The 72,089-nt window shown below is 36.4% G+C and overlaps 3 protein-coding genes across 3 annotated transcripts; all 3 read right to left on the bottom strand.

Annotated features, from left to right (window-relative positions):
- Positions 1-41,243: 41,243 nt before the first annotated feature.
- On the bottom strand, positions 41,244-50,937 carry LOC109146662. The gene is made up of 4 exons (XM_019294315.1): positions 49,848-50,937; positions 49,257-49,659; positions 48,934-49,101; positions 41,244-41,631 (listed from the first exon to the last, which is right to left on the bottom strand). The coding sequence occupies exons 1-4, from the start codon at positions 50,935-50,937 to the stop codon at positions 41,244-41,246; spliced, it is 2,049 nt and encodes a 682-aa protein (XP_019149860.1).
- A 164-nt stretch (positions 50,938-51,101) lies between these two features.
- On the bottom strand, positions 51,102-51,836 carry LOC109146661. Its single transcript, XM_019294314.1, has one exon. The coding sequence runs from the start codon at positions 51,834-51,836 to the stop codon at positions 51,102-51,104; it is 735 nt and encodes a 244-aa protein (XP_019149859.1).
- An 87-nt stretch (positions 51,837-51,923) lies between these two features.
- Positions 51,924-55,773, bottom strand: LOC109146660 (F-box/LRR-repeat protein At3g26922-like). Its single transcript, XM_019294313.1, has 3 exons — positions 55,006-55,773; positions 54,830-54,908; positions 51,924-52,030 (listed from the first exon to the last, which is right to left on the bottom strand). The coding sequence occupies exons 1-3, from the start codon at positions 55,771-55,773 to the stop codon at positions 51,924-51,926; spliced, it is 954 nt and encodes a 317-aa protein (XP_019149858.1).
- Between the last annotated feature and the right edge of the window lie 16,316 nt (positions 55,774-72,089).

Here is a 72,089-nt window from a genome sequence, read left to right as displayed (position 1 = left end):
GAACGATTGGGACATAGGGCGCCCGTGCGGCAAAGATTAGGATCACGGGCCGAGGGGTCCTCTACCAGAGGCCCTCGCCAACACGAGAACAGACAAGCCGAGAGATCACCCACAGAGGAGGTGGGCGAGTCTCGGGAGCCGACCCCACGCCGACACGTTGATGAGTCGGCCCTATGTCGACACTTGGAGGAGCGACGCGTCGATGAGCCGGCTCTGCGTCAGCACTCGGCGGAGAAGCGACGCGCTGATGAGCGGGTCCCACACCGACACTTGGATGGACGGAACGTCGAGGAACCCGCTCCGCGTCGACACTCAGATAGACAGCACGTCGATGAACTAGCTCCACGCCGACACATGGAGGAGCGGCAGCCGGCCCCGCGTCAGCACCCTGACGAGTCGGCACTGGTCGAGAGGCTGCAGAGAAGAATCGAGGAGTTAGCAAGAAGGGTGGAGGCACGGGAGCAGTCGCCGGAACCTGAGGTACGGATGGCAGCACCATTCTCCCCTAGCATCATGGACGTACCTTTGCCGAGGGACTTTAGGTTGCCCGCCATCAAGGAGTACACGGGGGCCACTGACCCACGTGTCCACATGACGAGGTACAAGGCTGCTATGGTAATGATCGGGGCAGGGGACGCCATCATGTGCCGAGCGTTCTTGTCCACACTGGATGGAGCGGCCCAAGACTGGTTCAACACCATCCCAGATGGGTCGATCCAAAACTTTGGGGAGTTATCCAAGAGCTTCCTAACATACTTCTCCGGTAGCATACATCGCAAGAAACCCTTCTCTCACCTCTGTGTAGTGAAGCAAGATAGAGGCGAGAGCCTCAAAGACTTCCTGATCAAATGGAAAAAGGAAGTCAATAATGTCTACGACTTCGACTCCAAGGTGGCGATCCCGATATTTATCCATGCCTTAAGATCAGGGTATTTCCACAAGCAGCTGAACGCTCACCACCCCCGCTCTTACGAAGATCTGATGAGGACGGCTAGCCGCTATGCCGAAGCAGAGGACGTCGACAGGAAGAAGAAGGACGAAGAGAATGGTAGGAAAGATGGGAAGCCTGGGAAAGCTGGTCCGCCCAACTTGGCACCACTCTCGAACCACCCGACCGCAGGGAAAAGCCGAGACCACGAACGGCCTCGCCTGGTCCCCTTGCGTAATTTGACTCCTCTTACCCATCCCGTCAGTGTCATTCTAAAGCAAGCTGAGGAGATGGGAATGGTAGAATTCCCCGAGGAGTGCATGAAGGTCTCCCCAAAGGCAGACCAAACAAAGTACTGCAGGTTTCATAGGCATGCCGGACACGATACGGATGAGTGTCACGTTTTGAAGAGACAAATAGAAGACCTCATCCAGCAGGGCTACTTCCGACATTTCGTCAAGCGATCCAAGCAGCAGCAACAGCCGCAACACAATCCACCAAAAAATGTCTGGAGGAATGAGGATGGCACCGAGCCGTCCACCTCAAACACCAAAAAAAGATACCACGACCAAATATCTGAGCAGAGTGATAGCGAGAAAGAAACCGAGGTGGCGCGCAGACGACAAAAGAAGCACACCATACACTTTATCTATGGTGGACCTGCAGGGGGCGACACGCCCGCGGAAAGAAAGAAGTGGAGCCGGCGGCTATACGTGGGAGAAGTGGCGAGTCTTCCCAGAGAAAAGAAACAGAGACAGGAGGCCATCACCTTCTCTGATGATGACCTCCCAGAGGGCCCGTTACCCCATCGTGACGCCCTGGTAATTGAGATGGACGTCAATGATGTCATTATCCGCCGCATCTTAGTCGACACGGGAAGCTCAGTCAATGTGATGTATTACGATGCCTTCACCAAGTTAGGGATACTTAGGAACCAGCTCAAAGAAGTACGTACCCCACTCTCTGGATTTACGGGTGATTCAGTGGAGACGGAGGGGTCAGTGGTCTTACTAGTGGAGATAGGCACAAGCCCTAACATTCGCAAACTTGACTTGGAATTCATCGTGGTAAGACTCACTTGCGCGCACAACATCATATTGGGGAGACCGGCACTGGAGAACCTCAAGGCCATTGTGTTGGTGGAACACTTGTGTATGAAGTTCCCCACTCCGAGCGGGATAGGGGTCGTCAGAGGAGACCAGCGAGCGGCCCGCAGTTGTTACGTTAAAGCATGCAAAAAGATTGGCAGAAATGATCTATAAGTCCACACCATCTGTAAGGATGATCGATCCAGTATGGAGCTAGGAACATTTGATTAAGTATTTTCCTTAATATTCTAGTAGTCGTTTGGAACTGGTGTTTGGAAATCGCAGTCCGCCCGCTTTGCATTCTGAAATCTTTTGGAATAATATCTCGTGCTTGTGGTCCGCCCATGTTGTTTCAAAAAAAAAAAAAAAAAAAAAAATTGGCTGAGGGCGCGCCTCAGCCAAGGCCGAGGCACACGCCTCGGCCTCCTGGTCGAGGCCGCGCCTCGGCCAAGTGGTCGAGGCCGCGCCTCGGCCCAATGGCCGAGGTCACGCCTCGGCCCAATGGCCGAGGTCACGCCTCGGCCGCCTCGCCCCAGTGGCCGAGGTCACGCCTCGGCCACAGGCCGAGGTCGCGCCTCGGCCACAGGCCAAGGTCGCGCCTCGGCCACATGGCCGAGGCGCACGCCTCGGCCTCGAAAAAAAAAAAATGATCGGACGAGGCTACGCCTCGGCCGCGATCAGCCGAAGCGCACGCCTTGGCCACAGTCGGTCGAGGCCACGCCTCGGCCACGATCGGTCGAGGCGACGCCTCGGCCACGATCGGTCGAGGCGATGCCTCGGCCACGATCGGTCGAGGCGACGCATCGGCCATGGTCAGCCGAGGCACACGCCTCGGCCACGGTCGGTCGAGGCGACGCCTCGGCCACGGTCGGTCGAGGCGACGCCTCGGCCACGATCGGTCGAGGCGACGCCTCGGCCATGGTCAGCCGAGGCGCACGCCTCGGCCACGGTCGGTCGAGGCGACGCCTCGGCGACGATCGGTCGAGGCGACGCCTCGGCCATGATCGGTCGAGGCAACGCCTCGGCCACGGTCGGTCGAGGCGACGCCTCGGCCACGGTTAGCCGAGGGGTTGGCCGAGGCGGGCGCCTCGGCCAACGCCGAAGTCCGTCTCGGCAAAAAAAAAAAAAAAAAAAAAAAAAAAAAAAACACGATCGGTCGAGGCTACGCCTCGCCGCGATCAGCCGAAGCGCACGCCTCGGCCACGGTCAGCCAAGGCGCATGCCTCGGCCACGATCGGTCGAGGCAACGCCTCGGCCACGATCAGTCGAGGCGACGCCTCGGCCACGCTCGGTTGAGGCGACGCCTCGGCCGGAGGCACGCACCTCGGCCAGCCTAAGCCGCAGCCCGTCTCGGCCAGCATAAAAAAAAAAAAATTTATGTGTGATTTGGAAAACAAAATCACATACTCGGGATCAATCGGGATTCTGCACGATATCAAGCAAATTCAGCTTTACTCCCAAGTCAACTCAAACACATCCGTTGCCTCAGGAGTAGGGGGGGACTGGTGACAGGATAATAGGGCTGGCACCCGACCCGGATCACAAATGGGCATTGACTCAGCATCACATGGGAACCCAACGGGCAGAACTCCAACGGTTAGGAATTCCAACAGGTGTCACCTTTATTGCCTTTGAAGCCACCTTTGATGAGAGAGAGTTAAAGCCTCAACGCCTCATTCATGACTCTTCATATTCTTGCCGTTAGCTCAGCTCCCCAAGGATGTCTCTTCATGTTGTTACCGTTAGGACCTAGCATAAATAGAACTTCCCTCAGCTGAGCAGGGGACACACTGTACCTTCTATACTGAGACAAGAAGCAATACAACGATTGTTACAACTATCGTATTCTCTTATAGCATTGTTATATTATTATTTACCGGTAACGTTATTACCGTCAACTTTTATCAAAATGGATATAACTTATCTTAATTTTATATTATTGTTTTGGTGTGTTATTTAATTTCCTTGCCAAATGAAAAGTTGTGAATCTTACCACTACCATGAATCATTGTCAAAGACACACTAGCTAAGAACATTATGAGAGTCCTAAAAGGCTAAAAGTATATTTTTAATTAATATGGTCGCTAAACCCCCAACCATAGCTAGGCATTTAACCTAACATTAGATACTCATGAAAAAGCACGAAATTAAACAAATCAAAATTCTCTGATGATACACAACAATAATTAGAGACAACTTAGTTCAAGCTTAAAAATAATAAGGATGAAGAAACTTAATTGCTAGGAGGAAATTTGAACATAGCAGCAGCAAACCACCACGCCATAGCAGTGATGAACTACAGCAACTTGCATATTTTCTCCAGAAATCTCCTCCAAGCGCAGCAGTAGCAGTGAGTACACTATGGTGTTAAGTGTTCTGCAAGGGCTAGGGTAGAAGATTTTGGTGTAAATGGCGGAAGGAAGGGAAAAATAATTAGTGGGGCATGAAATTCATAAAGAGCCCTTGCTTTAAACGGTTTTAAAAGGAAATTTTTACGGAAGGATTAAATTGGCTACAATTGAAATAATTGAGGATGAATCTCTTCAAATTGAAAACCAGGAACTACATTACGAATCTGTGTTTAAAAATAGAGTTCGCTTCGGTTTCAATTTTGGTTTGAAAAGTTCGTTTTAGTTTTGGTTCGGTATTCAGTTAGGTTTTGGTGGAAGTGCACTATTTGAACGTTTCCTTTTTTTTTTTTTTTTTTCCTGACCGATTGTTCAGTTGACTCACTTGAAGTGTCACTTGAAGTGTTTTGTTGAATTGTTGATGACAAGATGAATAATCATCCATCTATAGTTAATATTTGAAAAATAAGAATTATTGAAACACCAAATGTTGGGACTTATGACTTAGAGTTGAGATTTGAGGACTTGAGGAGTTGAAATTATTAATTATTATAATATTTATATTTAATACTAACATTTTGTACGCGTGATGCGCGAAAATTAATGCCCAATATTAAAAAATTGATAAATGCAAATAATTACAAATTATAGTTCAAATTATATTTCGCAATTCCTTAAAGTAATAAATTTTAATCATCGTATTTGAAAACTATAGGGATGAACAAAATTTATATTTTGTTTATTAATAATGTAAACAATTTTGATATAATTCATACTTTGTTTTTACAATAAATAAATAAAATATCTATAATACTAATCTAGTACCTGGTCACATATATTGGTGCATGTGTGTGCCTATATATATACACACACATATATGATTTACTATTCATAGAAATTTAATTAAAATATAATCAACCATTAAAGTAATTATATAATGATTTTAATAAAATGATAATTAAAGAATAGGAAAAAGATATCATAGATAATTAGATATAGGTGTATGATAATAATGATAGAATTATGAAAGTTTTAGAATTAAATCGTAACGGTGTTATAACGGTATAAGAGTATTTTAGTCTAACAAGAATGTAGTAGGGACAATTTTGTCCATTACAATTAGAGTGTATAACATTTAATAAAAAATGTATGCCTTTATTAATATACAAATGTAAGCATTGACACAAATGTGTCTATGGCTTAATGGGTAAAGCTCTTGATTTAAACAAAAAAAAACAAAAAAAAAAACAAAAAAAAAAAACAAAAAACAAAAAAACCGACCAGTTCTTCGGTTCGGCGGAATACCAATCGGTACTTTGGTTTAGGACTGAACCGAGGTGCCCACAATCAACATAACATATATGATTAGGTGGTGAAAACAAAAAAGAAGAGTAATGATATATTTTGGAAAGTGCCATTAAAAAAAAAAAAAAAAAAAAAAAAAAAAAAAAAAAAGACATCTTTAAAATCTCAAAGAAATCCAAAAATACTTCTTAGACCTTCGTAGCCGCCATGTCTGCCTCTGATTTTAGTGTGTGTGTGTATATATAATACAAATTTAAGAGCAAACAAATGATAAACATATTCCAAAACAAGGTGAACTTAAAAGTATATTGTGTAATGCTCTTTCAACTTTTCTACACATTTCCAAAATTTGCTACATCAATCTAGAGTTTTTTTGGACTTTTACATAGCTTCACATAGTTTGTAGAAGTTTCTAAAAGGTATGTATATAACACTAGTAGTATAGGGATGGCAATGTGCCCCGTCCCCGTCTGGGATCCTCGCCCCCGTAGGGGATGGGGACGGGGACGGGGAAAAATTTAGGGGATCGGGGATGGAGACGGGGAATTTTTAAAATTCCCCGGCGGGGATGGGGATACCCCTCCCCTCCCCGCCCCGCCCCGTCCCGTCCCCGAATAATTATTATAATTAAAATAAATAAATAAATAAGTTTATATATATATATATATATATATATATATACAAGTAATATAAGTAATACAGTAGTAATATATATATACAGTAGTAATTACAAGTGGTTACGGTTGCGGAAAGCGGAGAAAGTCGGGAACGGTAAGTTTTTAGTTTTTAAAATTATCACTAATTTAAGACTTTTGACTAAAAGTTCATCGGGGATGCGGAATCCCGTCCCCGCCAAATTCCCCGCGGGGATGGGGATGGGGACTATTTTCAATTCCCCGTCAGGGATGGGGACGGGGACGGGGATGAGGTCGGGGTTTCGGGGACGGGGAGTATAGTCCCCGCCCCGTTGCCATCCCTAGTAGTAGAGATCGATAGAATATTCAAGAATCTTATAGAACCTATAGGCTATAGGGTTACTTAGAGATTTAGGGAGGGTTCTAGAGATTCTTTTTAATCGTAAGATCTAGTAGATCTTCATCTTTTCTTAAGGAGGTGGAATATGTATATAAACCCCCAAGAGGCTCATTTGTAATCATTGAAGAAGTTCAAGTAATCAAAGTTCCATATAAAGTTTTCAAATTCTTAATAAACTTTCTTGCGACCTATAGTTTGACTTAGCTATTGCAAAGGAAATAATAGACAAGGCCACATGTTGACATTGCAATTCACTATGGTGGCATACTATGGAAATCACTAAAAAAACTACACTACAAAGTAATACATACTAGCTTGTTCAATTCCTAGTTCAGGGAGAAATGGAGGGGAGAAAAACAATTTTTGCATTCTTGGAAGCACATGGAAAACAAATAAACTTCTCTGCATTTTCAATTTCCCTATGGGACTAATATTCTATTCCTAAAAGTAGTAATGACAACATTTTCTAATGCTGTGGCTAGTTGCCCCTTTGATAAAAACCAAATCATACTAACATGCTTTGAAATTCATAAGCTTCAATAATGTGTAAAGCATGTTGTGATTTTTAAAACCAACATGAAGTTCCTCAGAAAATGTTGGGAAAACTTCTTCATCGAACAGCACCACCTGAACAACAAAAAGAAACAATCAAACATTGAAAAAAAAAAAAAAAAGTCAATCATTTGAGCATTTACACGAAAATTTGTATTAAGGAAGCAGTGCAAATGTGCAATAATAAAAACTAGAATTTCACTAAATTATTCCGAGAAAATAAGATATACGTCTAAATCTATATCAAGTACACATAATTTGGGGCACATTTCAGCAAATCAATCACATCAGAACAAATTTCAAATTCAGGTATTCTACATCTAGTGTTGGTGATTTTTGTTGTGGTCCATACTGTACATTCTTCAAAAAATTCCTTAAAATCCAAATATAAATGAAGTTGATCAATTCTTAAAGAATATTTTAAATAAATAATAGTCCAGAGAAAAAAAAAATAATTTGGCTAATATGCCTAAATATTATAAGCATAAAAAACAAGAGTATGAAGAAATGTAAATCCAAGCTGGAAGAAAACGGCCGAATTGATCAGAATAACACTCTATGATTGCTAAACTACCAAGTTACCAAGTAGATTAGGAAAATCACTAGAATCAAAGCCAACACGTTCAAAACAAAGTGAAGTGACATTTGGTAAAAAGCAAGGGACATTTTTTACTTCAACAAAGGCTTAAAAAAGATGCAACATCTTCCGTGTGCGGCAAGAAAATATCCAAGTCAGCAAAATGTACTCATATTCATATGACTGAAGTCATCAAACCGATCGAGACCATATGATAGTCCACTAATTCTATTTATCCTCGCCATAATCTATAAACAGCTTGAACATATGCAAATTAAAGAAGCAATCAATTAAAACCAGAAGATAATCCTAAATTGGGTAAAAATTGCAATAGCTATTAAATATTTAAATGTGGATTAATGCACATCAACACCCTGTGGTGGGTGACATTTACGTTTATATATACGGAGTAATATATATGCTTAATCGGACCCTGATAATATGACACTCGGCTGTAGCATCAACTATTCACACCAAATTTGTAGTACATTTTGGAAGACATTGTGATAAAGGGCATTTGTTTTAGAGTTTAATACAAAATGCATACAAAAGGATTTCCAAGTCTAGTGCTTCTGGCTTACAAAATGGACAAAATATAGAGGCTTAATACTAATGAGTAACGATAGAGCAAAAGCATTAATTGGTAAAATTTGGAAATTGCAAAAAGACGCTAGAAAAATGAAAATACACCAATTGCAATACGAAATGGGGATGGGATTCTTGCAAACATACCCATTAAACAAGAATAATTTATACTTTTGCAGAGGCACGAGGAAAATGCAAAAGCTCTTGAATCATTTTATCCTCATGACATGTGAGAAATAACTTTTGATGATGACGAATGATGACAACCTTTTCAAGTGCTAAAAAATTAGCAAGTAGCCCCTTAATGAAAAGGATTTCACACCGTAACCCTCTAAATGAGTCAAGCTTCAAGGCATGAAGCATCTCATTTGTTTGATTTGCATGAAGATACGACAAGAACTCCGACAAGGTGACTTCATGTTTAGGCATCTAAAGACAAGACAAGACAAGACATAAACAACTAAAATATCAATGAATGAATAAAACAATATAATGAACAATTTATGCATGAAAATAAAGATTACCGGTAATAAATCGATATCAAGTTTGCATAACTTAGGACATTGTCGTAGCAAATGAACAAATGAGGAACTTGGGAAACACGACAGCTTAAGGTATTCCACATTTAGTTCTGGAAATTCCATCCTAGCAAATTCGTCAACAATTTTCTTGGAGATCAAATAGAAAGAAAGTCAGATTAATTCCTTAAAACAATATAATTATAAACCATTAGAAAAACAGAAAAAAAAAAAAAAGTTGGTCAAATTACCCGGAGAGGACCTTCTAAATCAAGAGTACAAATAGATCCCAAGTTCAAGTTAATGGGGAGAAACTTGTCATGCACATCAGACGAGCTAGATTTGATTGTTAAACTACACAGCTTTGGAGCAGTAATGTTAAAATGACACATGTTTCGGCAGTTGAGAAATGACAAAGTCTCAAGTAAGGGAACATTAGGAGCATAATCTTGAAGATTTGTAGGAACAAACTCAACACACTCAAAACAAAGTGAAACAACATTTGGAAATATGCAACGATTGCGAGAGAAATTGATTTCATCAACAACGACACCATAAAGATGCAATCTCTTGAGTGTTAAACAAGAGAATATGCAATTTGGCAACTTGTAACCATGTAGCAAGAAACTAATGTAGATTTCTTCAACACCTTTCTGTGTGGCTAAAAGTAACAATTGGTCAATGTCATGAGGCTGGGGCCTATTACTTACTAGGCCAAAATTATAAAGATCGAGAACAAACTTCCGAATAGATCCATTGTGTTGGTGAAGAACTTTGTTAATTACATACAAAGCCATAGATTCCCATCTAGGAGGGGGCAAATGTTTCTTATTAATATAATGACGAAAGAAGTGATAATCAAAGTTGAGTTGTGTAAGATTGCACCAAACATCTCTCCAAATAGTGGATAAAACAGCAATTTAGCAGCATCTTCAATTCGAAAGAATCCCAATATGTGGTCAAGTATATTGGCGGGAAGCCGACTAATAATATCTCCCCCTGATGCCATAATCCAATAACCTTTAACATATGCAAATTAAATAACAAATGAATCAAAAATATAAACATAATGAAAAAATGGATGAACTTGGGGATATCAATTAAATTGCAAGTGCTAAACACAGACATAGGAGTCTGCCAAGTAAGAACATGAACATCGTACCTGTAGTATGCAGAGTAAACAACGTACGATTCAAAACAAACAATCAAGTTGCCCAACCATAATTGAATTCACAAAATATATATGTTAGCCATACGAGTGTATATATATTTATACAAAAAGGAGTGCAAGGCGCATATATATAGTATATATAGTAAGTGAAAAGCGCTCATATGTGGTCATGTCATTAGGTGTGGTCGTGTGGTCGTATCTGTGTCGTTGAATCAGTTTAATCTAAAGGCTGTGGTAATTCTGAGGATTTTCGCGCGTTTTAGTAAGTGGGGGTGTTATGGTAATTACAGTGACCATTTATAGCGGGCGGGTTCCAGAATACACCAACAGTGTTGACAACATGCACCAATAGTGTAATAAAACACACCACAGTGAAACACACCAATGGTGTATTCCCGTGTTATGGTAATTACAGTGGCCATTTGTAGCCGTCGAGTTCCAGAATACACCAACAGTGTTGACAACATGCACCAATAGTGTAATAAAACACACAACAATGTGATTTTCCTTATTCCGGTGTTTTATGACAAGTTTACCCTTACAGTTCGCTGGGTAGAAGAATGTGCGCGAAAATACTGAAAAAATCTTGATTAATATGATCCATTAGATCTATCTAATCTAATGGTCTATAATTGACCATATGACCACACCTAACAACATGGCCACATGTGATCACTCCTCTATATAGTAAGTAATATGATTTAAACATTCGAATCTGATACGCTCCTAATTCTATAATAATCATAGGAATAAATTGTGTAGCATAATTATGGAAAGTCTAAAAGGAAAGAATCAATTATAGTGCATAATTAGACAACATTAATTAGTAGGAGGCAATTATGTATAATCATTACCTTGTGTAGTTATTATATTTTAGTAGGTTAATTATTATATGTAGTAATTTAGTATAAACTTGTGTTTTATCCATGTAATGCACGGAAAAAAAAAATTGTTATTATGAATCTATATCTATACTTCTATACTTATAATTAAAAACAAAAATCATATTTACTTGATTTCCTGGCCAAGCAATATAATACTAAATAGTAAAGGTAAATAAATAAAAAAAAAAAGAACGGAAATTTAAAAAAGAACAGAAATATTTCACAATAATATTCTACATCATCAAGTAAAAATGGAATGAATTAGGTTAATTGGAAATGAAATAAATATTAATAATTCGCTGAAAATTTTTAAAAAAATTCATAATTGACTAAAATAGAAAAGGAAATGTTCATATCATTGATTTTTAATTTTTCACAATAATATTATACAACAGAATAAATCAAATCACAATTATATCATAAATTTTCACAATTTTAAACAATGGAACCGAAATTAAAAATCAATACTATAATTAAAAACAAAATCATATTTACTTGATTCCCCCCCCCCCCCCGCCCCCCCCCCCCCTTCCAAAACAATAGTAAATAGTAAAGGTATATTTAAAAAGAAGCGAAAATTAAAAAAAAAAAAAAGAAACAGAAATATTTCACAATAATATTATACATCATCAAGTAAAAATGGAACGGGAATTAGGTAAATTGGAAAAAGAATTGAATATTAATAATTGACTGAAAATTAAAAATTGAAAAAAGAACGGAAATTTGGTTAACTGGAAAAGGAAATAAATATTAATAATTAGCTTCAAAAAAAAGATCCATAATTGACTAAAATGAAAAAGGAAATGGTCAGATCATTACTTTTTAATTTTTTCACAATAATATTACACAGTAGAATAAATCAAATCACAATTATATCATAAATATTTCACAATTTAAAAAATGGAACTGAAATTAAAAATAGAATGAAAATATTTCAATAATAATATTATACATCATCAAGTAAAGGTAAATTAAAAATGGAAAGAAAATATTTCAATAATAATATTCTACATCATCAATAGTAAAAGCATATTTAAAAAAATAGTAAAGGTAAATTAAAAATGGAACGTAAATATTTCAATAATAATATTCTACACCATCATCAATTAAAAATGGAATGAAAATTAGGTAAAAATATCACTGCATATAATATTCTAATTGACTAAAAATAATAAAAAAATTTAATTGGCTGAAAATGAATATGATATTACTAATTAACTGAAAATATAAAAGGATCACTAATTGACTGATACTCTACGATTATATATTTTAATTTTACCCAAGTCACTCATCCTGATGGATTGAAGATGTTAGCTTTAGACGATGAAGGACAAGATTGTGTTGCTACTACCAATGTCGTCTACAATGAGATTTCAATAATGTGTAAATAAAATCGATGATATTATGTTTTTTTTTTAAATGAAAAAATTGCTATATATTTAGACAAAAAAATATATTTTTCATACACATGAATTAGGATATCAATTCATTCCTATAACTGCGTTGCTAAAGAACGAGCACGTTTGCCTAATTTATAAAAATACTAAACGATGATAAATAAAATTTTCAAAGTTATAGCACCGCATGCGTACATCTACACATTAGCTATTAATTTGAGCAATTATTTGCTCAAATTCGAGCAAATGATAACATCAAAATATATAAACGATCCAAACCATATCTCCAATTATTGCACTATATAATATTTGATGTTCTAATTAAAATAATTATATATTGATCCAAATATTCTTAATATACTACAACAAATTCATTCCGTGCATCGCACGGGTGAAAATACTAGTTTAAATAAAAATTAGAAAAAAAAATAAAAAGATGTTAAAATGTACGATATAATAATATAGTTGGACTTTCATATATTTGGTCAAATATTTTTTTCATAGCATACAAAATTAAAATTAAAATTTTGTATGGTTAATATAACTCCAATCATGATTGTGCTTAAATGAAACTATAGTATGTATAAAAAGAAATTGAATAACATGTCTTACATATTTAGTGTATATTGTCTAATTGAACTGTAGTTATATCAAAATGATACTTTATTTGTGTTATAATGAAACTATAGTGTACATAAAATGAAGCTGAATAATAGTTTCACATATTTGAGTGTATATTGTCTAATGAAACCGTAGTTGAATTAGAATTATAATTTAGTGGTGTTGCAATAAAATTGCAGTGTGTATAAAATAAAATTCAATAATAGGTATCAATGTAATAAGACTAAGACTATTGTATGTATAATGTCAAATGAAACTTCAATTGAAACAAAATGAAATTTTAGTTGTGCTGAAATGAAAAAATACAATGTATATAAAATGGAATTGAATATGTTATAGAAATAGAATTAAGTACACAGAATGGTAGCATTCAAAAAAAAGTACACAGAATGGGCGCCATTTCTTTTTATTAAAAGAAACGACATCGTTTTGGACCATAATCCACACAGGTATGTCACCCTAGTACAATTTGCCTTGCTCTAAGGCACCCTAGTGTCACATTATATCTACCTAGCTACTTTTTTTACTCTATCGCACATTCACCCAAACTTCCAAATCTTGACCCCTTGGCATATTCTCAATAATTCATTGAGCCCTCTATCACAATGCCCCCATCAAATATGATGTGTGATATCTATTATGAATACGAGAGAAACTATTGTTGATATATATTCACAATAATGATCGTAATATAAGTCTGGTGCAAGCATATATACATAGGAGAGAAATAGTGTAAGTATATATTTCTGTTAATTAATCTTCTTTTAATTATTTCGTTTAATTAATCTTCTTTTAATTATTTAGAACAAAACTTAATATTTTTGTTATGCTTTTGCATTATTTGAATGATGCAGGTCATTATTGTATTAATATTTTGTGTATGTATTTTTATAATGATACAATTGTACATTACTTTTACTAAAAATGAAGACAATGACAATGTTACCCAAACGAGAATTAAGAAAAATTAGAAAAATTTAAACTAAAAGTAGTATTTATTTAGACTATCGCTTTTAGACTAAATATTTAGACTATAGTCCGGGGTTCCGTTAGAGATGGCACTATTGCATCCTACACTGTCTACCGCCCGAACAATACGGAGGTGTTTCCAGGTTCCCCATCACTAGCAGCTTTTGAAAACACTTTCAAGGAAGTCCCAACAAATAAATTGAGTGATCCCCCGCCCTTAGTAGTCCCCCAAGATGGTTACTATGCAGGTGGCTGATGGTCGTGCTGACCCAATTGATTATCTGGCTGATTCCAGCCCCCACCATTAGGTGTATTCGTTCCCTCTCTTCTATATTTATGATCTTTTTATCTTGGAATTGTCAGGGTGTGACCTCTTCCTCCTTTAGGCGCACTCTTAAATTTTTGATTCGGTTTCATAAACCTTCTTTGTTCCTTCTCGAGCCCAAGGTTTCGGGTGGTCATGCCGATAATATTTGCTCATCCTTAGGATTTGATGAATGGGTTAGGGTAGAATCGCTAGGTTTTTCTGGGGGCATTTGGATTTTGTGGAAGTCCTTAATCGCTAGAAATTCTGTACACTCATCCATAGTTCGTTTGTTTGCAGGTTCAAGACATCCATGCCGGTCACTGGCTGCTCTCTATGGTTTATGGCAGTCCGGTATTATCCTTGAGAAAGAAACTCTTCGCAGACCTATCGGGTTCCTTTTTTTTATCCACAAGGCCCGTGGCTAACGGTTGGTGACTTTAACTCGGTGACTTGTCGAGACGAAGTTAGCAACCCGGAGACCTTCACTTCGTCAAGAACTGCCGACTTTAATGATTGGATATTCAAGGAAGGGCTTATAGACCTAGGCTTCACGGGGCCCAAGTTCACATGGATGCGTAGATTTGAGTCAACCACTTTTAGAGGGGCCCGGTTGGATCGTGCCCTGAGTAATTTGGATTGGAGATGTCGTTTCCCAAATGCAGATGTTAAACACCTCCCGAGAGTTGGTTCTGATCACTCTCCTCTGCTAATTAACACCAACCTGTCTAGGCAAGCTAATAATTTGGCGAAGTTTAGATTCAATATGGCTTGGCCTTTGCATCCCAGCTTTCAGACTTGTGTACGAGCCACTTGGAATGAAGATCATGATTTAATGGAGAATATTTCAGTCATGGCAGAGTCACTAACCACCTGGAACAGAGAAACGTTTGACAATGTTTTTCAGTGTAAGAAGCACCTTCTAGCAAGATTACAAGGAGTCCAACGCAGCCTGTCTTTGGGAGCTAGGATAGACCTCATCAGATTAGATCGCCGGCTCCGCAAAGAACTCGAGGAAACCCTCTATCAAGAGGAACTTATTTGGTTCCAGAGATCCCGTGAAGAGTGGATTACGTCCGGTGATCGCAACACTCGCTTCTATCACACAGCTACGGCAGTCAAAACTAACCAGGCAAAGGTGAAATGTCTAAGGGATGAGGGAGGTAACTATCTCGCAGAGGATACCGCGATTAGGCATCACATAAGAGATTACTTCCAGACCTTGTTTTCTACGGACTCAACCTGCTCTGCCCATACACTAAAAAAGGGTCTCTTTCCGACAATTGGTGCTGAAGACTGGGCAGAAATCAACATTCCAGTTAGCATGGATGAAATTAAAAAAGCGTTGTTGGACATGTCACCCTGTAAAGCTCCGGGGCCGGATGGTATCACTGCTGGTTTCTATCAGAAATCTTGGGAAATTATATGTGGCAGCCTCCTAAAATTTGCTAAGGACTTCATTGAGCACGGTCGGCTATCATCCGGATGTAACGACACGCTTCTATCACTCATTCCAAAGGTCCCGGACCCGGAGAACATCAAACAGTTTCGCCCCATTGGTCTATGTAATGTCTCATATAAACTACTTACGAAGATTATAACCCTGTGTCTCAAAAACATTTCCAGGAAATTAGTAGGCTCACATCAAACGAGCTTCATCCCGGGGAGACAAATTGCTGACAATATTTTGGTTTATCAAGAAATCCTAAATTCTATGAGATCTAAGAAGGGCAAGTTAGGTTGGATGTTGCTTAAAGTTGACCTCAAGAAAGCCTACGACAGGCTATCTTGGGACTTCATTGAAGATACTCTAAAGGATATTGGATTCAACCCTAGCTGGAGAAGAAATATCCTGAGATGTGTCACTTCCTCGAGACTTGCAGTACTTTGGAACTCCTGCCAATCGGACTGGTTCTCACTAGGGAGGGGAATAAGACAAGGAGACCCCATCTCTCCCCTCTTATTTGTGCTTTGCATAGAAAGATTAAGTCATATTATTAACGATTCAATAAGCTGTGGGCGCTGGAAAGGTATTAAGATTGCTCGACATGCTCCTAACTTGTCTCACTTGTTTTTTGCAGACGACTTAGTCCTCTTTGGTGAAGCTACAGTACGACAAGCTTTGGAGATGAAGAACTGCTTGGAGCTGTTTTGTTCAAGTTCGGGACAGAAGATTAGCCTCTGCAAGTCCTCTTTATTTTTCTCTAAGAACACAGACCCAGCCACTCAACAAAGGATCGAGGAGGCAATTGGCATTCCTACAGTACAAGACTTGGGAAGATATTTGGGAGTCCCGCCAATACATGGTCGTCTCAAGAGTGATTCTTTCGGCGGTATTCTAGAAAAAATACAAGCTCGTTTGGCGGGCTGGAAAGCGAGATCTTTGTCCTTAGCTGGTCGCCATGTGTTGGCCCAATCCGTACTAAGTTCAATCCCCTATTTTACTATGCAAACTACCATGTTGCCGGATGGAGTCATTGCCTCTATTGAAAGATTGATTAGAAAATTCCTTTGGGGCAACAGTGATGGGGCTAGGAAGTGCCATCTATTAAACTGGAACATGGTTACCAATAGCAAATCCAATGGAGGATTGGGGATCTGTAGCCTCAAGCATATGAACCTAGCCTTTCTAGCCAAACTAGGATGGAGGCTACTTCAGGATAATGACAGTCTTTGGGTGAAGCTCTACAAAGCCAAGTATGGTGTGATTTCTTCGGACCTATCATCTTGGCAATTAAAATGCAACAGTTCGAATGCTTGGAGAGGAATCTTAAAGACTAAACCCATTATCCAAAATGGGACAAAGATGATTGTAAGAAATGGCCTAAATTCACTCTTTTGGCAAGACAAATGGCTAGGCGAAAAATCACTGCTGGAACTAGCCATCGACCCTGTCCCCCATCAGGATTTAAGTAGGCTGGTTGCATCCTACTGGGATAGGGAGGATGGTTGGCTTTGGGACCAGCTTAACAGCTTACTCCCTGTAGAAACCCTCAACAAGTTGGCAGCTTTCACCCTCGTCGATGAACCTGAGCTAGCAGATGTAAGGGGATGGAATGACAAGTCCAATGGGGCCTTCTCTATCAGTTCTTCCTATGGCTATGCGGTGAACTCAAGTGAATCAATAGAAGCTGCTAAATGGAACAACATTTGGAAGTTAAAACTTCCCAATCGTATTCGTACCTTTCTTTGGCTCTCAAGGCACGACAGAATTTTGACGAACCTTAACAGATTGAAACGTGGAATGACCAACTCTGCTGCCTGTTGGCTTTGTAATGGATTGATTGAAGATTCTGAACATGTGTTACGGCTCTGTCCAGCTGCTGAGGAAGTGTGGAAGCAGATCCTGCCTGATACCCATAGCAGATTGCAAGGATTAGCTTTCAAAAATTGGATCGATGAGGGAATCTCTTCGGCAGCAAAGAGCAGAAGACCATGTAGTGATAACATCACCTTTGATGTCGCTGCATGGTGTATTTGGAAATGGCGCAATGAGGCAATCTTCAACGGAACTATCAAAGCGCTCAACTCAAAAATCCTCTCTATCAGAACCCAAGTAGAGGACATTAGTAGAGCCTTCGCTAGAGCAAGGGGACCGCAATCACTTGAAAATGATATGGTCTGGAAGCAACTATGCTGGGAAAAGCCTAGGGAAGAATTCGTTAAGCTGAATGTAGATGGATTCGTGTCCTCAAGCTCTCAATCAACCGGTTGTGGTGGAGCTATTAGAGACCATAATAGGAGGTGGAAGAGAGGTTTCCTTGCATTCTTTATGACCTGTACTCCATTTGAATCAGAAGCTTGGGCAATCCTAAAAGGTATCCAACTACTAGTATCTATGAACTATACCTGCGTTATCATAGAAAGCGATTCTGCAGATGCGGTTGAGTATATTAACTCTACCAGATTACCCTCAATTGCTGGCCACAACATTCTAGAGGCCTGCAAACGAGAGGTTCGCTCGTTTGAAATCTGCCATGTCAAGTTTATTCCCCGTGAAATCAACTGCATGGCAGATAGTCTAGCTCGGTTGGCAAGATTGCAAGGCGCAAGCTTCCAGACTTTATTTGATCCTCCATCAGAAATTAGAACTCTATTGCTTTTTTGGAGACACGAGGAGAACGCAAAAGCTCCTTAATAGTATCAAACTCCTCGGCACCACTAAGATTTCTGTCTCTAAAAATGATGACCTTCTCAAGTGCGGGAAAACAATAACAATCAAGTAGCAACTTCATAAGATGCATTTCAGATGTCGATCCAGTAAACGAGCTAAGCTTCAAAGTGTGTAGCATTTTGTGCGATCGGGCCACCCTACAAAGTGCCCCATAGCATAAGGATGACAATGCTTCAGCACACTTAGAAGAGGGAGGATTAGATAAAACAAACAAAAACCCAGTTAGTAATGGAAACAACGTAAATACAATATAGTTTATTCATGAAGATGAAGATTACCTCTAAACTTATATCAAGTTTGCATAATTTTGGACATATTTTTAGCAAAGAAATGAAATCAGAAGATATAAGACAGGCTGAATATGTGCCACTTGGTTTAGTTAACTTCAGGCATTCGACGTGTAGTGCAGTTGACTCTTCTCTCATATTATAAACTTCAACAAATTCCTGCAGAAACAAATCAAAGTTAGATTAGTTCCTAAGAATTTTTGTTAAAAATAAAAATTAAATTAAAAGGTCCAGTCGATATACCTTAATTGAAGCACAATCAATATCAAGAGTACAAATAGATCTGATGTCTAAGGTATCTGGAATCTTCAATGACCCGGTATCCCCTTTTTTGTTTATTAAATTAAAAAATGTTTGAAGGTGATCATCCAAGGTTCTTGGAAGCACTATGGTGTCTGAGGTATCTGGAAGCATCGAAGACCCGGAGTCCCATCTTTTGATTGTTAAATAACGAAGTTTTGGAGCAGTAATCTTGAATTCAGAACTCGATTCACACTGGATGAATGATAAATTCTCTAGCATGGGAGCATTAGCATCATGAGGTATAAGAGCACAAAAGTTGACTCGTTCAAAACACAGTGAAGTGACATTTGGTAGTATGGAATGGGCACGTATTGGTTCAAACAAGACTCCATAGAGATACAAACTTTTGAGTGTTCGACAAGAAAATATGCAATTTGGTAGTCTATAATCATAAAATTTTGGGTAAAAACTAAGGTGGATTTCTTCAACACCCTTTCTAGTGACAAGAAGCAACCATTGTTCAAAGTCAAACGACCTTGACCTAATAGTAGTGGAACTAAAATAACCCGGCAAACAAAACACGAATTTGCGGATTGATCCATTGTTCTGCAAAAGAACTTTGTAGATTATATGGAAACTTGCCGTTGCACAATCATTGGAATATTTTTTAACCATGTAATCAAAGAAGTGACAATCAAAGTTGAGGCGTGTAAGATTGAACCAAGTATCTCTCCAAATGCGCGACAAAACAGCGGTTTTAGCTGCTTCTGCAATAGGTAAGAATCCCATAATGTTGTCGAGCACATCTACCGGAAGTTCATTGATTCTATCCTTCTCAACTTGAATAGGGTTACCCCTGTCCATCATAATTTAAATAACTTTTAGCACATGCAAATTAAAGATCAAACAACAAACTAACATATGAATTCGAAACAAACAACATTTAATTAGCATCCAAATTTTGTAAACTGATCAGATTTCTACTTACATGGTACGAGGATGTGTTCTATGCCAAAGATTATTTCGGAGAGAAGGATTCAACAGTTTATAAATTAAGTAGCAGGTTAGGGTTTGAGAGTCGGAGACGTAATCATGTAAACCATTCCGTGCGTTATGCGATAATTTAGCTAAACTGGTTACAAATTTATGAAGTTTTTATAATTTTTGAATCACTTTACTTGGGCCAAACATGCCCTTTGGACAAAAATAAAATAATACTGGTTAAATTTAATGAGTTGTGTTCATATTTATATTTATAGTAGTATTTTTTATGTGAGATGTGCAAAAATAGGTGCCCAATATTATTACTTTATATTAAAATTTTAGATTTATTTAGATTTTAGATATTTAAATTATTGTAAATAATAATAATAATAATAATAATAATAATAATAATAATAATAATAATAATAATGTAAAACATTTGAATAAATTTGATATTTATATTTTAAGAAATAACTAACATATTACTCCAATATATAATGTATATTTATTATTATTATTATTATTATTATTAAAATTAAAATAATAATAATAATAATAATTATTATTATTATTATTATTATTATTATTAGGGAAAATGTACAAATAGACCATTGAACTATTTAAGGGATATCAATTAAGTCACCGAACTCGAATAAACTCCAAATTCATCCATGAACCCGGAAAAAAAAAATCAATTAGTATTTTTAGCCGGTTAACAACATGTTTGCGCTGATTGGGATGTCCTGTGTATTTATAGTTTGTTTCTTATTATCCTACTTGGACTATATGTAAACATTTGACCCTTTGAAGTAAAAATTTAAAATCATAATTTCCTCCCTCCTCTATTTTAATTTCTTCTCCGGTTCTTCATTCGCGCCGGCAACTACGGCTTCTCTATTTTGCACTTTTCTCTCTTTCGTGGTTGTGTTTGCGGTATTCTTGAATCAAGAGAAATACTCATTTTCTACATATAGAGGAAGTTCAATCAGCAGCACAAGATGAAGCAGTAGAAGACACTCTACAACAAATTAAACTTTATATAGTTTGATGGATCATTCTCATTTTCTTTGTATAAAAAAATGTTATTTATAATATTTTTGTAAGTAATTAGGTTCGACTCATTTGTAGTCATCAGTACATATATAATAAGTATGTGAATAAAATTAAATGGCATTCTAATAACTAGTAATAAGTAATAAGGATGTCTATTTATATAATTAAGGAGAAGTTTTAATGTCAAGCAGTTTGTGCTCAGATGACACATCTATGGCTTTCCTTAAGAGAAGATTACAGGATTGAACCCTAGTAGTTGGGTATTCATGACTCTAGTTAGAAAAAATATAAAACAGATACTACCATCAAGTGGGACACTTTGGACTGGGACCATGCTGTTGTTAATGATCTTTTCATTACTCATTGCCATTTAATTAAGTAGAGACATCTTGAAACTTTGCAACATTTAATGTTTGAATGTTTGCAGGTTAAACTGGCTTGGCATGGTGTTAGTGCTCCCCATTTGGCTATGATGATTTTATGTCATTGATTGGCAGGGAGCTATGTACCATGAGCAGGTTAGTCGCATGCATGCCACCTCCTCTAATTTGTTACCTACGCTATCTGATGATATGTTTGGAGTGTTTGTGGATGCGGCGGTTTTTCACGAGACTGGAGATGCTTATTATGGAATTTTTATCACTCAATATCATGGGAATTTCATGGCTGCGAAAAATGGTCCTATCCGGTGTTTGGACAATCCACATTTAGCCGAAGCCCTTGCTATTAAGGAAGCTTTGTCCTGCGTTAAAGAGAAGGGAACGGTATTGCTAAAGTTGCAATATATTCAGACTGTCAGTGTGTTTGTAAGTCATTAAACACTATATCGGATCCCCTGATCTTTCATACGCAGGTTGTGTGATTAAAGAATGTCGTGGTCTTCAACGACACTTTGAAGTAGTGTCTTTTCAGTATGTTCCTAGATCAATGAATAAGTTCGCATATGCTTTGGCAAGGGCTGCTCGTTCTCAAACTGGTTCTGTTTGTTCGTTAGTTGTCTTTTATTCCTCCATGTGTTGGAAAAATTAGCTTAAAATGGCATATTAAGTGGCTATTTTGTGGTACAATTATCAGTGGGGTCCACTACCGATTTGGGTCGGGTCAAAGTGGATTCGGATTCTTCGTAGTAAGACGAAGAGATTGATATATTGTACGCTCAAAACGGATAATGGGTGAATGAGATATTGATTCTCAAAGTAGACCCATTTAAGTTGGGAAATGAAGGGAAAATGTAGGACTTTGTCCCACATTGGTTTGGAAACAAGATTTGCCCCCCTTATATACATGAGCTCTTTTCAAGCTTGTAGAATTGGATAGCATAGAGGCTCTCTCGCGGGGGGGAGGGGGGGGGTGGGTGCAAATCAAAATCCAACTAGAGGGCATCCAAAAGGCTTGAAATCAAGTCCGAGCTCGCGTACGCCGGCACCTGCGGGCACGAATGTCGTCCAGAAATGGGCTGGCCTTGCGGGCTAAGTTATGCCTAACTTCGGTATCATTTTCCATCTGATATAGTCACTTGGTTCGGCCAAAACCGAACCGAGAGCACCTACTCTCGTGTGTAGCACGAGAGGTTGTGGTGCACCGAGAGCACAACTCTCGTGCATCTGTGACCACAAGAGTAGTGCACTCTCGAGTTGCACCACAGTGCACACGAGAGATGTACTCTCGTGTTGCCTGGTCCGTGTGCTCTCGTGTGAACCTGCGTCCGAGCTCGCGTACGCCGGCACCTGCGGGCACGAATGTCGTCCGGAAATGGGCTGGCCTTGCGGGCTAAGTTATGCCTAACTTCGGTATCATTTTCCATCTGATATAGTCACTTGGTTCGGCCAAAACCGAACCGAGAGCACCTACTCTCGTGTGTAGCACGAGAGGTTGTGGTGCACCGAGAGCACAACTCTCGTGCATCTGTGACCACAAGAGTAGTGCACTCTCGGGTTGCACCACAGTGCACACGAGAGATGTACTCTCGTGTTGCCTGGTCCGTGTGCTCTCGTGTGAACCTGCACCCCAACGGTCTGAAACCCGAAAGTGCAGAAGATTAAACTCATCTGTTACGGAATTAATACTGCTTTAATTCCAATTTTTAAATTTTGAGTTTAATCCCACTTAGTGGTGACCGTTACAGGTGTTATACAATTGGTTTAATACCAATTAAAGGCCATGTTGAATGCTATCCCTTCCAACATCCCTATATAAAGAGAGGTAGAGCAGTAGCATTTTTACAGAGTGAGAAACAAAAGGAATTCCAGTAGCTTTTCATCTCAAAACTCTGCCTCTAGTCTCTTCTTTTAGCCAACCAGTGTTCTAAGCTTTGCTTTGTTTGCTGGGTTCCTTGTTTAGGTGCTTAAACAAGGAATCGTAGCACGTTTTATCCTGGGAAACCTAGGCTACAACGCTCCTAGCACTTGTGGGAGGTAGCAAATAAGGTTTTAAGGAAAAGAACTTTGTGTTCGAACTCGTGCTAAACCTTTACCCAAACACTCAAACTTTTCCTTCCCAATTTTCTGTTTTCCCATATAATATTAATCTTTCCGTAGGATTATTATTATTTTCGGGAATTTTCAACCATATTACCCAACACCATGTATTGAACATTTGCTCGTTATTTTTAATTAAAGTTTGGTTTTTGGTTTTCAAAAAAAAAAAAAAAAAAAAAAAAAAAAAAGTGGAAATTGAACACGTAACGGTCATAACAGTTGTAACGGATATTAGTCGACCCCGTTTCTCCAACCTCATATGCTGACCCGAACACTAACCCACTATAATATATGTATGTTTAATTTCTTATATTGGCAGGAAAATTTATCATTAATTCCAATAAAATGAGGTCGTTTTATTATGATTACTATATGGTAATTAAAGAGTATATATTATTCTTAAATAATATTTTGCTAATTATGATGTCCATGTAATCTGAATAATTATGGTAATTAAGGAGTATATATTATTCTTAATAAAATGATATGTGTATGTTTAATTTCGTTTAATTATGGATGTAATTTGTGTATGTTTAATTTCCTTTAATTATGTTTTTAATATGTGTACCATTAATTTCCTTAATTGATTAGATAAACTCTATATTACTGCAAGTATAAAAAACAGTTTAATAAAAGTATAATATGTGAATTTATTTCTTAATTACCATAATTATAAAGATTTTATTCAAAAGTAACCATTAGCATAATTTTATATGTGTAATAATCTGTGAATTCGAATAATTTGCATAATTGTATGGACGTAATAATTTGTGAATTGGAATAATTATCATAGTTTTTTAAAATGTCCATGGACGTAATATGTGTATTATCAATTTCCTTAAGCACACTTAAGTTTCAACAACTAACGCACCTTAAACACACAGCACAAAAATCACGCACCTTAAGAAGGAAAACCACTCACCTTAAATTTGACCTAGATGCAAAAAGACCAAATTGTCACCGCGTTTTTTTTTTTAATTCTTGTCAATCTTGGATGTTGATCTTGGCAATATCAATGACTCTCTTCTCACAGCACGTTCTCACTTGAGCATACCATCCGCCCCGACCAACTTCGCGTTCTACAACTGCTTATGTGGTTTATCTTTGGAATAATGTTATATCTTGGAAGTCTGCACGCGGTATCTAGGTCCTCTGCGACGGCTAAGTACCGTGCCTTGGCAAACTTCAAAGCTAAGATTATTTTTTCTCTCTCTATTTATTTCAATGGCAGACGTTTCGAGTCTCCATTGCCATTGCCGCCCACAACCCACCGCTAACGATGTTTCCTTCGTCGTCGACGAGGAGGAGCCCAACATCTACATCTTCGATTTCGCCTCCCAATCCTGCATTTTATAATCCCCCATTTGTCGATTTCAGTTTCGAGGAGGAAAACCCTCCGCCGCCGCCGGATGACGATAAAGTCAGGAACGGCGAGTAGTTCCAAGATTGATCTAAGGTAGGTGAAGAAACTGTTGGTGATAATGAACCAATAATCGATTTAATATCGTAAAATAATATTTATATATACACACACGAAGTATATAAAATATTATTCGATATATATATCCGAAATATATATATATATATATATATATATATATATATATATATATATATATATACACACCAATATATATAGATCAGACCACCATGGTTATATGCATGAATATCTACAGAAAAGATATATACATATCAACCAAAAGGAATTTATATTTCTCAGATTATAATTCCAACCAAACTAAATCAGAAAAGGAGGATTTTTGCTTAGAAGCATAATCCAAAACCGAAAGAAGGAAAGATTGCTCGTGTTTGGGTAAGGGTTTTTAGCGTGAGTCAAGAGACCACTCTTTCCTTAAAACCTTATTTGCCACCTCCCAAAAGTGCTAGGAGCGCCGTGGCCTAGGTTTCCCTGGATAAAACGCGCTACGGTTCGACGTTTGAGCACCCAAACGAACGAACCCGGCGAACTAGAGCAAAGCTATGAACACAGATTCGGCAAAGAAAGGAGTAGAAGCAGAGTTTTGAAGCTTGAAAATCAAAATTTCGTGTGTTGTGTGCTTGTTCACTCCATTGCAAAAATTCTGCTGTCCTACTCCCTTCTTATATAGGGTATGAAGGATTCAATAGCATCATTATGGCATTAAAGCTGATATTAAATCAATCTTTGTAACACCTGAAACAGCCAGCCTCATTATCATAGATTTAAATTCAGATTTAAAGTTGGAATTAATTAAAAATTAAAAAAAATTAATTAATTCCACAAGTGTTGAATTTAATCTCACACTGGACTGGTTGCAAAAGCCGAACAGCAGCACAACTCTCGTGCTAACTCCTTTCGGCCAGGGCCGAACCAAGGCTCGTGCTTCCTTTCGACCAAGGCCGAACCATAGTTCGTTTGGCGCTCTCTTTCGTGCCGGCGCACACGAGCTCGGCCTTGAATCAAGCCTCTTCGATCTCGTTTCTAGTTGGAATTTGATTTGCACCCCCCCCCCCCCCGCGCCAGAGAGCCTCTATGATATACAATTCTACAAGCTCTAAAAAAGCTCTTGTATAAAAGGGGGGTCAAATCCTCTTTCCAAACCAATGTGGGACAAAAGCTCACTTTTTCCCTTCATTTTTCCAACTCAATGGGTCTACTTTGAGAATCAATATCTCATTCACCCATTATCCATTTTGAGCGTACAATATATCAATCTCTTCGTCTTACTACGAAGAACCCGAATCCACTTTGACCCGACCCAAATCAGAAGTGGACCCCACCGATATTTGTACCACAAAATAGCCAGTTAAAATGTCATTTTAATGCTATTTTTCCAACAGAAACCGACGGAAAGGCCGGAGTGCTGTTCGAAGGTGGGAATTGGGATATATCGTGTTGGAAGCTAGGCAGCCTCCAGATCAGCGGCCCAGCCCGCTTGAGCTCCGCCACCACCAGAGTGGGTTTTCCCAGACCCGCCGGAGGGTTGGTCATTAGAGCCCAGCAGGGCTCCGCCAAGGCAAAAACCAACTGTCGTGCCCTCTTGGGTGCTGTTACCGCCGGATTGGCTTCTGCGTCCTTTGTTCAAGCTTGACAAAGCACCGTCTGTAAGCACGTCTTTGACGCAACAAATCTGGCCAAAGTGAGAATTGAATTAGATATATTGAAACTTGAAATTGATAGAGTATGGGTGGAATTTGTGGTTGGTGAAGGCAATTTGAGAGGTTTTTGGCAGCAAATCGTGAGGGAGAAGGTGTCGGCACTGTCTGTTGCAGTAGGTTTGGGCATTTGGTGGGGAGTTGTTGATCAATTGAAGAGAGGAACGAAGAGGAAGGAACCCAAGCAATGAAATGACGACTTTAACCCTGAACTTGACACCTAACTAACACTAAGATGACATAAGGACCAATATTGGAAAGATTTCAAAAGTAAGTGTCTAAATTGTCCAAATTAAAAGTTGGGGACTAATTATGAAAAATTAACATAGTCGGAGAACCATTGCTGGAATTAACTCTATATATAAACATCATAAGATTCATATCTATATATGAACTTCCGTGCTAGCTAGGGTTCGAGATCTAAATAAGTCGATCGCCGCTGTCCAGCCGTGTCTCCGCCGTAGCCAACATCGGCAAATTTGCAGCACCATCGAGGTACGTACGTACTGCATGCGGGTTTTTGTTTTTTTTTTTTTTTTTCTACAACGCAAAATTAGCATATATTTTTGATCGAATTTGCGGATAGAAGATCAACAAAATTGAAGAAGATGGACTACGCTTCAAATAAATTGAAGAAGATGGACGACGCTACTTCAAGTTCATCAACTCCAGCTACTTCCATAGCTTCTCTCCCCCAAGAGATAATTCTCAAAATTCTCACCACTCTTCCTCCCAAATCTGCGGTCTCTTTCAGGTGCACATCTAAATTCTTCCGTTCTTCAATCCCTGTTTCGGAAGTTTAATGACAAAGAGGTTTGATGGGAAGAAGAACAAACCAGTGATTTCCATTAAATCTGCAAGGAGAAGAAAAGAAACGTATATGTACAGAGAAGAAGAAAAAGAAAGAAAACGGTTTAGAACAACCTTGCGAATTACAAGAACACCCCTACTTTACTAATTCAATCAAGGGTGTTTGTGTCTTCTCCAATACCCCCCCCCCCCCCTCGTAAGCGTGGCGTATACATATCATGTGTACCAAGCTTAGCCATGAAAACTCGGAAGAGAGACGTAGACAACGGCTTTGTAAAATCGTCTACTGTCTGATTTTGTGATGAAACAGATAGAAGCTTTATGAGACCTTGACTTATCTTCTCACGAACCACATGGCAATCGATCTCTATGTGTTTTGTGCGTTCGTGGAAGACACTATTTTCAGCAATTGCCACTGCAGACCGGCTATCACAAAATAGAGTGGCTGGCTTTGTTGATGTGATTTGCAGATCACGAAGTAAGTATTCAAGCCATTGAACTTCACATACAGTGGCTGCAAGTGCCCGATACTCGGCTTCAGAGCTTGAACGAGACACCGTAGGTTGTTTCTTCGATCGCCAAGATATGAGAGATGCACCAAGAAAAATGCAATAACCAGTGATGGACTTGCGTGTTTCTGTGCATGACGCCCAGTCCGAGTCTGAGAAGCTTGAAGATGAAAATTTGTTTGTGCAGGATAGAATAATCCCTGACCTGGTGTGCCTTTGATGTACCTTAATATACGATGTGCAGCTGCTAAGTGAATGTCTGTGGGAACATCAACATACTGGCTTAGTTGTTGTACTGCAAATGTGATATCAGGCCTAGTAGCCGTAAGATACAATAATCTCCCAATTAACCTCCTGTACAAGCTGGGATCACTGATGGGATTTCCTTCATTATGAGTGAGCTTCAATCCTGCAACCATGGGTGTGCTAACTGGTTTGCTTTCAAGAAAGCCAGTCTCCTCTAAGATTTCTAGAGCATATTTACGTTGACATATTGTCAAACCTGTTTTATCCATGTGTGCTTCGATCCCTAGGAAGTAGCTTAATGTTCCCAGATCCTTGATTTTGAATGTGGAATCCAAAAATTGTTTTAGGCTTTGAATCAGTTCCAGTTTTGCACTGGTGACTAGTATGTCATCAACATACACTAAGAGAGCAATAAAACTGCCACCTTCACCTTTTGTAAACAAGGATGGATCAGCTTTGGATTGATTGAAGCCAATGTGAATGAGAGCTGCAGTAAGTTTGGCGTTCCATTAACGACTTGCTTGCTTCAAGCCATATAGAGATCTCGATAACTTGCACACTAGATTCTGCTTTTCATTCCCAAATCCTGGGGGTAAAGCCATATATACCTCCTCATTTAGATCGCCATGTAAGAATGCGTTGTTGACATCTAGTTGATGAATGCGCCATGATTTACCAATGGCTGTGCATAGAAAGGTTCTTATCGTAGTTAGCCTGGCAACCGGTGAAAATGTCTCAAGATAATCAATACCAAGTTGCTGCGTATACCCTTTAGCCACGAGCCTCGCCTTATATCTTTCGACGGTACCATCAGCTTTCAATTTCACTTTGTATACCCATTTCCAGCCTATGGGAACCTTTCCCGGTGGTAGCTCAGTGAGTTCCCATGTCTTATTCTCTTGGAGTGCAGTGATTTCTGCAAGCATGGCTTCTCTCCAGCAAGCATGTTTGACTGCTTGTGTGTATGTTTTCGGCTCATTCGTTGTAGATACTGCCATAGCAAAACTCTTATGAGAAGGCTCAAGATATTCGTAAGTTACCACCTTTGATAAATGATGTGGTGAGGTTCTATTGTGAATAATACTGTCACAATAGTAGTCTTGAAGTCTTTTTGGTGGTTGTCTCAGTCTTTCTGAATGTCGAACTTGGACAGTGTGAGTTGAATCAGAACCACCCATGTGATCTTCATTATTATCAATATGATCATTGGAGGTGTTGCTTTTAGATTCTAAGAGAGAATTCATGTTATCTTCAGTAGTATCAACATGATCATTGGATGTGTTGTTTCTAGATTCTGAGAGAGAATTCATGTTATCTTCAGTAGTATCAACATGATCATTGGAGGTATTTCCTCCAGAGGCTAAGAGAACTTCATTTTGGTCACATCTGTTGCAGGGTGACATGTCTACAGGTTCTCCATGTGATTGCTGATTCATTCGATGGCTAAGATCCACATGTTCATGCGTGGGGATGTTAGGTAAGGAGGGAACCATATTCTGTAGGCTAGTATCAGCCATGTTCTGCAAGCTAGTTTGGGAGGCAAAGGGAAACTCATTCTCGTAGAATACCACATCTCGAGAGATGAACGTGGTTCTTGCAGCTATATCATATAGTATATGACCCTTCACACCTGCAGGCACTCCAATAAACACACACTTTCTGCTTCGTGGAGCCATCTTATGTCGCGAGTTAGATAGGGTAGCAGCATAGCATAAACACCCTAGAACTCTTAAAGTGCTGAGATCAGGAGGCTTACCATATAGTTTCAGATGTGGACTCAACCAATTAAGAACAACTGATGGTAGTCTATTGATAAGATATACCACATGCATAACACACTGTCCCCAAAGCTCAAGAGGGAGGCCTGCTTGGAATCTTAAAGCACGAGCTACTGCCAATATGTGTTGATGTTTTCTCTCAACTACGGCGTTCTACTGAGGAGTATTAACACATGACCTCTGATGAATGATGCCATTTTTGTTGAAGAAATCCTTCATATCAAACTCTAGACCATTATCACTTCTCACATATTTGATGATTACCCCAAACTGAGTGTGTACCATCTTATAGAAATCTCTTACCAATTCTCGAGTTTCTGATTTATGTCTCATGAGCTTCAACCATGTATGTCTAGAATGATCATCCACGATAGTTAAGAAATATCTTTCACCTTTCATAGTTTCAACATGAAAAGGCCCCCATATGTCCATGTGGACTAAATCAAAACATGCTGTAATCTGGTATTGCTTGTGGGAAAAGGAGATCTCCTGTGCTTTGCAAGATGACATGTATTACACACCAAATTCTTTGTATTAGTAATAGATATATCAAGAAGATGCAATTTATTAATGGGAAAATGTCCCAACCGTTGATGCCACAGCTCAGCATTATTACATTGCATGAAAAAACTATCATCAACAACAGAATTGGCACTAAATTCTGGTGGTTCATTTAGCAAGTATAACCCTTTTTCCTCCTTAGCAAAAACAGTGATCCTCCCATGGTCCACTAGAAGACATTGACCACAGGCAAACAACATATGAGGGGTATTTTTCAGCAACTTATTTACAGAAATGATGTTGAACCTAAATGAAGGGATATGTAAGGCATCATTCAACCACATATTATTTTTCAACTTTATATTTCCCATGTGTTTGACAGCTACACTGTTTCCATTTGGCAGATTAACCATGGCTCCTTCCACAACACGATAATCATCGAAAAAATCAAGAGAACATATTATGTGGTCAGTGGAACCCGAATCTACAATCCACATAGATGATGTTAAAGAAACAGAATTAATCTGAAGGAGGTCAATATACTTGCCTCCATTGCTAGGATTTCTATTGTTGAACTTGGGAACCAAAGTCACGGCTGCAGTGCTAGGTTGCTGACTATGTCCCAATTGTCCTTGAAGAAGAGATATTAGGTTCTGGATTTGATTAGGAGTGAAGCCATTATCAAACTGTGCAGCTGCTGCGTTAGAAGTGTATTGTTTTCCTCCTTGTTTCAAACCGTAGATTTCATTCCGTAGAGACGATATGCGATGTGCATCTCTTTGAGAAAATCTTCTTCTCAGATACAGAGGATTGTCTATGTCCTCGCTGGTGTTCCTCTGCGGAACCTGTACTCTTTGCGCATTGGCTACTGGACATGCGCGAATGGGAGATCTGATGATCGGATGAGCTCCTTGACTGAATTCGTCGGAGTCGGAGACTGTGGCGGCGTAAGTTACTCGCCGCGGCTCTGATACCATTTCGGAAGTTTAATGACAAAGAGGTTTGATGGGAAGAGAACAAACCAGTGATTTCCATTAAATCTGCAAGGAGAAGAAAAGAAACGTATATGTACAGAGAAGAAGAAAAAGAAAGAAAACGGTTTAGAACAACCTTGCGAATTACAAGAACACCCCTACTTTACTAATTTAATCAAGGGTGTTTGTGTCTTCTCAAATACCCTGAGCCACACTTCGCGTTTACAATCCTCTTCCCGTTCCCGTTCCCATCCCAAGCCGTTCCAAAAGTACACTGTGGGCTACACTACTGATCATGAAGAGAGCCATGGAAGGCTCCAACCCAGCAGTCTCCAATGCTCATTAGATGAATATCGGCATTTTAAACGACTGGTTGGTTCAAGCTTTACATATGGCAAGCTTTGTCTGTTTAACAGAATTGTTGGAAAGACCACTATCTTGGACCTTATTACAAGACAACATATTTCTTCCCACCAAACATTTGTCGAGCCAGAGCCAGGGTGTGGGTACCGGTGGACAAAAATCTTTTCCAGTGCAGCCCTGGGTTTTGATCCGGTGTCGAAAAGGTACAAGGTTTTGAGGTCAGATATATACCGTAATTATACTCACTTCTATTCCCAGGGTATGTTGAAGGTTTTAACTCTTGGGGTGGATGAATCATGGAGGGTGGTGACTACAGGAAAATCCTTCCTCCCTGGCAATCCCATTCCTAATGTTCAAATAGATGGTATTATCTATTTGATAAATTCTAGGATAAATTGCAGCTATAGGCTACAAGAAATAGCTGTATTTGATATTGAGACCGAGAATATAATTAAAGTGATACCTTTTCCTTATATGTTCCAACCCTCAGATTTGCCCATAACGTATCATTCATTATGGGTGAAATTAAATGGTAGACTAGCTTATATTTATGTTGATGTTATTAAGGAACCAAATGTTTGTTTGTACGTTGGAGAAATCAATGGGACCGGGGTGGGTCAAACATGAGGTTCGTCTTATCGTGGAAGAGGCTAAAATCATTAGCCAAGCTAAATCCTTGAGCGTTACCGCCAATAGTATTGGAGAAATTGTGTTCTTGATTCGAGCTAGGAATATGCCTCCTTCAATTTTAATTTATGCATGTGGAACACAAGTATGGAGAAAGTTTGAGATATGTGGACTTCCTGGTTATTCACATTTTGATATTAGGATGAATGTGTGATACGCAATATTAGGATGAATGTGTGATACGCAACAAAGGAAATAAATAATTAGTGGTTTAATTAGTGGAGGATCTACAAGGAAAGAATCATATGTAATTAGAGGATAATTGACTAAATATTAGTATAAGGAAATTATGTATATTAGAATATATTATTACCTTGTATAGTTAGAATAATTGTAGTAACTTAATTATTATAGGTGTTAGTAATTTAGTATAAATAAGTCCATTGTATGTGAATACCGGGAACCACTCGGAGAGAAATATATTGTTATTCTGTTATTCCAGTCTTTTATATTGAAGAGTTCTTCATTCTCTTCCGTTGTTTTGTTTTTCTTTTGGAGTTACCGTAACTCGAATACGGATTGGAGCCAGAAGCCTGCTCGAAAGGTTTCTTCTGTTGCGTACTAAATTTCAGTGCGTAACATTGGTGCTTTCATTGAGAGGATTGTTGAGAGTATCTCCTATCCTTTTATTTTTTTGTTATTATTGTTGTTTTGTTTGTTAGTTGCATACGCATTCCTTAGAAAAAAAAAAAAAGTGAAAATTTTTGACCAAAAAAAAAAACGACAAAAAAAGGATAAAAATCAAAAAAAAAAAGGGAAAAACAATTGAAAGAAGTTACAAAAAAAAGGTTTATTATTATTATTATGGTGGAAAATATTACTCAACGATGCTTATTGGTTTCTATATATCAAGTATGTTATTCAATTGATGATTTTGCATTGTATGAGATCTTTTCTACAAAAAGACCCGTACAATATATTCATACTTTGAAGGATGAGAGTTACACCTTCCAAGCTTTGGTATGGTTTGATTCTATCTTGGATGCATTCATGGCCAAACAAGCTCTTCATGGCCAAAATATTTACGATGTGTGTTGTGTTTTAGACATTAAATATCCTGATTTAGAGTTGTTGATGACTGTGTGTGGAGAATTACATACGGACCAAGATGACACTTTGGAATGTCACATTTCAAATTATTCTAATCCAACTTTTCAAGAAGAACCAAGTAGCACAGGGTCCAAGGAATCATCAATAACTACAGTTACTCTCCCAACCGACGACAGCAACATTCTAGATTTCAACAACTTAGAGTCTATGGAGGATTATCTTGAGATAAGACTTTTGAGTACTACCTTAGACTTGGAACTCAACATTGGAGAGCAAGATATATTTTTAGATGGTGCAAGTCAAAAGGGGATGCCATTTATGTGTCACGATCAAACTCGAGAACCATTTGAATTTGTTTTGCCAACTAGCCCACATCCAAAGTTGCATGGACTGCTTCAACAAAAATGTGTACGTTTATTCTATTCCTCTCTACACCTTGAGGACAAGGTGTTTTTTAAAGGGGTGGAGAGTGATACGCAACAAAGGAAATAAATAATTGGCGGTTTAATTAGTGAAGGATCTACAAGGAATGAATCATATGTAATTAGAGGATAATTGACTAAATATTAGTATAAGGAAATTATGTATATTAGAATATATTATTACCTTGTATAGTTAGAATAATTGTAGTAACTTAATTATTATAGGTGTTAGTAATTTAGTATAAATAGGTCCATTGTATATGAATACCGGGAACCACTCAGAGAGAAATATATTGTTATTCTACTATTCTAGTCTTTTATATTGAAAAGTTCTTCATTTTCTTTCATTACATTGTTTTTCTTTTGGAGTTACCGTAACTCGAATACAAATTGGAGTTAGAAGCCTGCTCGAAAGGTTTCTTCTGTTGCGTACTAAATTTCAGTATGTAACAATGTGCATGTTATTGAAGAGAAAGTATATTTTTCTGAATGAATTAGCTAGAAGATGGATCGTCAAGGAAAGCATATTTTGGGAATGAATTAGAAGATAAACTTAAAGGTTCCGTGCGTGTATGTTAGCCAAAGCCAATGGGAAATTAAAGTAAATTATTGAGTCTGAATGATTTAGAATATTTAGTTTATTTTGATAATCGGCCCTTATATCTTGTATTACTTTTATCAAAATGGATTTAATTTATCTTAATTTTATATTATTGTTTTGTTGTGTTATTTTATTTTCTTGCCAAATGAAAAGTTGTGAATCTTACCATTACCATGAATCATTGAGCACATAATTTCTTCTTTTTTGTAAAAAAAAAAAAAATTATTTAAATTGGTCACCAAACGTAACCCGAGTGTAATTAGACCACTAAACACCCTAAATGTATGCAATATCACCTGATAACCAGTTATCATTCATATGGTACTCTAACTATTTGGGGTAGTATTTTAGTTCTCGACTTTTCATTCGACCAAAACACATACCTCTGATATGAAAGAGTAAAACAGCAAGGGACAGGAATGAATAACAGCTCTAATATGAAAGAGTAAAACAGCAAGGGACAGCTCTAATATGAAAGAGTAAAACAGCAAGAGCATGAATAAAAAAGATAAAAAAGATTGAAGATGGGTTTTGTTAAAAAAAAAAAAAAAAAGGATTGAAGAGCACACAAACAGATAGCTTCCGGATTCTCGCCCCTAACAAGGGAAAACTGTGTCTAAAACCATATCATGAGTATGGAAAGCTATGAGCAGCATCTGAGCTCAGTTCCTCATAAACAAGTTTAATGAGCAGCATCTGAGCTCAGATTCAAGGTGAAAATCGTGAGATCTGACGACTGGGAAGAGCTTAAGAAAAAGTCGAAATTGAAGGTGAAAATCACGAGATTTGACGACGGGGAAGAGCTTAAAAAAAGGTTGAAATTCAAGCTCATCCATGGCTAGAACTCCTGTCATCTCCGAGTTTCCTCCACAACTTCAACACCCAGAATTTGGAGAGAGAAAATGTCAAATGCCTCTCATTTCTCCCCAATTCTCTTTCATAGCTTCAACACCCATAATTTGGAGAGAAAAAAAAATGCCAAATACCCTTCATTCTTCCCTAATTCTCTTCCCACAACTTCAACCCCCAGAATTTGGAGATCTCCATTTGGATGAGGTTTTTGGTTCTATGTCGTAAGGCTACTACCGATCAGTCATAAGTTGTCTGAGGGTTCTGAATCAGTGCAATATAGGGTGACGATTCAAAGTAATGAGAATGCCGTTAGTTTTCATATTTGCATCTTGAATGGTTGGCGTGGTGGTTCAGACAGTAGGGACGCGGGATTAGTCTTCCCGAGGGATACCCTCGGGCAACCAAAAAAAAAATTTCAGTTTTTACGCAAAGGATTAAGGGTCGAGGAGATGCAGAAGGTAGTGTGATCACACTCTATATTATGTTGATTCTTAGACCATAGTTCTGCATTTCAACTATACATTTCATTATTTTTCTGTGAGTATCAATGAGCTGTATTAAAAGAATAATCATTGTGTCATGAGAAAATAGTACAGTTGTGTATTATTCTTTTAAGTTCACATGTTCTTCTGCAGTAGAGGTATAGAGTATTCGTTTTCAACATTTACACATTGAATAAATTTCAATTACACATTGAATAAATTTCAAGCCAATATTGAGGGAAACTCAAGAATTCACTGAAAAATTGACTTTGATATTAATTCAGGATTTCAGGCTGAAGATTCAACAAAGTGAGTTAGCTTGGATTTGATGGAACTAGCTTCAGACTTGTACTGCAAATGAACAAACAAGGTCAATTTCCCTTATAGAACTAGCTTGGATTTGATGGAACTAGCTTTTATTTCTTTGGCATATATATAAATAATTGTACTGAATTCTACTGCATCATCATATACTACTGAATTTTACTTGTCTGTGCATTTCCCTTCAATGTTTACAATGTAGTTAAAATAGTATACCATATCAACAAGTATTGAGATTTCCCTTCTATGAAAACTAAGTCAAATAACTGTAATATACTTACAATGTTGGGATTTAATGGACATTTTCTACTGTTGTGTCCTGCTTGTTTACACTCTGAGCACTGTAAAGTTACAAATTTTCTTGAAAGATGCACTCCATCTTTGGTTATCTTCTCATCAACTCCTCTCTGAGCAGTGTAAAGCAACCATTGTTCAAATTAAAGTCAAACCACCGTGACCTAACAATTATAGAATCATACCATAAACTATAATCCGGTAAACAAAAGACGAATTTGAGGATTGATCCATTGTTCTGCCGTTACGCAATCACTGGAATATTTTTTAATCATGTAATCAAAGAAGCTAAGTCACAATCAAAGTTGAGGCGTGTAAGATTGAACCAAGTATCTCTCCAAATGCAAGACAAAACAGCAGTTCTAGCAGCTTCTGCAATAGACAAGAATCTCATAATGTTGTCAAGCACATTTGCCGGAAGTTCACTGATTCTATCCTTCTCAACTTGAATAGGGTTACCCCTGTCCATCATAATTCAAATAACTTTTAACACATGCAAATTAAAGATCAAACAACAAACTAACATATGAATTCGAAACAAACAACATTTAATTAACATTCAAATTTTGTAAACTGATCAGATTGAGAGGGGATTTCTACTCACATGGTAGGAGCATGTGTTCTATGCCAGAGATTATTTCAGAGAGAAGGATTAAACAGTTTATAAATTAACTAGGTTAGGGTTTGAGGGTGGGAGACGTAATCTGTAAACCATTCCGTGCGTTATGCAATAATTTAGCTAAAAACCTAAAATTATAACAAATTTAAGAAGTTCGTAAACTTTTTGAATCTATTTACTTGGGCCAAACATGCCCTTTGGACTAAAATCTATATCTACAAATCTACAAATCTAATAAGAGCCAGTAATGTTAGGTTATTTACGGGAACTAAAAAATGTTGGTGAAGTTGGCTTTGGACGGTGATCTTCCCAATCTCGACGACGTTGAGTGTTGAAGGTGGTGGCCACGATTTCTGCCACCGCACTATGATAGTTTACAATCAGCTAATATTATTAACTAATTTACCCTTTAATAGTAATTAATACCTCTAACATATTTTCATGTTTTTCAATAAACTTTAAAATTAAAATAAATAAATAATTGTAACATATTAAATAAGAACTTGAAGTTTTTTTTTTGAATGCTACTGGCTCTGTTCATATACTTTCTCAACCTACTAAAACAAGCCTTTACTGAGGCTTGAACTCACAACCTTCCAAATAAAAGTCCAACCCAAGTACCATTAAACCACATAGCCTTGGTAAGAACTTGAAGTTTAGAAACAAAATAATTTTATAATTGAACCATTGTTTAATATAAAAATAAAATAAAATATATAATTACAAATAATTAAATATTATATATATTTTATAATAATTATAATTCAAATGGCAAAGAAGAATTTTTCATTCATAATGCAATGCCTCTTTTTCTTTCCTTATTCTCATTCTGCTTCTCTTAATTCTTTTCTTTTCCTTTCACTCAGCTCCCCATTCTCTTCTTTTTATATTAAAAGTTTTGAGATGTGGAAATTGTAGGAACTGTAAGCTTGTTCTTTATTCATAGCAAAGAGGCAGAATATATAGACTACAGAACCAGAAGAAAAATGAACTAGTTATAACAACCTATACAAAGACTAAGCAAACCAAAAGAATAGGCTAGAATAAACTGAACATAATACTAAGTCTCAATACGCCCCCGCAAGATTGGGGCACCATCAATGAGGCCAATCTGGAATCGAAACACAGTAAACAATCGACGGCCAAGCGGCTTAGTCAAAAGATCAGCAATCTGAGAAGAAGATCGAACAAGTTGCACACGTAATAAACCACAAGACACCTGCTCACGCACAAAGAAATAATCAAGCGCCAAATGCTTCATCCATGAATGAAAAACTGGGTTCCTACACACATAAGACGCACTCAAATTATCATTAACAAGCGCTGGAGAGTCACGCATCCGAACCCCAAGCTCAGTCAACAAATTCTGAATCCACATGACCTTCGCAGCAGAATTTGCCAGTGCCCTATACTCAGCTTCTGTGGAAGACCGAGACACTGAACGTTGCTTGGCAGACGTCCAAGATACAACATTAGAACCAAAGAACACAACATAAGCTGTAGTAGAGCGACCACCGTCCCGGATGCCGCCCCAGTCCGAGTCAGAGTAGGCCACGAGTGACAAAGGCTTATCCCTAGAAAAATGCAAGCCAAAATGCACCGTCCCCTTCAAATACCGTAGAACTCGCTTCACAGACTGCCAATGTAGCTCAGTAGAAGACGCTATATATTGAGTTAAACGATTGATCGCAAAAGAAATTTCTGGACGGGTAATAGCCAAATACTGCAGTCTCCCTATAGCTTGCGGATACAGTGTGGTGTCAAAGGCCGGGGAGTCATCGGAACACAAGACTGTGGTGGAACACATTGGTGTGGATACATCAACTCGTTGTTTGACCCAGAAAACCCACTTACAGCCAACAACTGAATGGGAAGCACGAGGAACTAGCTCCGACGTGGAATTTCTAACAAATGCATTAAACCCCTCCGATGTGGCAGCCTTCCACACAAGTTATTTTTCAAAGCTTGACTGACAGTGCGTGATTCAATAGAAGCAGCAATGGGATGTGCTATTGTCACATTTACAAACTTATCATTAAAGTATTTTGGATTTTGACGCCTTTGCCGCTTTGGTCTGGGCTGATTACAGGAGATGGAGAAGACACAAGGGAGGGTTGTGGAGGTTGGGTCTGTGATGATGGCAGACCAGGGTCGGATGACTGAGAGGATTGGGAAGATGCAGAGGTGGGATCTGTAGATTCTGAAGGTGGGTGGGATGACTCAGACGCAACTGGGGATTCATGCACAGGTGAAGGAATGTTATGCATTGGACTAAGTGTAGCAGTACTTGAAGTGTCTGGACGTGGCTCTACAGGAGGATTCGCAAGAGGTAGAGAGTGTGCCAAATTAGGATATGGGATTTGCATAGGAGAAACCGAGAGAGAAGTCTCCAGAGAACCTGTCTATTTTAGTGTTTAATTTGAAATGGGAAAGTATTATCAATAAACGTGACATGCAAGGAAACATAAACACGCCCAGTGGAAGGTTCTAAACACTTATATGCAGACTGACTCAAGGAGTAACCTAGAAACACACACGGTAATGATTTTGGATTTAACTTGCCTGGAAAATACGGTTTTAGCCACAGAAAACATAAACACCCAAACGGCTTAATTTTCCCATAATTAGGAAATTTATTAAACAGTTTTTGATAAGGCGAGCAATCTTGCAAAATAGGAGTGGGCATGCGATTAATTAAATAAACTGCAACCTGAAAGGAATATGACCAGTATTTAGGCGGCATAGATGCATAGTGTAATAAATCCATACCGACTTCAACAACATGCCTATGACGCCTTTCAGCAACCCCCATTATGTTCTGGAGTATGAGGTGGGGATGTAAAATGGGAAATACCCAACGCATTGAATACCGAAGTTAATTTGGTATACTCGCCACCATTATCAGGAAAAATAGAGATTATTTTGTGCCCAAAATAGTTTTCAACCATGCGTTTGAACTGATGAAAAATGACACAAACATCAGATTTGTATTTCAGATGAAAAATCCAGACATATTTTGTGTAATGATCAACAAAATTAATATAGTAACGAAACCCATCAATAGAAACAGTAGACGAACTCCATACAGCAGTATAGATGAGTTGTAAGGGACAATTACTAGACATTAAATTGAATGAGAATGGTAACTTGTGACTTTTATTAATATGACATGAAGTACACGAAAAAGAATCAAGCTTCTTTTGATTAAAGCTTATATTATTACACTTAAGAATGGAAGCTAAGATTTTATGAGAAGGATAACCAAACCGATGATGTAAGTTCGAAATGGAGACCACTGAAGTTTTATTGACATGTGGAGGACTCTGGAATGGAAGGCAATAAACATCATGCTCGATCGCCCCTCGCATGAGTTGTGTTCCCGTTAAACGATCCTTAATAAGAAAATAAGAATCAAAGAATTCCACCGAAACAAAATTAGTTTGGCAAAGCTTAGACACAGACACTAATTTTTTTATTTTTTTTTTTTTGTAATTTGGGAACACACAGGGCATTAGACAGAATAAGAAACCTATTTGTAGAAGGTAAAGGAACAGTCCCAATGTGAGATGTTTAGAGACTTACCATCTCCCAGCAAAATCTCATCAGGCCTAGAGTAGTCTGAAACATTCTGTAGAGATGAGGGTTGAGTGACAGTATATATGATGCGAAGCTCCTGAGTCCATAATCCATGATTGAGTTGGCATCGTGGTGGTAGATGTTGTGTTGAACATAGGAGATGAATGGCGGAGTCCATAATCCATGATTGAGTTGGCATCGTGGTGGTAGATGTTGTGTTGAACATAGGAGATGAATGGCCGGAGTGTTGGGGTTCAAGAACAGTAATGGAGTTTTCTTTCAGAAATTTAGCAAGTTTGCGACAGAACCGTGTTTCCTGCCCCGGGTAGTTACAATATTTGCAATAACGATTGGGACGATTGCCATTTTGCCGCCACTGATTCTGTCTACCGTTTGACATCGTCAAACCTCCTCGACCACGCTGGTTATAGCCCTGAAATGTTAGTTCAGCAACACCAGTGTTTGATGATGGTGGAGGGCCGTTAAACAGTCGTTGTGTCGCGTTGGCCGTTAGCATAACCACTTAGGTGGCAGCTTCATTGTCCTTCAGTAATCTTTCATAATCTGTAAATACATCCGGTAATTCTCCATATGAAATAACTTCAGTGCGCACGCGGAGAGCAGCTACAATGGAATTGAACTCGTCACCAAGTTGTGTGAATATGTGGTATTCTTCACTGATAGGGCTCTGGGCAAGAGCTAAATCATCAGCGATGGCTCGCATCTCTCGCATATAAGTCTTAATTGATCGGTTACCCTTTGGATATTTTGTTAGTCTGGCTTTTAGGGAGACTATGCGACAACGAGAGGATGCGGCGTAGCTGGTAGAGAGACGATTCCAAGCATCACGGGCAGATGATGCAGAGGAAATTACAGATTGCAGGGTGTCTGTCAAGCTCCCTAAAATAGCGCTAAGGATAAATGGGAGAGAATTCACTATTATCAATTTGAAGAGCATGTTGCATTGGAAATGTAACTTTTAAATGTTACATTATCTTGGTTATGTTAGAGTATCTACATCAGAGGAGAAATGGGAGAGAATTCACTATTTTTGAGGCCAAAACGCCATGGTGGCAGAGAGAAAACCAAGAGAGAGAAGGGGTGGGGAACATCTGCAAAGGTTGGGATATTACTCTGCCCAAGAAAAAGGAATTAATGATGAAAGAGAGAGAACCAATAGAGAAAAGGAATTACTTGACATGCTTATTTTTATATATATATTTTTAAAAAAAAAGCAGTTTTGATTTTTTTTCCTCCCCTCCCACATTATTCTCTTTCCTACTCACTCTTACATTCTCCTCCTAATATCCCCAACTGATAAGGATGCTCTTATATAACTTGATTCAAACACTCTTTAGATATAAAACATAATTTTTAAAATTAAAAGAGAAAATACCATTTTTAGTCCCTCGACTATAATACATATACATGTATCAATTTTAGTCCTTGACTATACTTTCAAATGAGGTGCATAACTATTCAATTTGTATCACATTAGGTCCTGCCGTTAAATTTCCCGGCTAAGTCACCGTTGACCGGCTAATTTATTTAAATTTTATTTTATAAATTATTTTAATAATTTTTAAATTTAAAAACTTAAAAATAAAAACAAAACAAAATAAAATAAAAACGACAGCCACCCCACCCTCCTCCTTCATCTCCGCCGGAAACAAAGGAGGAAGGGGGTAGCCGGCGTTCTCTTCCCCCCCCCCCCCCTTCTCCTTCATCTCAACTGGAGACTAAGAGAGGCAAAGACGAAGGAGGAAGGGGGGAAAGAGAACGGCGGCCACCCCACCGCCTTCTTCGTTCGTCTCCGGCAGAGACAAAGTAGGAAGTGGGTGGGGTTGCCGTCGTTTTTTTATTTTATTTTATTTTATTTCTTTATTTTTAATGTATTTAATTTAAAAATTATAAAATAATTTTTTAAATAAAAATTAAATAAATTAGTCGGTAACCGGTGACTTGGGCGAAAATTTAGCCGAAAAATTTAACGGCACGACTAAATATGAAACAAATTAAATAGCCATGCACCTAATTTGAAAATGTTAATAGTCAAGGACCAAATGTGATACAAATTGAATAGTCATGCACCAAATTTAAAAATTTTAATAGTCAATGACTAAAATTGATACATGTATTATAGTCGATGGACTAAAAATGATATTTTCTCAAATTAAATTTTTCCAAAGAACTCATCCAACAATATTTGTAAAACCAGATTGGACAAACTACGCATTTATTGTGAAACTAATTATATTAATCAACATTTATTTAACTTGTAGCAATTATCTTTTACTCATTTGCTTTAATTCCAAGCATTGGGCATTTGTTAATTCGCGCAATGCACGTGTTAACTAGTAAAATAATACTGGTTAAATTTAATGGGTTGTGTTTGCATTTATATTTATACTTTAAATTAATCTATGCGCAATGGCAAAAATAGGTACCCAATATTAATACTTTATATTAAATTTTTAAATTTATTTAGATATTATATATTTAAATTACTGTAAATAATAGCAATAATAATAATGTAAAACATTTTAATGATTTTGATTTTAAGAAATAACTAACCTATAACTCCAATATATAAAGTGTATATTATTACTAGTTCTTTTACGCGCTTTGCGCGAATGGCTAATGCCTAATGATTATTTTTAAATAAGTACTTCAAAGTATATTAATATAATATTATATAGGAGATGTTCATGCATAGGTAAATAAATGTTGAATTTGTTTATTTAAATAAGTAATTTAAAGTATATAAATGCAAGATAATATATGAGAGATTGATTATAAATGTCACTAAAATAAATGTTCGCAACTTTGTAATAACGCTAGTCTAAATATTTAGTCTAAAAGCGATAGTCTAAATAAATACTACTTTCGGTTTAAATTTCTCCAATTCTTCTTAATTCTCTTTTTGGTAGCATTGTCATTGTCTTCATCTTCAGTACATGTCCTTTCTTTTATTGATAGTGTGTCATATGCAAATGGGTTACTGGTGGTAGCATAGAGAGATTCATCATGCAATGAGGTTATGGTGTGGAAAGCTTTAGATTTGTCTTGCTATGTATATGATTGGAATCTTAGTTGTACTATGAACTCTTTATCTTACAAGCACATGTTGATATTTGATAGTGGTAGTTCTTTCCTTACATGTTTCATGTGTTGTGAAATGTCTGTCGTAGGTTATCATGAGAAAGTATTGAACAAAATATTAATATTTATTATATTTGTATAAAATACTTGGTAAATAAATATATATAACATATTGTATTATAACTTTGACATTTAATTACAAGATAATGTCTCTTCAAAACAAATTTTACAAGATAATAATGTAAAAATAAGACAATGAATAATGTGGTGAATATAATAAATTAATAAATTTGAAGGTAATGAATCTTTGAATTGTAGAAAATAAAGATAATATAAATAATATTACTTTTTAAATTATTTATAATGAATAATTTTTTTTTATATATAAATGCTTTATAGACATCTAATTCTAAATTAATTAAATGCATATGTATTTTTGTTTGTGTAGCTACTAATTTATTTAATTTAATAAGATTAATAAAGTGGCGTACATATGCCAAGGACCTTGTGTAATACAATGGCACCAAGTTTCTCCCACATAAGGGAGGTTGTGAGATTGAGCCTCAGTGGATGCGATATTGACTATTTGTGATTCAATAGGTTGAGAAGGTAGTTATGAACAGATACTGCATTGTAATAGCTCAGTAGTATTCAAAAAAAGTGGCATGAAAATTGCTGTCAATATAAGATTTTTTTAGAAGTTTTTATGCACTGATAAAAGTATGATATGTAAATCCGTTCAATTGGATCTAGTGGGATGTCAACATTGTCAATTATTTGGAAAATGGTCCTACTGCTTTAGAGTTTATGTATAATTGTATTTATGATCAACAACTGTGTAATTAGGTCGCGCAAGTCTGACAATGACGTAAAAAACAATTTTGTCTAATAAAAAAATAATAGTATAATATTTGTAAAGTAATGTATAATTGTACCATTATAAAAAATACATACAAAAAAAATATTAATACCATAATGACCTAATAAATCATTCAAATAATGCAAAAGCATAATTGAAATATTAAGTTTTGTTCTAAACAATCAAAAGAAGATTAATTAAACGGAAAAAAAAAAAAAAAAAACTTAACCTAATTTTTTTTAATGCAAGAAAACCAAATGATTTTCAAAGTTCATGATTTATATCTTTGATGCTCAACTTTGAATGCTATATATTTAGTCGGGCTAATTATTTTTTTAAAATATATTTTAACATATTCGTAGTATATGTTTAACAATTATGCCAACTTTAATTGGGATGAGGTTCGAACATAATACCTTTCTTATAGAAATTAATGAGTAAGTTAAGAATAACAAATAGTTAACGGAATATTTCGTTACTAAAGTTTATAGTAATGGAATTTAGAGTTATTTAAGGGAGAAAATAATATAATAGAAGGTAAATAAGAAAAATCGTTAACAAATTATAAAATCAAAATAATATGAACCAATCATTTTAAGAAACAATTACAACCAAACATTTTTTTGTTCCAGTTAAGGGCCTAACATTATTGGCTCTTATTAGATTTGTAGATTGTAGATTATTGTTATTATTATGATTATTATTATTATCATCATCATCATCATCATCATCATTATTATTATTGAAAAGGATAAGAAAATATATGGTGGATGCATGTGTATTCAAAATATTGTATAGTACAACTTTTATAGCATAATGTATAAAAAAACGTAACGAAAAAATGGACATAAATGAAGGGTATAACCTTCATTCACACTTATTATGTTTTTATATATATCTTGTATTATTATTATTACAAGCACAAGCAAATTACACGTGCGATGCACGAATAAATTTTTTTATTATATATTTAGATAATGAAATTAAAAATTTGAAATTATAAATATTTGTAATATTTGAGAGTGTGCATTTATTTGATTATAAGATTAGTACAAAAGTATCACTCGATTCATTAAATAATATAATATATCTCTCGTTTGTCTGTAATTATCTCAGAAAAATCTATATGTAATATGATTTATGAAATTATGTTATTACTAAAATAAACATGCAAAAAATGGGAAATAATTTAAAAAGGCATTAAGCTATGAAAAAATTTGGAATCAAACTCAATTTTAATATTGCTTTAAATTATCAGATTTAGAACTGTTTTGTTCCCATAACTGATTTAGGTAATTCTTTATTGTAAAATAAAAATATTTCAAAGGAAAAATTAAAAAATAGTCTAGAATTAAAAATACTTGGAATTGTTCTTCTCAAAAAAAAAAAAAAAAAATACTTGGAATCAAAACATGAGGAATTTCATTACTATTAATATGTTTTAAAGACAATTATATTAATATATGTACAATTAATTCATTAATGACCATAATAATTATTAGTGAATTTATACTCTTTTTTTTTTTTAAACCAACAGCGTTGGCATATATTAATGAATAAATGGAGAAACAGAATCAGGAGGGACAAGGTCCAAATACAACGGAGTATCCTGACTAAAAGCTACTGTAGCTAAGGTATGGGTATGTAAATTAATTGATCTAGACACATAATTTAACGAATAATGACTAAATAAAGCTAAAGACGTCCGGCCTGGTCAATGACGACTCCAACATAAGATAGAATAGTCGCTGGACTTGATCGTAAGGAACTGTGTAACTCTGAGCAATCCGTGAGGAGATCCACATCTAGTTCGTTTTGGCTTTTAAGCCATGATAAAGCCTCTATGCAAGCAAGTGCCTCCACCATAAGAGGTGAGAAACAGTTTGGAAACCTGTCGTTGGTTGCCGCCTTCAAGGTGCCATCCTGGTTCAATAGTACGACGCCGTAAGCCCGCGTCGAATTAACAACGTGGCCAAGAGCTTGGAGGAGGCGCTACTGCCATCGTCTGCAGCTGCCGGGGACTGCCGCGATGGGCGTGTGTGTATGCATGCAAGCTTGCGGCTGCCCTTCTCCAAAGGTGTTCCGGTCGTGACAAACTTCCCTTCCACACAGCTCCATTCCAGGCACTCCATAAGTGATATAGTACCGCAGCCACCGTGCAAAATTGTTCCTCTGTTAAAATAACCATTGCACCCATAAGCCATATATGAAAGGAACCAGCTACAATATTTGCAATGGGTAGCTCCGTAATGTTCCAAATTAATCTAGAATAATCACAAGAAACAAGTGAGTGCATAACATCCTCATGAACTAAACCACACATTGGGCATGTTGGTTCCACTTCCACTCTTCTTATAAGTAAATTGTTTGTGGTGGGAAGGGTATCACACAAAGCTCTCCACAAAAAAGTTTTCCACTTCGGGGGAACCCTCAATTTCCACAATGTAACCCATTTGTCAAAATCACCAGGGCTATAACTAAACTCACCCACAATCTACCTATAAGCATTTTTTACCGTATATAAACCTTTTGAATCATTAAGCCAATACCACGAGTCCTCATAATCCGGACTTTCTGGAATCATAGATATACGAGCCACATCCTCCGAGTTAAATAAATCTGCTTAAATATGGGGATCCCACGTTTTTGTGTGTTGATCAATCAGGCCTACCACCGGTGCTTCTGTAACTCCTCTGGCATAATGGTTTTTACCAAAGGACTAGGATCATCAGGCAGCCACGGGTGGCCCCAAATTAGCGTTTTAGCACCATTTCCAATCCTTCTTCTAACTCCAGCGCAGACCATATCGTGCGCAGCCATAATACTTCACCAACAATAACTTGGGCAATTTCCTATAGCTGCATCAATAAAAGAAGTTGTCGGGTAATACCGAGCCTTGTATACCCTCGCAACTAAAGAAGTTGGATTAGTAAGGAATCTCCATGCCTGTTTCCCCAGCATAGCCAAGTTGAAAGCACGTAGTTCTTTAAAACCCAAACCCCCATATCTCATAGGAGCACTAGAGCTATCAAAATGGGCTTAGCCCGCCGGGCTTTCCCGCCCTGCCCACCAAAAGGGCGGGGTGGGCTCGTGTTTTTGAAGCCTATTTTTAAAACGGGTTTTTTTGCCCGCCCTGCCTAGCCCGCAGGCTTAGCGGGGCGGGCTAGCCCGCCCCCTTTTTTTTAGTTATATATATATATATATATATATATATATATATATATATATATATATATATATATATGTATGTATGTATGTATGTATGTATGTATGTATGTATGTATGTATGTATGTATGTATGTATGTACTACATACATACATACATACATACATACATACATACATACATACATATATATATACATATATATATATATATATATATAATATGTATAATATAATAATATAAATAATAGTGTCGGTTATTCGGTGACCGCAGTTATTACATCTTCATAATCGATAAATAACCGAATAGCCGAATAATCGAATTTTTTTTGCCTTATAATCGATAACCGACCGATAATCGAAATTATCGGTCGATTCGGTTATCAGTTATTGATAATTATACTTATCCCTATTGGTGTCATTGTTGTCATGATGTGATGAACGAATTTATGTTATTTTCTTATGAATAAGTGTTTTAAGTAGATAGCAATTAAGTTATTAACATAATCACATTAGAGTTTAGATTTTAGGGACACATAAAAAAAAAAAAAAAAAAAAAAAGGCGGGCTTTGGCGGGGGCCCGCGGGCCTGGGGGGGGGGGGGGAGCGGGACGGGCAGCACCTACCTAGGCCCGTATTCTTGGCGGGCTTTAGCGGCGACTCTAAGGAGCACACAACTTATTCCAGGCATTCCAATGAATTCCTTTATCCACACCCTTTCCCCACCAATATTTATTCATTACTCTTTCAATAGATAAACAAACTATCTCAGGTAACAAAAAAACACTCATTGAAAAGGTAGGCATAGATTGAGCCACACTTTTCAAAAGCACTTCCTTACCCGCCTGAGAGAGCTGTTTTTTGTTCCAAGACCCAATCCTTTGCCTGATTTTATCTTCAACATATGAAAAAACAACTCTCTTATTTTTCCAATAAAAGATGGGAGGCCCAGGTATTTTCCAAAATTAGGAGATTGGACTACTCCCAAGCAATTCGCCACCTCATTCCTACGATCCCCGGTGGTATTCCTGCTGAAACTGATATTAGACTTATGATAGTTCACCTTTTGACAAGATAAATTCCCATACCTTATCAAACACTGTTTAATCACACTGGCTTCCTGAATATTTGCTTTGAAAAATAATAGACCGTCATCCACAAAGAACATATGCGAGATTGGGGGGCTCCCCTGGCCACTCTGCATCCATGTATCATGCATGTCATCTGAGCTCTCTGTAATAACATATACAAGCCTTCTGCACAAACAATAAATAGATAGGGGGATAAAGGGTGTCCTTTCCTGAGACCACGAGTAGGGAAGATTTGGCCACTATTCCTGCCATTTACCATAATATTATATGTCACAGTAGTTACACACAACATAATCAAATTAATCCATCTATCATCAAACCCCATTACTTCCAGCATTCTCCTCATAAAACTCCATTCCATTCTGTCATAGGCTTTCGCCATATCCAATTTAAGAGCTTCCCATCCCATTAAACCACACTGCTTTCTATTCAAATAATGCCCTATTTCCGATGCCACCAAAATATTATCCGTGATTAATCTTCCAGGAATAAAAGCACTTTGGGATTCCGAGATTAAGTCTCCCATAAGTGGCTTCATTCTGTTAGATATCATTTTAGCCATAATTCTGTATAAAACATTACTCAAAGCAATCGGTCTCTTGTCTGCTACAATCTCAGACACACTTTTTTTTGGGATAAGCACAATATTCATATCATTCAAGCCATCAGGAAGCACGTAGGAGTTAAGAGAATTAATTACAAAATCAGACACATCCGTTCCAACTACATTCCAAAAATGTTGATAGAAATTCGGATTCATACCATCCGGTCCTGGTGCCTTATCAGAAAACATAGAAAAAGTTGCTTCTTTGACCTCATCTTTATCAAAAGGTCGCAAGAGAGAAGTGTTTTGGCCGGGGTTACCCGTGAGGCGAAATTGTCAAATAAGGAATCATTGCATATAGAGTTACCAGTAGCAAAAATCCCTTTAAAATAATCCACAATAATAGAGCTCATATTCTCCCCTTCCACCCACACCCCATCATCAGTTTTCAATCTATCAATAATTTTTTTTTTCTTACGAGCAGAAGCATACATGTGATAGAACTTTGTGTTCGCATCAGCTCCATGCAGCCAGTGCTGCTTCGCTCGCTGCCTCCAGAAAATATCCTCCTGTGCCTCTAGCTGGGGCAATTGATTCTCCAAACCGTGGAATTCGGCAATTGCCTCCGGATCCCGTCTGTGTCTAATATCATCATATTTTCTCCGTAATTGCTTTATACGATCCCCAAATTTCTGGAAATACTCCCCACCCCACCGCATGAAACTGTTTCCACATTGTTGTTGACAATTCAACAACCCCTCAGCTCTCCCCTCATTCCAAGTTGTTTCAACCACATCCCTACATCCTTCATCCAGAAGCCAGGCCATCTCAAACTTAAACCCCCTCGGGCCCCTCCCACCTCGCGTGCATGGAGCATTGATACAAAGAAAGAGAGCTGAGTGGTCAGAAGTGCGAGTCCGTATATTTTCCACATCTGCATGGCCATTTACCTCTCCCCATGATGCCGTTGCTAGCACCTTATCCAGCCTCTCCTCAATCCAGTTATAAGTGCCCTTGCTCTTTTCCCAGGTAAAAGGATGACCCCTCATAGCCATTTGTACTAAACCACAACCATCCACAACCTCCCCAAAACCGCGTAGGAGACTATCCAGATGTGGATTCCTTCCCTTCTTCTCATACTGATAGAGTAAGTCATTAAAGTCCCTTATCACAACCCAAGGTAGCAAAGATCTACCACCTAGAGTCCTTAGCAGCTCCCATGATTCCCTCCCCTTTTCTCGCTGCGGGAAACCATAAAAGCACGTCATACGCCACATTTTACCACTAACACGAATCTCCACATCTATATGATTTTTGGAGAAGCTCAAAAGACTTGCGTTATTATTCTTCCTCCACAATAACGCTAAACCACCACTTAGACCTGGATTATCAACATAGAACAATCCTTCGAAACTAAGTTTGATACGGAGACGTTCAACATGCATCCGTTCAACCATAGTTTCCATTAAAAACACAAAATAAGGCTTCTTTCGGACCACCATGTCCACCACTTGTACGTGGTTTGCCCAAGCCACTACAGTTGCAACTCAAAGTACTCATGATGATGGGCGAGTCTGGGAACCAGAACCCGCCATAAACAAGTTTTTTGAACTCTCTATCATCATAACATCCTACTCACCACAACCTGATTGGGTCCCCGCCAGCTAGTATCCGAACACGCCGCAACATCGGCGGACAGAGCCCCCGGCAGTCCAGAAGCCACATTCAGCGCCTGTTGTACCGGTTTTCTGTCCTTATCCCAGAGCCACGGTGCACCTACCATTCTCGGTCCCCTCCTTTGCTCGGCTCGCATATCATCGGTATAGGGGTATTGATCGATCTTTAAAGCCGATTCCCGGGCCTTTAAACAGTACCTATACAAATGTCCCAGCATACCACAGAAAAAGCAAAAATTATGTAACCTCTCGTACCTAAAATTCACCCAGCAAGTCGTCTTGTCTCGTTTCAAAAACTTCATACGGCGCTTTAGTGGTTTCGCAACAGGAATTGAAACCCTAATGCCATAGAAAGTCTTCCATGGTGCATCAGCAAACATATCGTCAATCTTGACGAAAATCCCCAAAAAATTCCCAACTTGCTCTAAGATCACATTAGAGGTATACCCAAGGGGGAACTCGTGAACCTGCACCCACATATCGACAGTACCAAGAGGCACCGTAACAGGAATCACACCATCCCGGATCTGCCTGGAAACCAAAGTATGATTCTCAAAAGACCACGGTCCACCCTCTAAGACATGTTGTATATCTGTCTCATGATAGAAAATGAACAAGAACAAGCCTTGTTGAATCTTAGACACATGCACACCCTTTACCGATTGCCACACCGAAGCCATAACCTGACTCATAAACTCAAGCTTTATGACCTTCGTTGTCAGGAATCGACCGACTAGCATCCATGTGTCCTCCACTGCCGCAGCTTCTCAGGCGTCATCATCCCCGGCCGGCGCAAAAACCTCGCCCTCCTCCTCAAGAGCGATATCCGCCCATCGCCTTGTCAACCAGTCGATCGTACCACCTCGCGCCGGAGCTTCCATAGCCAGAGAAAAGAGAAAAACATAGCACTACACCGTAGGGATAGACCAAACAGCGACGCGATAACCTCGGCTTTCCAAGGAAGAAGTAGAGAAAAAAACCCTAGCAGAAAACTTAGGAGATATAATCCTTATGTCTTTTTTAGTGAATTATACTTATATATGTGCAATTATACAATTACACCTTAAGTTTAAAAATATATATAGAGATTATCATACAATTAAACTAATAATTACATGAAAGAATGGATGAGAATTGACAGAATAATTATCATAATAATTATTAGACAATTATATTAATATATGCATAATAAATTTCTTAATTATCATAATAATTATAGGCAATTAGACTAATAATTACACGAAAGAAGGGATGAGAATGACACAATAAGCTTAATTACCATAATAATTATTAGGCAATTATATTACTACACGTGTAATAATTAACTTAATTATCATAGTAATTATTTGAAAATTATATTGATATTTGTGCAATTAATTCCTTAATTATCATAAAAATTATTAGACAATTATACCTAATATCTGTGCAATTAAACTTTTATACCTTAAATATAATATATATATATATATATATATATATATATATATATATATATATAGAGAGAGAGAGAGAGAGAGAGATTACAGTCAATGACCTTGTAATCTAGTGACATGAAGTGACTCTATGTGTTTGAATAGGTTGAGAAAGTAGATGACAGATACTACATTGTAACAGAGTCTACTAAAAAATATATCTATAGAGATTACCATACAATTATCATAATAATTACATAATAAAATAACATAATAACACACCGAAGAATGTGAATGATTTATTTTGCATATCCAATAATATTATATCTTAAGTATATTCGTTTTACCATATCCGCCTTGATCGAATTTATAAATTTATAAAAATGTCATTTTATGTTTTTTTTACACTTATCTTCTTATTCAAGAATTAATTTTATCAAACACTTTAATTTCAATCATTTAGCTTATTAGCTTAAGTAGGGTAAGGCTTTGAGAGTATGATATGTAGTCACTTATGCCCTAAGTCGATTGTGCAAAATTTCTTTCAAAAGGTTGAACCCCAACCCTGAGGGCCCCCCACACCCCGGCCTGATCGGTGCTCACTGCGCACAAGGAGCCCCCTTCACTTTGAGAGGTTACTTCACACTGCCGCTGGTGAGACTCGATCCCTGGTCATTCTTCCAAAATTTCACCTCTATAACCAATAATAACCCTGGTTACTTAGCTTGGACATGTAAACAAGATTTGAGACTGCCTCCTTTCGATCATATTATTCATTTATAAAACTTCAATTAACTCTCGCTGTCTCGCACCCATGTAAACTTCAATTAATTAAAGGACCTTTTTAAGTCCCATAGTTACCATTATATTAAACTTAACTCCATTGAGAGAACTAACTCTTTTTGTTAGATCACAAAGTATCATGAGTAGATCCTAACTATCATATGAGAAACTCATTTAAGTCTATATCATATTCAAATTAATCATAATTCACTTCGAGTCGGGCCAATTAATGGACAAAGTGTTAATCATACTCTTAAGGGATGAAATGCACAGTCATTCACACCAGGCCAGGGTTGTAAAAATCGATCTAGGCGCCCGCCTAGGCCCCACCTAGGCGCCTCTAGACCGTGGTGATTTCCCCCCTAGGCGTCTGCCTAGCGCCTAACTAGACCGTGGTGATTTCCCCCCTAGGCGTCCGCCTAGCGCCTAACTCGACCGATTTGGCCGCCTAGCGTCTAAGTTAGTTGAGTTAACTCGTCCATTTCAGTTGAGTTAACCCATATATAATATGACATATATACACTCGTAGACTAGTTTGATACTTTGAATCTTTGGATGATTGAAGTATTTGAGTATTTCATATTTGAGTATTTTTAATTTTTAATATTGTTTTAATGTTTTTTTTTTTTGAAAACCTTTGTTTTGATGTTATGACTTATGAATTATCATTAATTCGTTTATTTGGATGTGTTATTTGATTAAATATTGAAAACGACTTCATTAAAATTGTCAAACTGCAAGTCAACCATTATTTTTTTGGCGCCGCCTAGGCGCTATCCGGGCGCCCAACTAGCACCTAGAGCTTACTGCAACCATGATTCACACCAACCAACAAGTTCTTCCATTTAGAACTAACTTAATAACATTGGAAAATATAAATGGGTGCAGCTATATACCATCTCAAGCAAATACGAAGAGAATAACAAAGGAAAGAAAGGAAACATTATTGTTCTATTCAATTCTAGCATGCCATATTCTATTTTCCTAATTATTTAATTTCCTCCATTTAATCTTTGCACAGAGCGATACCAAAAAGCTTAGGACAAAATTGCAAAATATGAGGAATAGGCTCAATTGTAAATAATTTCTGCTTTTTTAGTAACAAACTCTTCAGGCCACTAAATTCCTGTCTCTAAAAAGATGACCTTCTCAAGTGCTGGAAAACAATCAAGTAGCAAGTTGATGAGATGCATTTCGGATGTTGATCCAGTAAACGAGCTAAGCTTCAAAGTGTGTAGCATTTTGTGCGATCGGGCCACCCTATAAAGTTCCCCAAAGCATAAGGATGACAATGCTCCAGCACACTTATAAGAGGGAGGATTAGAACCCAGTTAGTTATGGAAACAACGTAACTATAATATATAGTTTATTCATGAAGATGAAGATTACCTCTAAACTTATATCAAGTTTGCATAATTTTGGACATATTTGTAGCAAATAAATGAAATCAGAAGATATATTATAGGCTGAATATATGCCACTTGATTCAGATAACTTCAGGCATTCCACTTTTAGTGCAGTTGACTCTTCTCTCATATTATAAACTTCAACAAATCCCTTGGAAATCAAACCGAAACAAATTAAAGTTAGATTAGTTCCTAAGAAATTTTTTTCTTTTAAATAAAATTTAAATTATAAAGTCCAGTCGATATACCTTAATTGAAACACAATCGATATCGAGAGTACAAATAGATCTGATGTCTAAGGTATTTGGAAGCATCAAAGACCAGGTATCCTGTCTTTTGATTGTTAAATAACGAAGTTTTGGAGCAGTAATATTGAATTCAGAAAACGATTTACATTGGATGAATGATAAATTCTCCAGCATGGGAACATTAGCAACATGAGGTATAAGATCACAAAAGTTGACTCGTTCACAACACAGTGAAGTGACATTTGGTAGTATGGAATGGGCATGTATTGGTTTAAACGAGACTCCATAGAGATACAAACTTTTGAGTGTTCGACAAGAAAATATGCAATTTGGTAGTCTAAAATCATAAAGATTTGGGTTAAACCTAAGGTGGATTTCTTCAACACCCTTTCCCATGACACGAAGCATCCACTGTTCAAAGTCAAACAACCGTGACCTAATAGTACTTGAATACCGTAAGCTATGATGAGCCGGTAAACAAACGACAAATTTGAGGATTGATCCATTGTTCTGCAAAAGAACTTTGTAGATTATATGGAAACTTGCCGTTGCACAATCATTGGAATATTTTTTAATCATGTAATCAAAGAAGTGACAATCAAAGTTGAGGCGTGTAAGATTGAACCAAGTATCTCTCCAAATGCGAGACAAAACAGCAATTCTAGCTGCTTCCGCAATAGGCAAGAATCCCATAATGTTGTCGAGCATATCTACCGGAAGTTCACTGATTCTATCCTTCTCAACTTGAATAGGGTTACCCCTGTCCATCATAATTCAAATAACTTTTAACACATGCAAATTAAAGATCAAACAACAAACTAACATATGAATTCGAATCAAACAACATTTAATTAGCTTTCAAATTTTGTAAACTGATCAGATTGAGAGGGGATTTCTACTCACATGGTAGGAGGATGTGTTCTATGCCAGAGATTATTATATTTCAGAGAGAAGGATTAAACAGTTTATAAATTAAGTAGGTTAGGGTTTGAGGGTCGGAGACGTAATCATGTAAACCATTCCGTGCTTAATGCGATAATTTAGCTAAAATTATAACAAATTTAAGAAGTTTTTATAATTTTTTAATCTATTTACTTGGGTCAAACATGCCCGTTGGATTAAAATAAAATAATAATGGTTAAATTTAATGAGTTGTGTTCGTATTTAAATTTAACTTTATATATATACTAGTTTTTTACGCGCACGGCGCGATTGGGATAATGCCCAATGTTTTTTTTTTTTTTTAAATAAGTACTTTAAAGTATATTAAGGCAAGATTATATTGAAATTGTTCATGCATAGATAATTGAAGGTTGAATTTGCGTATTTAAATAGGTAATTCTTCTCCCAAAGGTTGAGTCCCCAACCCCAAGGGCCCCCCACACTTTGACCCGATAGAGCATTGTGGGAAGTTGTAAATCACGGTGACTCAATGGTTCAGCAGACAGAACCAAATGCCGGTGCGAACAAGGAATCTGCCCACTTTGGACATAATTCCCGCAATGCCGCCGCCGAGGTTCAAACCTTGGTCTCTTCTCCCAAATACTGCCCACTAAACCATTGAGCTAAGCCCGTGTGGGTTAAATAGGTAATTCTAAGTTTACAAATGCAAGATAATATAGTCAAGATTGATTATAATTGTCAATAAAATAATTGTATAGGTATGATTGAAACCAAATACGGGACATAAGGGAGAACAAATAAAAATTAGGGCATAAAATATTAAATATATACTAATATTGTTTGAGGAGATTTCGACATTAGGATTTGTGGTTAAGTTCTATTAATACTTTAATATTAGAATTAGATTAATAGTGTAATTATAATTCTGTATTAGACGTTAATATTAGAATTAGACGAATGGTGAATTAACGGTATTTAACGGAAAAGTTAAATGGATAATCATATAATTAAGGATAAATTAGAAAAACTTTAAAAAAAAAAATTAAAACCTGAACAATTTGAATCATTCATTTGATTTAATAATTTGGCGGTCATTTTTTCTACCCAATGTTAATAATTAAATAAATTCGTTGGTCAAATCCGCTAATATAATCCGCTAACTGCTGATTGTCAAACAAGGACATTGCAAGGTAGTTCTCACTTCAATTTGTCGTGTGATTTGAATACTCTCTTTGTCACAAAATCTCTCAAGTAGTTAATATGGTTGGCTTTATTAATTATATATTTTTTTTTAATTTTTTCATGGTATTAATAAAATACTTGGTAAATAAATATATAGCATTATTTTGTATTATAACTTTGATATTTAATTAGAAAAATAGTGCACAAAAAAGATAATAGACAATGTAGTGAATATGATCAATTGATGAATTTGAATGTAAAAATTTTTACATTTGAGAAAAATAAAGACAATATAACTAATGAAAATATTTCTCTTAATTAATTTATTGATAATGAATAATTTTTTTTACTGAATTAAGACATTGTAAGGACAATGTAGCGAATATAATCAATTAATAAATTTGAATATAAAGAATTTTTATATTGTAGAAAAATAAAGACAATATAACTAATACAATTATTTCTCTTATTTAATTTATTGATAATGAATAATTTTTTTTGAATAAAGGCATTGTGGACACATAATTCTAAATTAAAGAAATGCATATCTATAATTTTTTTGTTGTAGCTACTAAATTATTATTTATATAATTTAATAAGAGTAAGATAGAGTACTAATTATGCCAACTTTGATTGCGATGAGGTTCGAACCTAAGACCTTTTTTTTTTTATTGAAATCAATGAGTAAGTTAACGGTGAACTAACGGCAATTCTTAAAATTTTAACGGAATTAGTAACGGTGTGTGGGTATTTTAGGAAATTTTAGTGTAAAATTTAAATCTTATCAATCTTTTAATCAATCTGAGTCATTCATTTGATTAAAATCTGTGACCGCCATTTTTTCTACCCATTATAGGCCTAACTCTCTTGGGCTCTTATTAGTATATATATATATATACTAGTTTTTTACGGGATAATACCAAATGTTTTTTTTAAATAAGTACTTTAAAGTATATAATATCAAGGCAAGATTATATTGGAATTGTTTATGCATAGATAATTGAATTTTGAATTTGCGTATTTAAATATGTAATTCTAAGTTTTTTTTTTTATATATCAAGGAAGGGGGAGACCCAAAGAATTTAACAAAGTAATTCTAAGTTTACAAATGCAAGATAATATAGTCAAGATTGATTATACTTGTCAATAAAATAATTGTATAGGTATGGTTGAAATCAAATACGGGACATAAGGGAGAGCAAATAAAAATAGGGGATAAAATATTAAATATATACTAATATTGAAGAGCTAATTAACTGTTGATTGTCAAACAACGCATTGTGAGGTAGTTTCTCACTTCAATTTGTTGTGTGATTTGAATACTCTTTTTGTCAATAAATCCCCCAAGTAGTTAATATGATTGGCTTAATTATTATTTTTCTTTTTTTTTTAAAAAAAACTATTATTATTATTATTATTATTATTATTATTATTATTATTATTATTATTATTATTATTATTATTATTATTATTATTATTATGTATACCTTTAGGTCATTTTACATATTAATCTAAACAGCAAATTTTTTCAAATATCTTTTTACCAACCATTGATATAATTCGCTGGTCAATATAACTAATGAAATTATTTCTCTTATTTAATTTATTGATAATGAATAATTTTTTTTGAATAAAGACATTGTAGATACATCATTCTAAATGAAAGAAATACATATGTGTTAGGAACACTTGTATTAGGATTTTGATGATACCAATGTAACCTCGAAAGTAGACCTCTAACCGTTATCTTTTTTCATCGCCACTTTCGTCTTAGACAAAAGTTGTCATAACTCACATGTAATTCGTGTTAAGATAGTCAAACACACGAAGACGAGTTATGTTTAGTTGTTAGGGTTATCAAGACGAAAGAAGACACGAAGCATGAAGCAACAACAACGAAATTGACCAGGAGTTGTCATTGAACACGAAAGGACAGTCTTATTGATGACAATCCTTCAAGACATTCCTTCTCATCAATAGCAAGAGGGTCTGACTTGACAACATCCTAGGATCAAAAGGACCTCAACTTGTGGGACACGCATACCAAGGAGCATTAAATGAAGATGTACTATTTCCTGAAGCTAAAGGACAAAACCCTAAGGCTCTCCATGCCATCAACGGCTACAAGGTACAATCTTATTAATGGAGCATTTAATGCGGGAAGCTCCCCAGTCCTTACCCACTGGACAATAGGTTTGAAAATTTCATCTCCCTCCAACGGGTGAAATTTTCCTCACCTATATAAACCCACCTTCATCAACTAAGAAGGTGTTGGTTCTTATCACTCGATCTATCCATACGCAAAAGCTCTTAAACGCTCTCAGCTCTCTCAAGCTTTTGTGAACCAGTGTTAAGGTGTAAAGATACTTGAAGAAGCGCATTGATCATCATCTTACACCTTAAAGAAGTCTTGCTATTTGTACGAAGCAATCATTCCTCTCGGTCAAGACTTCATCACGTTGGAGAAATCAGAAATCATTTTCTACCAACCTCAACTTTGAAGAAGAAGTTGATAGAGGCGGAGTAAACTCGAGGAGTTGAAAAACCTACAAAGGCTGTCTGACTTAGTGATCAAGGAAGTCTTTGTGTAATTGTACTAACGAGTGATAGTGCAATCCTTCCATAAGTTGTGGAAAAAGAGTGGAGTAGGCAAAGTTGGCCGAACCACTATAAAACTCTCGTCTCCCTATCTCTTTACTTACGTCTCCCTATCTCTTTACTTACGCTTTTCACTTCTGCATCATTTTATCTTTCTCATCATTACCGAAAAATCTCATTATAACAAAACTCGTGCAAAGCTAATAAACGAATTTAACATCTCTGCTGCGCCAAAACACCGAAAGGTCGTTTTTAAGGCAAAACACGAAAAGAGTCTATTCACCCCCCCCCCCCCTCTAGACTCTCGCTACAACTCTTTCGGGACCAACAATATGTATTATTTTTTGTTGTAGCTACTAAATTATTATTTAATAATTTATTAAGAGTAAAATAGAGTACTAATTATGCCAACTTTGATTGGGATGGGGTTCGAACCTCAGACCTTTCTTATTGCAATCAATGAGTAAATTAACAAAAACTGGATGATTTAAGGTACTAGGATCAAATGCCAAAGATAAAGATAAATAAACTCAAGGAAGTTAAACAATAAAATTAAACCAGAAAGCATATTAACAAACAGATTAAACTAAACAACAATCAATATGGATTAAACTAAATGGAATCGCATGCAAAAACAAGACAGAAAATAAATTAACCAAACGAAATAGTAAGAGAATAAATACTAAGAAAACATAATCAATTAGCAAAAATTAAACCTAAACCACTGCAGAACTTTCATAATAACTTCAATCATATTCCTATGAAAACTAAACTAGCAGCATATTTTAACGATATAATAATCAAACTATTTTCTAAGTGATTAACATGTAGACAAAAATCAATGTTAAAAAGTTAGGCAAACTATTAACAGTAATGACAAAACAATGAGAAATTGACAACAAATAAAGAAAAAAGAAGTCTAGAACCAACACGCTGCCAACTATGGAATTTCGTAGCCCAATATGTGTGCTGCCATTGATGAACAATTGTCACGCCCAGAAACTCGCTGCCGACAAGAATCGTTGCCGCGCCGAACACAAAAATCCAGCCGTAATGACCGCAGTTGATGCTCAGAGAAGAAACTATCCGGTCACCGCCTCCGGAATTGCTCCGGGGTAAGATTGATGCCCCTTCCCTCGAACTTGCCTGAATTTTATACTGCTTGAACTGCAACAATTATCCCAAGTTCTGCGCTGTTCAATCGGATCTCCCTACTCAATGGGCAATGCTTCACTGGTTAAAAACCCCAGTTGGCTCAATTAAAATGAATGTTGACGCCTCGGTCGATCTGTCTACCGGCGAAACTGGATGCGGTGGTGTAGTTACTAGTTAGAGATAGCTCTGGACGATAGTGCTAAGGTTTCTTGTATAACATTGGAATATGCTCTCCTCGAGTAGCTGAAGCTTGGGCTCTACTAAAGGGTATCCAGTTGGCCATTTCGCTGGAGTTTGATAATATCTTCTTCGAGAGAGATTCGAAGGAGGTGGTGACATGCATGTTCAGCGACTCCCTCCCCCATGGCCCGACTTATAATAATATCTTCACAGCCTGTAAACGGGAGCTTCGTAACCTTCATTTAAATAAAATATATATATATATATATATATATATATATATATATATATATATTATGTTTTGGCCCACGGACTAACCCATAGATAGCATGGGTTGCGGGTCAATGCAGGCCAAGCCTGTTAGACCCGCATTTTCACGAACCTACTTTTCAATGACCCTAAATCGTCTCACCGCGGGCCAGGTGCGAGCCAACCTACGGACTTCAAGCCACATTGACAGTACTATACACATTCACCCAAATTAAACTTCCAAATCTTGACCCAATACACATTCACCCAAATTAAACTTCCAAATCTTGACCCATTGGCATATTCTCAATACCTCATTGAGCCCTCTATCACAATGCCCCATAAAATGTGATGTGTGATATGTATAATATAAATACGAGAGAAACTATTGTTGATGTATATTCACAATAATGATCGTAATATAATTCTTATAAAGTATAACTGAGCTGATACCGGATGAATACGAGAGAAACTATTGTTGATGTATATTCACAATAATGATCGTAATATAAGTATGGCTCACGCATATATACATAGGAGAGAAATACAAAAGTAGAAGTATATACAACAGGGGTGGAGCAACAGTGGCGGCAGATGCCCCCCTCCCCCACCCCTACCCCTACCCCTACCCCATATATATATATATATATATATATATATATATTACAGGTTTTCGTATAAGAAAATAGATACAAGTTTACAAGAGATGGTTAGATCGATTGGCATAGTATGCATTTAATCCTCGACTTTTTTACCGTTTCACACACACACATATATATAGGGCACACAATGCCCACGATATAACAATTTCTTAAGTGTAAGGTCACTCACGCCGGCGACCAAACTAGTTCCTTCATTGAGAACTAACTTAATAAGATTGGAAAATATAAATGGGTGCAGCTATATACCATCTCAAGCAAATACGAAGAGAATAACTAAGGAAAGAAAGGAAACATTATTATTCTATTATACTCAACTCCATCAATTCTAGCATGCCATATTCTATTTTGCTAATTATTTAGTTTCCTCCATTTGATCTTGATTCTTGTATCAACAATCAAGAGCGATACCAAAAAGTTATATCAATTGTTGAAACATACTGTTCCCCAAACTGCTCCAGAAAGAGGAGTAGGCTCAGGTGTAAATAATTTCTGCTTTTTTAGAGACACAAGGAAAGGAAAGTGCAAAAGCTCCTTAATAGTATCAAACTCCTCAGCGCCACTAAGCTTTTTGTGACTAAAAATGTTGACCTTCTCAAGTGCGGGAAAACAATCAAGTAACAACTTGATGAGATGCATTTCAACTACATTCCGATACATAATTGCCAGTGTGAAGTGTGAACAAAGAAAATTGAATATATATTTTAAAATTCAAAATTCTGATTACTTGGGTGTGGGTACAAGTCTCTGAATGGTCCTCTGATTCTCCAATTAATGTCTTGAACACTCCACCATTGAAGGGCCTCCGGGTTTCAAGTGACTTGATCTTCAAAGAAGGGCTTGTATATATAGCTTGTTCTTCTTGAAGGGCCTCCAGGTTCAAATGGCTTGATCTTCAATGGAGGTTTGGATCAATAGGCATGATCAATATGGAGGAGGTTTTTACTTTCAGGGTCACATTTTTATTGTGATCCTAAATAATATTTTTCAAGATGTTTACATCATTTTTCCTAGGATGTGTGTGATTACATAGAAATGAAAGGTCCTATTTATAGCTGTAGGATAGAGAGTTTTGATAAGCTCAAACTCTTTTAATATTATCTAATTAACAAATTAGATAATATCAATATTATCCATACATAAATTCAAATATACTAATATTGATAAATAATCAATATTTATCAAAATTTAAGTGTCAACAAATGCCCCCTCGAGACTTGCTTGTACACCACTTGAGAGCATATACCACTCGAAAGTATGTAGTGCAAGAAAATCTCGACACTACAGTTAAAGATATAAGGCCGTTTCAACTCGTGCCAAGGAGCCTTGAAGGATATGAGGCCGTTTAAACTCGTGCCAAGGAATATCATTTAGCCTCCTCCATTTCGAATTTCATATGGGGTTTGCCCCCATACTGGTTGAAAGTGCCTATGAAGAGATGAGAGGCAGAGCTGTCCCACTGGGCGTGCCAATTTGTAAACAAAGAAAATTGAATATATATTTTAAAATTCAAAATTCTGATTACATGTCAAGTATCAATGCGGTGTGGGTATAAGTCTCTGAATGGTCCTCTGATTCTCCAATTAATGTCTTGAACACTCCACCATTGAAGGGCCTCCGAGTTTCAAGTAGCTTGATCTTCAAAGAAGGGCTTGTATATATAGCTTGTTCTTCTTGAAGGGCCTCCGGGTTCAAATGGCTTGATCTTCAATAGAGGTTTGGATCAATAGGCATGATAAATATGGAGGAGGTTTTTACTTTCAGGATCACATTTTTATTGTGATCCTAAATAATATTTTTCAAGATGTTTACATCATTTTTCCTAGGATGTGTGTGTTCTACATAGAAATGAAAGGTCCTATTTATAGCTGTAGGATAGAGAGTTTTGATAAGCTCAAACTCTTTTGATATTATCTAATTAACAAATTAGATAATATCAATATTATCCATACATAAATTCAAATATACTAATATTGATAAATAATCAATATTTATCAAAATTTAAGTGTCAACACGAAGCATTTCATGCGATCGGGTCACCTTATAATGTTCCATATAAAAAAAAAAAAAGGGTGTAAACAATGGTCACCTTATAATGTTCCATATAAAAAAAAAAAAAAAAGGGTGTAAACAATGCTCCAGCACACTTAAAAGAGGGAGGATTATTAGATAAAACAAACAAAAACCGAGTCAGTTAGACATTTAAACAACTTGCATTAATAATGGAAACAACTAGAATATAGTTTATTCATGAATTGAAGATGAAGATTACCTTTAAACTTATATCTAAGTTTGCATAATTTTGGACATATTTTTAGCAAATAAATGAAATCAGAAGATATATTATAGGCTGAATATATGGCACTTGATCTAGTTAACTTCAGGCATTCCACGTTTAGTCAGTTGACTCATCCCTCATTATAAACTTCAACAAAATCCTTGGAAATAAAACCGAAACAAATTAAAGTCAGATTAGTTCCTAAGAATTATTTTAAAAAATTAAATTAAAAGGTCCAGTCAATATACCTTAATTGAAGCACAATCAAAATCAAGAGTACAAATAGATTTGCAGTCTAAGGTATCTGGAAGCATCAAAGACCCGGTATCCCATCTTTTGATTGTTAAATAACGAAGTTTTGGAGCAGTAATCTTGAATTCAGAACTCGATTTACACTGGATGAATGATAAATTCTCCAGCATGGGAACATTAGCGACATGAGGCATAAGATCACAAAAGTTGACTCGTTCAAAAAACAGTGAAGTGACATTTGGTAGTATGGAATGGGCATGTATTGGTTCAAAAGAGACTCCAAAGAGATACAAACTTTTGAGTGTTCGGCAAGAAAATATGTAATTTGGTAGTCTATAATTATAAAGATTTGGGTTAAAACTAAGGTGGATTTCTTCGACACCCTTTCTAGTGACACCAAGCAACCATTTTTCAAAGTCAAGCCACCACCATCGTGACCCAAGAGTATTGAAATCATACCATAACTTATAATCCGGTAAACAAAAGACGAATTTGAGGTTTGATCCACTATTCTGCAGAAGAACTTTGTATATTATATGGGAACTTGCCGTTACGCAATCACTGGAATATTTTTTAATCATGTAATCAAAGAAGTGACAATCAAAGTTGAGGCGTGTAAGATTGAACCAAGTATCTCTCCAAATGCGAGACAAAACAGCAGTTTTAGCTGCTTCTGCAATAGGTAAGAATCCCATAATGTTGTCAAGCATATCTACCGGAAGTTCACTGATTCTATCCTTCTCAACTTGAATAGGGTGACCCCTGTCCATCATAATTCAAATAACTTTTAACACATGAAAATTAAAGATCAACCAACAAACTAACATATGAATTCGAAACAAACAACATTTAATTAGCATTCAAACTTTGTAAACTGATCAGATTGATAGGGGATTTCTACTCACATGGTACGAGGATGTTCTATGCCAGAGATTATTTCAGAGAGAAGGATTAAACAGTTTATAAATTAAGTAGGTTAGGGTTTGAGGGTCGGAGACCGGGAGACGTAATCATGTAAACCATTCCGTGCGTTATGCGATAATTTAGCTAAAATTATAACAAATTTAAGAAGTTTTTTTTTTTTTTTTTTTTTTAAATTATAACAAATCATGTTTTTTTTTTTTTTTGAAAGGATAACAAATCATGTTGTTTTGTTTTTGAGTTAATACCCAAAATTGTCCTCGACTATAGTGGTTTTTCTCAATTTTGTCCTAAACGACTTTGGTGACCTAATATCGTCCCAGACTTTTGTGTTTCGCTCAATTTAGTCCTCCATTTGTTATTCCGTCAAATTGGTGTTAAATAAAGGAACAATTCAGTAATGTCAATATTGATCTCTCTTTACTTTCAACTTGTGAAGAGCGAAATTCCTTTTTCTTGTACAAATTACACCCAGAATTACTCCCGGACCTGCAAATCAAATTTTATATTCGCAGTTTTAGGAGTAATTCCGGGAGTAATTCGTAAAAAAAATAGATTTCGCAGTTCACATATCTATGAGTAAAGAGATGCCAATATTAAAATTACTGAATTGTCTATTTATTTAACATCAAATGGACAGAATAACAAATGAGGGACTAAATTGAGCAAAAACACAAAAGTCTAGGACTAAATTGAGCGAAACACAAAAGTCTGGGACGATATTAGGTCACCAAAGTCGTTTAGGACGAAATTGAGAAAAACCACTATAGTCGAGGACGATTTTAGGTATTAACTCTTTTGTTTTTGGTAAGGAAAGAGAGGCTAAGCCTCGAAAACTATCTACTTCTACGGGTTCAAGCACCCCCGGCAGGCAATCGTTATACCCTGCAGCACGGCGCACGTAGCGTTGTGCGCCCCGCGCCTCTCAAAACGACGTCGTTTTGGTAAGTTATGTAGGGAGTTGACGCGATTATGTGTATTTATTTATAAATTATGTGTATTTGTTTATACAATTATGTGTATTTGTTCATACAATTATGTACATTTTTTATACAATCATGTACATCTTTTTTATACAATTATGTACATCCGAAACAGGAAATTTATGTGCATTATGTTAAGAGTTGATGTTTATTATGTTAAAAGTTTATGTATATTATGTATTATGTTAGATTATATGTATTATCTTTTTTTTTTAAAAAAAGTATGCGTATTTTGTTATACAATTATGTACATTCATGTATCCAATTATGTGTATTCTAATATAAAACTATGTACATTTTTGAACATGAAATTTTTTTACAGAAAATTAACCGCGAAAACAAGGTAGCAAAATTTCCAAAATAAAACTGAAACGACGTCGTTTTGCATCAGGGCGCACAATGTAATGCGCACCCTGGTGCAAGATATAAATTGCCCCCGCAGGCCGGCATCACGAGCGAGAAGAACTGCCAAGCCCTCAGGAGCATCTTCAAAGACCCAAGTGCCCCATTCTTTCTGCTGACCCAGGTTGGCTAAGAAGTTGACACAAAAATTCCCCTCTCTAAAGGTATAGGAAAAGGAGATTTTGACAATTTTTTTCACCATGGATAAGCAATCCTCTAATAGGTGGCAAATATATCCAGCAGAGATCAATGATTACTGAAGCACAAAGAGCCAATAACGTCTTCACTGAGGCACGAACTCACAACTTCTCATATAGGAGTCCAACTCGGGTGTCATCTGTGCACAAGGTGTTTGGCGATTTAAAACTGTTTTGTTCTCATAACTAATTTAGGTAATTTTTTATTGTAAAGTAAAAATATTTCAAAGGGAAAAATTACACAGTTGTTTGGAATTAAAAATACTTGGAAATTTGGAATCAAAACATGAGGAATTTTATTACTATTAATAATATATTTCAAACGCAATTATATTAATACATGTGTAATTAATTCTTTAATTACCATAATAATTATTAGTGAATTATACTTATATGTGTGCAATTATATTATTATTATTATTATTATTATTATTATTATTATTATTATTATTATATACCTTAAGTTTAATATATATATATATATATATATATATATATATATATATATATATATATATATATATTACCATACAATCGCTATCTCTATATATATTAAAGCAAATCATTAGGGAAAAAATTTTCCCTACAAAGTGTGAAAGCATTTCTTGTATTCACATTACTTTATAAATTCATGTAATTTTAATTACAAATCAAATGAACATCAACATAATTATTAAATTAGTCAACATAACATGTCTATATCATTAATTTATAAAATATTGCATATATTATATATTATATATTATATCTCTATCTCTTCGCTTCTCAATCTCTATATCTCTATCTCTATATATATTAAAGAAAAATGATTAGGGAAAATCTCTCTCTCTCTCTCTCTCTCTCTCTCTCTATATATATATATATATATATATATATATATATATATATATATATATATATATATATATATATATATATATATATATATATATATATCTTTTATTATATAATAAAGCTATATGGTTTAGGAAATAATTAATGTTACAATTAATGCCACAACATCCTTTATTATTATTAAAAAAAAAAAAAAAAAGCACAACATTTAAAAAATAAAATAGCTATATATTATATAATCATATAAAGAATATACTTTTGAAAAATAGAATAGCTATATATTATATAATCATATAAAAAAATGTGTTCAATTAGAGTTTAAATTTACACATACAAAATTTGAAATTTGCTTTCCAAATGTAATTATTTTAGTTATTATTCGTATTGTGAAAATTATAATATAGATGAAATACAGTTAAGAATAAATCAATGTAATTATGTAAATTCTCTCTATAAGTTTATTTGAATATGCACATAATTAGAGATTATATTAACCATACAAAATTATAATTATAATTATAATTTTAATTTTAATTTTAATTGTAATTTTATATTCTATAAAAATAATAAATACTTGACTAATGGAAGCTCAAAAATGTCATTATATTAAATAATTTAAAATATTTTAGTTTTTCTATTTTTTATTTATATTTATAATAACATAATTTTTTCCCGTGCATTGCACGGGTGAATTACTTAGTATATATATTAAAGCAAAATGATTAGGGAAAAATCTTCCCTAATCATAATCATCATAAATAATTAGTATATATTAAAGCAAAATGATTAGGAAAAAAATTTCCCTAATCATAATCATCAGAAATAATTAAATCAAGATGAAAAGAAAATCAAAGTGAATAATAAGCAAAAAGATTTTAGTGGATAGGAGAGTAATTCACAAAATTAATTTGAGTAATAATTGTTGATCCATAATTGAGAATTAACATTGCAATAATTATGTTATGTTTCTAACATTAATGGATTGGAGATAAATTTAAAATTCAGAATCAATATTTACATGAACATCTACACATACTTCAACACTATAAATAAACCATCTTCCACATGACCACAACCAATACTACAATTATGTTTTGGTCATGACTGGAATTGGGAGGATGGTTGTGGCTAGAATAGGGAGAAGAATTGTAACACCCCCGAGTTTACCAAAATTTAAAAGCTTAATTTAAGGGAAAAACAAGCTAAACATCCATTCAGATAAAGCGGAAGCAAAGTCTAAGTACAGAGGTGCTATGCCACACCTATCTCAAACATAGGTGCACGTAGGGCTGGGCACTTCGGGTTTCGGTTCGGTTTTTTCGGTTTCGGTTTCGGTTTCAATTTTTCGGTTTTAAAAAAATTAAACCATTCGGTTTAAAAAAGAGTTCGGTTTTGGTTTCAGTTTCGGTTTGAAAAGTTCAGTTCGGTTTCGGTTTCGGTTCGGGGTTCGGTTCGGTTTTGGTAGAAGTCCACTAAATAAACGTTTCCTTTTTTACCTGCTCGATTGTTCAGTTGGCTCACTTGGAGTGCCACTTGAAGTGTTTTGTTGATGACAATATAAAGAATCATCCATCTATAGTTAATATTTGAAAAATAAGAATTATTAAAATGCTAAATGTTGAGACTTACGACTTAGAGTTGAGATATGAGGACTTGAGGAGTTAAAATTATTAATTATTATAATATGTATATATAATAATAGCATTTTGTACGAGTGATGCGCGAAAATTTATGCCCAACATTAAAAAATTGATAAATGCAAGTAATTACAAATTATAGTTCAAATTAAATTTCACAATTCCTTAAATTAGTAAATTTTAATCATTGTATTTGAAAACTATAAAGATGAACAAAATTGATATTTTGTTTATTAATAATGTAAACAATTTTGATATAATTTATACTTTGTTTTTAAATAAATAAATAAAATATATATATTACTAATCTAGTAACTGGTCACATATATTAGTTCGTGTGCGTGCCTATATATATATACACACATATATGATTTACTATTCATAGAAATTTAATTAAAATATAATCAACAATTAAACTAATTATATAATGATTTTAATAAAATGATAATTAAAGAATAGGAAAAAGATATCATAGATAATTAGATATAGGTGTATGATAATAATGATAGAATTATGAAAGTTTTAGAATTACATAATAACGGTGTTATAACGGTATAAGGGTATTTTAGTCTAACAATAATGTAGTAGGGATAATTTTATCTATTACAATTGAAGTTTTACAACATTTAATAAAACAATATATACCTTTATTAACATACAAATGTAAATATTAACACAAATGTGCTTTTAGCTTAATGGGTAAAGCTCTTGATTTCAAACTTAGTGGTTAAGGGTTCAAACCTCACTTAAGACATCTAAGTATATATTGTATATATTTATTATATAAAAAAATAAAATAAAAAACCGATCGGTTCTTCGGTTCGGTTTGGGTTTGAACCGAACCGATCGAGTTACCCAAACCGAGTACCGATCGGTACTTCAAACCGAACCGAAATGCCCAGCCCTAGGTGCACATGCTAAGTCTAAACCAAAACCTCAATAACAAAGTACCGATCGGTACTTCAAACCGAACCGAAATGCCCAGCCCTAGGTGCACATGCTAAGTCTAAACCAAAACCTCAATAACAAAGTACCGATCGGTACTTCAAACCGAACCGAAATGCCCAGCCCTAGGTGCACATGCTAAGTCTAAACCAAAACCTCAATAACAAGGAAGTAAGGCACACAAGATGCCAGGTAACTCCTGTAAAAGCAATAAGGATAACACCCGTCAGCGAAAAGATGCAAGCAATAAGGATAACACGTCAGCGAAAGATGCAGGTAACCCCCCGTCAGCGAAAGATGCAGGTAACCCCACCAATACGCCTGTAAAAGCAAAAAGGATAACACCATCATAAAACCATTTGAGACAGAGGAATAATCATTTTAAAACCAAGATAGGGAACATCAAGAGACTCAACATAACACTCTCAACAAATACCAACCATCAACAACAATCAACAAGTCAATAAGGACAACAAGCAACATACTCAACACTAGATGCGACCTACCATAATCAAGGTAGAGTTCACGATAGACATGCTCATAAGCAATGAATACAACAAATCACACAATGAAAAGTTTCACGTTCCAACCTTATGCCCTGTTGCAATCTTATGGCTACCCCTGGCCTTATTTCAGTTCCAACCATTACCTCCTAGTGTCACCCTGTATTTCTGAGTCCAACCTTATTCCGCCCGGGACCGTCGTCCCCCACCAATCTCATAGTATTATCACTGATCTCTTAGTACACGAGGGTACCATTAAATAACACAATATTACCACCCATCTCGTGAGCAAAGCTCAAATAGTATTACCACCAATCTCATTCATAGTCACACATAGTCGTTATCAAGAGGATTGAGGCTCATCAATAGCCCAATCAAGTATCATCAACGGTACACAAGATGTACAAGTTCACATCATAAAATTCAATCAAGAGGTTTTAATGAAAGACATGAAACGATATTCAACCACGACAATGGACTTCAATTCAATATCAACATGATTGGCAACACAAGTTGCCAATCCTCAATAGGAATGGACAAACAACACATACTAGCATCAACGACATCATCTCTAGCATGCTCATCAAACGGGTAAACCAAAACGGTTCCAACAAACCTCAAAGACTCACATTAATCCAACGAATCACAAAGTTGGACCATAAGCACGATCCAAGACACCAAATCCTAACATAGATACTTAGGACATCGTTCTAGACATACGAAACATCAAGGAGACACACAAAAGCTCCACAATTCAACAAATGGAGGCTAATACATCACATAGCAAAGAGTAGAACCACGAGGAAACAACCGCCCGTCACACCACATACACGTACCCAGCGGGTGGCACCTCTACCCGCGGCTCTGCCCGCCGGTGCACAACCCACCACCCGTGGGTGGAGCGGCGGGTGGACAGCCACCCGCTGTTCCGCCCGCGGGGAACACCTGTACCCCAAATAATTCCCTTCGGGGAAATTCATCTCCAAAGTCACGTTCAAGTCCAAAATACCCAAAATCTCACATACAACAAGGAAATGACTTGAACACAAGAATAGCTCAAAGAATAGCATTTAAAAATCCTAGATACAAGCTCTAATCATGCATAAACACAAGATTATGCATCAAATCTCACATTAACACCAAGAATCATCAATAGCAAGTAGAAAATAGGTTTTGTATAGCATGTGTTACCTTTATAGACCAAAA

This window comes from Ipomoea nil, unplaced genomic scaffold (genome assembly GCF_001879475.1).
Source record: "Ipomoea nil cultivar Tokyo-kokei standard unplaced genomic scaffold, Asagao_1.1 scaffold1936, whole genome shotgun sequence".
NCBI classification, from domain to species: domain Eukaryota; kingdom Viridiplantae; phylum Streptophyta; class Magnoliopsida; order Solanales; family Convolvulaceae; genus Ipomoea; species Ipomoea nil.
Note: the sequence above shows the minus strand (reverse complement) of the source record. Positions and strands in the feature narration are given on the sequence as shown.

What these genes read in the sequence shown, in the direction of transcription:
- LOC109146662 (XM_019294315.1), bottom strand. Translation starts at nt 50,937, where the DNA reads ATGGTTGAACGGATGCATGTTGAACGTCTCCGTATCAAACTTAGTTTC. An exon ending in TAAAGGGATTTTTGCTACTG is followed by an intron (nt 49,660 to 49,847) that starts GTAACTCTATAT and finishes TTTGGAATGTAG; the next exon opens with TTGGAACGGATGTGTCTGAT. An exon ending in AGAATGCTGGAAGTAATGGG is followed by an intron (nt 49,102 to 49,256) that starts GTTTGATGATAG and finishes TTGTTTGTGCAG; the next exon opens with AAGGCTTGTATATGTTATTA.
- LOC109146661 (XM_019294314.1), bottom strand. Translation starts at nt 51,836, where the DNA reads ATGGCTTCGGTGTGGCAATCGGTAAAGGGTGTGCATGTGTCTAAGATT.
- LOC109146660 (XM_019294313.1), bottom strand. Translation starts at nt 55,773, where the DNA reads ATGGACAGGGGTAACCCTATTCAAGTTGAGAAGGATAGAATCAGTGAA. An exon ending in TCGATTGTGTTTCAATTAAG is followed by an intron (nt 54,909 to 55,005) that starts GTATATCGACTG and finishes TTGATTTCCAAG; the next exon opens with GGATTTGTTGAAGTTTATAA. An exon ending in GAAGTTATCTGAATCAAGTG is followed by an intron (nt 52,031 to 54,829) that starts GCATATATTCAG and finishes TGGCTATGGAAG; the next exon opens with CTCCGGCGCGAGGTGGTACG.